The 72089-nt window shown below is 32.4% G+C and overlaps 5 protein-coding genes across 9 annotated transcripts in view; 2 read left to right on the forward strand and 3 right to left on the reverse strand.

Moving 5' to 3' along the window:
• Positions 1-1645: 1645 nt before the first annotated feature.
• On the reverse strand, positions 1646-25020 carry LOC130807313 (trafficking protein particle complex II-specific subunit 130 homolog). The gene is made up of 21 exons (XM_057672471.1): positions 24634-25020; positions 22659-22888; positions 19918-20099; positions 18017-18200; positions 17261-17351; positions 16874-17034; positions 15543-15632; positions 15306-15467; positions 14903-14964; positions 14711-14801; positions 13630-13793; positions 13264-13471; positions 9065-9610; positions 8770-8982; positions 8181-8559; positions 7893-7983; positions 7731-7815; positions 4824-5013; positions 3621-3919; positions 2263-2353; positions 1646-2178 (listed from the first exon to the last, which is right to left on the reverse strand). The coding sequence occupies exons 1-21, from the start codon at positions 24695-24697 to the stop codon at positions 2003-2005; spliced, it is 3759 nt and encodes a 1252-aa protein (XP_057528454.1). The 5' UTR covers positions 24698-25020; the 3' UTR covers positions 1646-2002.
• A 3333-nt stretch (positions 25021-28353) lies between these two features.
• Positions 28354-36441, reverse strand: LOC130808291 (uncharacterized). The gene is made up of 3 exons (XM_057673770.1): positions 35828-36441; positions 35565-35735; positions 28354-28526 (listed from the first exon to the last, which is right to left on the reverse strand). Exons 1-3 carry the CDS (start codon positions 36186-36188, stop codon positions 28354-28356), a joined length of 705 nt encoding a protein of 234 aa, XP_057529753.1. The 5' UTR covers positions 36189-36441.
• On the forward strand, positions 29871-49193 carry LOC130807314 (peptidyl-prolyl cis-trans isomerase CYP37, chloroplastic). 3 transcript variants are annotated; one of them, XM_057672474.1, is made up of 13 exons: positions 29871-29971; positions 30051-30187; positions 43626-43894; positions 44009-44098; positions 44814-44909; positions 45802-45909; positions 46010-46059; positions 46246-46345; positions 46831-46884; positions 47897-48055; positions 48173-48295; positions 48403-48452; positions 48797-49193. In XM_057672474.1, exons 3-13 carry the CDS (start codon positions 43628-43630, stop codon positions 48906-48908), a joined length of 1209 nt encoding a protein of 402 aa, XP_057528457.1. In that variant the 5' UTR covers positions 29871-29971; positions 30051-30187; positions 43626-43627; the 3' UTR covers positions 48909-49193. The 3 variants fall into 3 exon arrangements, with proteins under 3 accessions (XP_057528457.1, XP_057528455.1, XP_057528456.1); XM_057672472.1 differs by lacking the exons at positions 29871-29971; positions 30051-30187 and adding an exon at positions 40147-40482 and having other exon boundaries at positions 43634-43894; XM_057672473.1 differs by lacking the exons at positions 29871-29971; positions 30051-30187 and adding an exon at positions 40341-40482.
• Positions 49194-53007: 3814 nt separating this feature from the next.
• LOC130807315 (protein SYM1) lies at positions 53008-59163 on the forward strand. Of its 3 annotated transcripts, none has more exons than XR_009040568.1 (8): positions 53008-53751; positions 54864-55004; positions 55084-55197; positions 55292-55465; positions 56461-56576; positions 56863-56935; positions 57031-57198; positions 58576-59163. XR_009040568.1 is itself a non-coding variant. In XM_057672475.1 (7 exons), exons 1-7 carry the CDS (start codon positions 53299-53301, stop codon positions 57034-57036), a joined length of 1077 nt encoding a protein of 358 aa, XP_057528458.1. In that variant the 5' UTR covers positions 53008-53298; the 3' UTR covers positions 57037-57352. The 3 variants fall into 3 exon arrangements, 1 of the variants encoding a protein (XP_057528458.1); XR_009040567.1 differs by lacking the exon at positions 58576-59163 and adding an exon at positions 58353-58478; XM_057672475.1 differs by lacking the exon at positions 58576-59163 and having other exon boundaries at positions 57031-57352.
• A 10173-nt stretch (positions 59164-69336) lies between these two features.
• The window catches only part of LOC130807316 (NAC transcription factor 56), a 3963-nt gene continuing 1210 nt past the window's right edge, over positions 69337-72089 (reverse strand). Inside the window, exons 2-3 of the mRNA XM_057672476.1 lie at positions 71964-72089; positions 69337-71543 (exon numbers count right to left, since the gene is read on the reverse strand). The exon at positions 71964-72089 is cut by the window's right edge and continues 185 nt beyond it. Of these exons, the coding sequence (XP_057528459.1) occupies positions 71016-71543; positions 71964-72089 (654 nt within the window). The 3' untranslated portion in view covers positions 69337-71015. The remainder of the gene's footprint in view (positions 71544-71963) is intronic.

Below are 72089 nucleotides of genomic sequence, written 5' to 3' on the forward strand. Positions count from 1 at the left end.
TCAAGAAAAAAGATCTCATCCATAATTAATGTTTCTATATGGACTCTTTAATGAATAAGAATATACTAATGAAGAAAACGACTTGAGGCACGTGTCACATTGTTAAAGAAAATTTTTTCGCTTTTTTTTCAATCATTGATAGGGAAACTTTTGATATTTGACTTGATATTTAAGAAAACAATTTACTCATTAAAACATGTAATATTTTTTGATTGACTATAACTATATATGATAATCTATTGAAATAATATATTTCTTTATATAAACCAAAAAAAGAATATAGATTAAAATCTTTATTTTAACTAATTTGGCTATTTTTTCAACTAAATCCTTCCTCCTATCTATCATGATTGAAGACTTTTAAATTTTATTTATCTTATTTATCAATAATATAAGTACATATGTTAATATTATTGTATAATAAATTATTTATTCACTTTAATAATGATAATATCATAACATATACAAAGCTTTAATAATTAAGTTTATGTCATAAATTTTATAAAATAAAATAATATTATTATTCATATCAGTAATAATGGTATGGTTTAAAAAGTGGAATGATAACCATTAAAAACAAAATATGTGTAGAAATTGGATTTATGAGAGGGATTTTCAAAGATTTGGTGGATATAATGAAGAAGGGCCAAATTGATAATGAAGGGAGTGGGGTTGTTTATCTAAAGTCACTATCCAAATGGACTCACTCTTTATTTATGTGTATTGATTTTTTGAACTTTGAATGCCAGAAAATAAAATTAGAAAAATGTTTGTTTCTGAAAATAAATGCTTGAGGATTAGAATCACCATTCACCATTCTCTTTGCAAGTGTCATTGTGAGAATTTAGCATGATATCTCTCTAGTATGCCATGTTATTTTGTCCCCACTAAACCCCTTAAATTATGGCTTAAATTGTTACTCCATTTTTAGTGCAAATTAATTATTGATATCATCTTTCCATCTACTCCTCATTATTTCCCCCCATTTTAAGGACCACACTCATAAGGAGCTACCACATATATCCCTATAAATATGGGAACTACAGATAGGAACGTAGGGAGTAATATACTAATGCATTTTAAACGTTGGGAGTCTAACTCAAAATTTTAACTTGTATTATATTGGAGACGATTAGGTCCAAGATATTTTGAATTACAGTTGTTCAATTGATTAATAAAAAAGTTGGGTAAAGTTAAAATTAAAAATATGTTGAATTCCAATTGAGTAAATAGTATAGATGTCAATCAATTTAACTTTAGGTTGAATCTAGTTTATGTCATCTTATGTTAAATTAATTCAAATTCAATTCACTTTATATTTTTAGATATCAACATGGATAAATTGTCATTCTCGAGCTGGGTCATTAGTCAACATAAGGTCTAATTTATACTCTTTATTCCGTTGAAATGGTTGCACAACATTCAAACACTTCTTCAAAAGTAAAGTGATTTTAAGTAATTTAAAAGAGATACTAATACTAATACGTGAAGGTGTTTAAAATAGACTCAATCTAACATTTACTCAATTTTCTTTAACTAACCTGACTTTAACCCGGCTTTAAAAATGAATTCACTATGATACACTAGAACCTTTATAATCCGACAAATAAAACTGATCTGATGACTCAAATGAACATCTCGACTATAATATATAATTGTTACTTTCATTAGCACAATGGTCACAACTCAGAACCATCACAGTTCTAATGCAACAATCAACAAAGAGCAACAGAAAAATAGTTCTCATATTCTGACATTGGTGAATGGTGATGGTTAATACTCCTGAACTCATCACACAAAAATGCCGCAAACTTCTACACCAACTAAAACATGAGTTACAAAAATTTCGATCATACTATGTTTTGTTGGTAATTACAGATTGTACAGACTCAATAGTTAATGCTGAAAATTTTCTAATGCTATAAAGAATTACAAGCTGGTACATTCTATGACATAAACTACAAAAATCAACTCGTTATACAAGATCACCGTGTCTGAATAGTTAGGCTGGTATACAGTACGAAGAACTTAGAACAGGAGGCAGGACACAAACCAAATGAGGCGCTGGTGGATTACAACTTATGTTTGCCTCTTCAATATTTGGCAACCCCAGATGCGGAGGGCGTACATAACCAGCCACCAAAGGTACACACATGACTGAAATCACAATTCTTGAACCTGCATATATTGCCGCTCAATTCAGTTTCTAATATTTTCAGGGATAAAGTTTTAGCCTTTTCACACTATTAATGTTATTATTACCTTGCTTGGTGGATAGAGAAACATGTCCCCGTTTCCTTCCAGCGATCATCCAGTTTTCTGAATTTGCATCGACTTCATATAATACTTCCTCCTGCCAATGTATAAGGAAGATCAACAGCCACATTTTAAGCAAATTAAGACTAAAATAACATGATTGAAATCCTTTGCAATGGCTTTCAATGGAACTTCTCCCGTGCTACAGTATCATCGATTCTCTCATTGCATGGAAACCAATGAGTATTTAATTACTATGATCGAAAAAGACAAGTCGACAGTCACATCGTAAAATCAATTACCAAAAATTTGTTCCTCTTGCTCGAGAAACTGTGAAATGTGCAAGTAGAGTATCGAAAGTACAACTTACAAAAGAGGACTCAGCTCAAGACCATTTGGCAGTAGTGGTCACTATGTACAACTAAGAGATATTAAGCTTCCAAATCCAATGTGAACAAAACTGATATGCATATGCATATGCATATGGCATTTCAACACAACACCCCCTAACATATAAGATTCTTGTGAATAAGTGAGACCCGAAAGATACATAACAATTCGATTAGGGGACTCGATGTCCAAAAGAGCAACAAAGAATTCCTTCGACTTTTAGGTCGTCATTTATCTGTAATGCGTAATATGGGGCATCTAAAGATCTATACGGAGTGCCAATTCCAGACCAACCAAAAAGACTACAAAAAGCCTAAAGCGGAAAATTTTTGGAATAAGCCACTAAGGGTCTATTTTCTACAACCTATTTTCAATTCAGCTTCATTGGTTCAGTTTAGCAAACAACTTCACTTAAATTTTCACTATTTGTTCAATCCAGTTCAGTTCCATACGACTCCATCCGTTCGTTTCAATTCAGCTTCGTTCAGTTCAATTCAATTTCATTGTTCACTTCTCAAGATATAAGGCCCTAAGTAAGTTGTCATGAACTGATGGGAGTAACTGAAGAGTGGGAAACAGAAGCATTATCGCGGTAGTTACACAAGAATCCAACTAGAATTAGCAAATTGAGACAGAAAGAATGAAGTTGATAAGCATACGCAGTGTCTGATTTTAATTGAGTTAGCTATCGCTGAATGGAGCTAGATTAACAATGGAAACTACTACGGAATACAATCAAGAGTGTGTTATCAACTACGACTTTAATAAAAAAGCCGGGACCACCTGCGAGGACACGTCCAAGACAACGAAGCATAATTTGAAATTGGAACACCATTTGGCTTAAAAGTTGAGGGTCTCTCCCCCAAGGCGTCAAGCTACTCTCTCCAAATCACTCAATAGACAAAATGAGATGTGATCCTTATTTATAAAAAAAATTTGTTAGTGTGCCTGTTAGTAAAAATCTAGGCACTCACATTGCTTTGAGGAACTGAATTTTGTTCTGCATCTTTCAACCTCTCAACCCTCCAATTGACAGTAACAAGCTGGCCAACCCTCAGGCCATCTGAAGGAAACGGGAGAAAGCCAACTGCCAGACATGGGTCAAGAACAGGTCTCTGTAAGATAAGAGCACTCTTAAAGATCAAATCATGCTGCACACTCTCTGTCTCAGAAGATTGAACTAAAATAGGCATATGGGCACCCATGGTTCTATCTCCATTAATTCTGTAGCTAATATTTAGTATACTTTCTGACCTTGATGCCTCAGTTTCACCTGCAAAAACGAGTAAAGAACAAACTATTTAGCAATAATTGTTGCAGTAGAAAACTGCAGGTTAATGGTTCAAAGCAAGAATAATTTCTAAACTTTGTTCTCACATACTAGTCTTCAACCTACGGAGAAGACGTAATTTTTTAGGGTGTGGGTCATATGAAACATTACAATTGCCCAGTCAAACATTGATAATCCAGACAACCCCTATCTGTACATTCAGGCTTCTTGACCAACAGTTCTTAGATGACTAGATCCAGCAGCTAATACAAGATTTGACCAAGCAAAGGCCCAAGGTTCCAGTCATGACTTTCATCTAGTCATCTCGTGTGTCTATTTGAATGAAACTATGCTACCAACAAAGGAATATCAAGATCAGCTAAATGCAACCACTTCACCCTAGTGTTTTTTAAATCGACAAATCGTGGCATCCTAAAATGTCCAACAAGCTAAAAGCATCATCAAGTTTGAGTTCATGCCCATCAACATCAACATAGATTTCAATAGTATCATAATTAACAAGTCAAACAATATTGGGGGTGTTTGGCAATTGGCTGTTGGCTTATGGCTTTTTAAGTTAGCTTTTTTGACCAGCTGGAAATGTTGCCTGTTTTGTTGGCTTTTAAGCTAGCTGAAAAAGCCAATTGTTTATCGAGATATTTGGTAAATTTAGGTATTGGTTGCTGGTTGTTTATTAGAAAAAAAGTGGGTTAATAAGCCAAAAGCCAACCAAAACAGCTAACTGGAGTAACTTTTTTATTTTGGCTTTAAAGCCAATTACCAATCACTTCTTTTGGCTATTTGAACAACAAATAAGCCAAAAGCCAAAACCCAACCAATAAGCTAAGCAAAAAAGCCATTTACCAAACACCTCCAATCATATGAAGAATCAAAATTACCATACTACCTTGAACATTGATGGAACCAAAGCATATACTGAATAACATGCTAGCTTTTGAAGCTGGAGAAACAGTGAGAGGAAAGAAAGCAGAAGCTGGCCGCCCCTCATTCTCACAGGAGTGGACAAATCCATCTTGAAGATTCATCCAAGCATCATGAATGCTCAGAGTAGCCTTAACTTGTGAGTGTAGTGTAACCTGAAAACATATGAAGAAATCTTAATTTGACTATCGGTCAACTAAATGCAATAGCAAGTATTCCTAAGATAAAGCGTAAGAAAGTCTATAGAAAAGAATGAAAGAAAAGAATATTTGTGAACAATCACACGCCAGACTATGCAAATGACCCATTTGTTTCAAATTAAGGCTTTGACATTGTTGTTGTTAATGTTGTTTGATATAGTAATTTCAAAACCTTTCACGTAGATTATACTCCCTTCATTAAAGTCCTCATATTTTCTTGTTTGTTCTTTTCTCTAGTTCTTTATACTGCTACGTTATTTTTCTTTTTATCAAGTGTTTCTTCTACTATCTCTCCACCTTTCAAGTGTTCCCACTTTCTTCCACTCATGCTCCAAAACTCTATTCTTATCCCCACATACCGTAGCTACTAACTCTTAAAAAAATTATAATGAGCACATGTTATTGGTTTTAATAGTTTCTAGTTGCTACACTTGTTTCCACACCACCCAATGAAGTACTTCGATCCTTATAAAACTATAAAACGTTGATATTATGAAGTGATGTATTGTGAACAAGATGTAAGACAATATTGTTTGGTGAATTGTGAATACTGTGTAACCATAGCAACTATCAAAACCGGGAGAAAGTACAATTGGAGCACGTGTTTATAAACATAATTCTTTTTGTAACCAGGAAAATTAAAGCATCAAAACACCAAAAGTTTAGAAGTTCATAAATTTTGACAAGTAAAACTAGAATGCTAAGGCTTAGCCGCCTAATTCAGCATCATTTACAGTTTTGTGTGTTTTTGCAAAATTGGAAGGCAATTTGTGAATTTGTGTTGGTTGTTAGTTTTTTCAAAATCAACACAAAAAGTTAAAGATCTCAGATAAAATAAATTAGAGAATCTCAAATCTAAAATAGATCTAAACGGCAAAAGCAATGGAGTAGCTTCATGTGGTATCGTCAAGAGTAAATATACAACCATTTACAAACACAAAAAGACTCCCCAAGAATTTAGGTTTCTTTATTCACATAGTCCGATACCCATAACATAGAAACCACAAGCACAAAAGTTTATGATCTGAAGAACTCTAAGATAACGAGATAGATATCTTGCACCGTGATTGACGAGATAGAAATCTTGTAGACAAAAATGACGAGATAGAGCAAGTATTATTGGCGGAATGGCGGCTTAAGAAAAATAGTCCGAAATTCTCTAACCATAAGTACAAAGCCATTGAAAGTGGCTTCCAACTTTTCAATTATATTCCAAATTATGCATAGAAGTTGATTTTAAAAATGAAAATGTCGAGCATGTTTTCTTTTATATTTTCCTGGAAAATAATTGGAATTCTTTAAACGGAAACTATATCAAACGACTCCTAAGAACAAAAATTAAAATTTCACAATATAGTTGCCATAAGTCGAAATAAATACAAATTATGGGTAGTAATTGGTAAAAAGAATAAATATTACTAAAGTAATACTACTCCTATTATACTTGATTTCACAATTATTATCACGATTTTTATTCTTGATGATAGTACAAAGGTTATTGATTTAACTATCATAATAGCCAAACAAAATTTAAGAAACATAATGCATCCCCTCCCTACACAGAGACCCTCAACATAACCAAGCACAACTCTTAGATTTAAAATTCTAAGGCATGCTAAGAAGGGAAAAATTATGAGCATTCGCAAGAGTTTCACGCAAAAGACCAAACATTACTTGATATTTTGAAGCAGGGTAACTCTATTGTAGATAGACTATATGGTATACTAAATTTGACACTGACTTCTACAATAATAAATATACTTCAATAGAAATATGCCCAAATTGGAAAAAGGGCGTACATGTCAAGCTTACAATTATTTGCACCATATCATGGATGCATGTCCCACCAATAAGGCATCCTTTCACTATTTTCTTTTTCTTTTTTCACTTTTGTTCGGAGAAGGATGGTAATTTCACAAATTAAGACCAAATAAAGTGGAAATTGATAACATATTATATTTAGAACCTACTGATATTTTTCTTAAGTTACTATTGCAATCTTGACCTAGCCGTCAGCAGTTACAGACTGGTACACAGGGTTTGTTCAGCACTGGGTTCAATTTCTCTTTCGTTGCTGTCCATAAATCTATAGAAAGGTGATATAATCACCAAAATAATGCCCAGCATGGAATGTTTATTGGTTTATTTCAGCAAAGTTGTAAAACTCAATGAATTCTCCATTGTTTTTAATTACACCATTTGTTTTAGACAAAGAGTACAGGTGAATAAAAATTCCCATGTGGGAATTGTACCCCATAAGGTGTAGTCCCCATTTAGGAGGGTGTAGTGTGACCATGAGTAAAAATGTACATTGTACCCAAAAAAGTCCCAGAAAAAGAAATGGCACATTAGAAAAACATAGGCAGCAATAAACCGAAGATCATGGCACTAACAGATTAAATCAAACTCAGACATAGATTATTAACAATTACTTCATTTGTAACTTTTAGATGATAAATGATTGAAGCTTGACTTGAAATTACTAGAGACGCCCCATCTTTAAAGTCGATGACAGAATTATTGGAAACTACATAACCAGATTACACTTTTTCACAACCACCTTATCCACAGGACCACCATTCATAGAAAGGGTCAGCAATTTAACTTCAAGGGCAGACATTTGAAGTTGGCCATAGTCCTAGCAAAGATAGATCAGAAACAGCAGCGCATACCTGAAGAAGCAAAGTTCCATCATTACATTTGTCAATGACACGAGTGCTGATATGAAAGGGATCCGTAAAATGAACAGCCAAAGTCCTACAGAGAACAAATTGTGCATTAGTCAAGTCTAACATTGATCTCAAAAAAAGATGTAACATCATTTACAACAGTACCTATCAAATGTCTGGTTGTGGGATATTCCAAATTCCAGTTTTAGAGCTATTGTCCTCATCATATCCACAATGCTAAGTCTCTGAGATGCAGCTGAAATTTTATATCAAAAACAGTATAAACGACGTCAGTTAGTAAGATACATTATACACACTGAATTTGACTTTCTAGCACCACGTAGTAAACCATGACTTTTTAAGCCAACAATGGAAATTTTTTTAAGGGGACTAATGGAAAATTTTTAAGAACAAGAAACATGGAAAGAGCTTCGAATGTAGTAGAATATATACCTCTAGTGATTCCATCACTTACAGCACGAACAGGAATCCATAAGACCGAAGTTCGATCACTTGCCCAATCTGGCAACAAAATCTTGCCATCTTGCAGGTTTAATTGCGTCACTTCTCTGATATGAGAAGAAGAGTCTAGGTTCCCAGGTTCGCAGTCTCCCACATCAGCTATGCTTTTATGAGAAGTTGTAGGACTATCCATCTCAATAACATGAGACTCTTCAACTTCTAAACCTGGACCAGTGTCAATGTGCAAGACACCACCTTTAAGAGGGTAATCAATTGGTTTTACTATTATGCCAACCCACTGTACTTCATTTATTAATAGTGGGGAAGAAACAGCGGGAGTTAGATCAACCAAAGCCCTGGGTTTGAACACCTACATGGAACAAAAATCTATGAGATGGATTAATAAAAATTATGATTAGGTTGGATTTAAAAGCCAGAAGATGATAGGAGCATAAAGCACAAAATTAGAGATGTTGATATGCTTATTTAACAGTAAAGGTGTGTATATGAGAAAATGCTAGAAGGATAAAGCAAAAGTATTCTGAGATCAATATGCTCATTCAACTAGGGATGTGTATACCTTCAAGATAGGTCTGCTCGGCTTCTCATAACTAATAAGATCATCACTGTCTGAAGGAGCACCTTTGGAGAAACTATGAGATCTAAAACTCAAATGCCCAATCTGTCCAGTAAGGACTCCCAGGACATATGAACCTGGTTTCTGCGGTGGCAGGGTAAGTGTAATAGTATTCTTTCCAGGCTTCAATATGGTCGTCACAGAGATACTTGAAGCCTGCAATTCAAAATCTTATGAAAGAATCAAGCACTAGAATATTACAAATACTGCTGCTATAAGCCCAGTTGACCACACATACCTTAGCACCTTCATCAGCATTGTGGGTTTCCATGAGAGTAAGACTCAGTGACTCGAGAATTATGTCATCAGGAAAGCCACTCCACACAATCACTAACAAAGTACCAGGATCACCATCGCATAACTGAAGTGGTGGTCCAGGGTTTCCAGAAAAAGTAATTAAAGATGACACGTCGAGAGGTACTGGGTGCTTCATTTCACTGTGGGCAAGGCGAATGACTTCTGACTGAAAAGCTTGTCTTTCTTTAGTGGAAAAGAGGCTTTTATCCAGAGACAGTAGTCTTACACAAGATTGCAAATAGCCCGCTTCATCATTGAGCATCTTCTGACATTCAGCCAAGTTTGGAAGTACTTCGGCTAGAAGGTCTTGCCAACCTTCGCCAGCATAAAGAGCACAAATTTTCTCATACGAATTTGCAGCAAGGTCATAATTACCATGTTTATGGCACACAGAAGCAATTTCACCATCAAGAACAACTCCATGTCTTCGCCACCAGGAGCGGTGGTAATTTTCAGCAGCTCCCTTTGTCAATTCCAAGTACTTTTCCTGCCATGAATTGAATGATTGAAAAAATTTTCACCCAGAGTTTCGAATAAGACATAAAAGTGCCACATAAATATAAGTTGGACATAACAATTCTTCAAGAAATTGCTCTTTAAATGCAAAATTAACCAATTAGCAGGATTTTACAAGAAAACGGCTGACCGGTACTTCTTTCGAAACTGAAGTTGATGCGATTTCTCTCTGTGTCAGTTTTCCCTTCTAAACCTCCTATGTCGGACTAATTCTTTAAATGAGTTAAATAAAAACATGCATGCAAAGATACATTGGTCCTTAAAACACTGGTACAATAAAGCCCCATCAAAATCATTGATAACATTCAAAGGCTACCCTGGAAAACCCTAACTTAAAAGCACCAAAAATGAAAAGCAGTACATGAAAGTATTTTCACACGAATCCAAACACTTGATCCACAGGATGCCAAACATACCAACTGTCAGCAGGGACTTCACCCTGCTTCCTCCAAGAGCTAATTAAATCACCAGAAAATGCGACAGATATTACATCAAACATAACTAACTACAAGAACATTAGCATTTCAAAAGTGCAGGAAAAAGAGTTTGGTTCTGACTTAACCAATCAAATATATAAAACAATCAGCAAAAACAAATGCACAAATTCAAATGCCAAATTAAGGTTCACAATATTCATTGGGATTTAAGCCTTTAACCCCAGCATCAAAGAGCAACCTTTCCTAATAAAAATATGTACCCAAGAGCAAGGAAGCGAGGAAATTTTGATTTAGAAATTCTTTGAAGATCTACAGAAAAACGAACAGAGGAAATACTACAATCCCTACAATCCCTATTTGTTCCACCTTTACTGCATCACCTTCTGAAGCAACTTCATAAAAGGCAACCATTCCATCCAACAAAAATTCCTAAGATTTATGCAGGTGGAGACTGGAGAGACAACCATGTGCACAAAAGAAAATACATAATTACTTAAGCTTTTACCAAGTATTAATTTTTCACATCTCGAACCATTTCAAGTTTATAACTGTTCTAGAGAGGCAGAAGGCTGATATTTGGGATATAAATATGTAAAATAAGGATTTTACTAGTCCCTATAAAAACGGTATTCAATGCCACATGAAATCAGGTCAAACTGAAATTCACCAATTTCAGACCATCATTACAAACGACTAAACCGAGGGTGGTCCTTCATAATGACTAATGAGGTTCATGGACTAAATTTTAAAAAGCTGGATTGTCCCTTCTCTTTGTAAAACCAAACCAATGATAAGTGACTCATAAATTTGTTCCAATTTACAAAGAGCACTAAAAAATGTTAAAAGCCTATTCTCTTTTATTACTTCATAATCCATGTAAACATCCTACGAACCCTCAAAAGAGCTTGTTCTATTTTATTTTTCCATAATCCTTTCTGTTGCTAGAATGAATGAGGTTTGATAACATTTTCAAAACTTTTAAGAATCTTATATCCAGGAACGCTTTTGGTTTAAGCTCACTAAATATTAAGTCTATCATGAACCGTATTGGCATTGAACATACCATAAAAAAAATCTTAAATGAAAAATGTTTGTGCAACATTGTGATTTTTTTTTTTTTTTTTGCTTCCATAAAAGGATCTACCTAACCATGCATCAATCAAAATTAGAACAGACACATTAATGCAAGCTCCCGACAAATATATACTCCTAAACACACAAAATCTACACCAGAAAGACTTGTAAGTCCTTAAACGCTATAGTCTCATCCCAGTAACACCCATCCACTAAACCATAGAATCTCAAGCTCAAACTCCAGCATCTGTAAATGATGCTGACCCGATACCACCACCATGTATAAGTCATCGATCATTTCACTTCTCATCCCAGGAATGCAATAATGCTTGTGCAACTTAACTACTGGGTCCAAACATACAATCCTATTTTATTTTCCACCAAGTATTTTGAGGCACATGTAGAATTGCTTTCAACATTCTATTCCATGAATTGGAATGGCTATAACTCATAGAAGAAAAATGTTTACATGAGCTATTAATTATATAGCTTCCATCCACAGCATATCTTGGACTACATCCATGTTCCATATCTTCTATCCATATACACACCAATTATGTGCATAAGAATATACACGATGTGGAACTATATGTGTACATTAAAATTTTATGTTTACAACTTTGGATTGCTGCAAATATTTATGTGGGCTATAACTGTATAGGGAGGTCTACAATGGAAACAAGTCATCTTATGAGATAAATGTTGGAGTATTATACAGCTAAAAATAAACTTACATATTATTTTTATTGACTTGAAAAAGGCACAAGGTACCAAAAGTACTTTAGTGGGCAATGACAAAGAAGGGTATTCCTAGGAAATATATTAATATAGAGCAAGATATGTATGAGGCCCGAAGACATAGGTTAGGACATGTGGAGCAGCAACAAAGGATTTTCCTATCACAATTTGGCCTACACCAAGGTTTGACTCTAAGCTCTTTTATTATTTGAAGTTATCCTAGATGTGATAACTCAATCATTCCAAGGAGACGTGCCTTGGTGCATGTCGTTTGTTAACAATATTGTTTTGGGAACATGAGAATGCAAAGAGTTTGAATACTGGCTTAAAACAATGAAGACAAGAATTGGAGTCTCGAGGGTAGCTAAGCAAGAAAAGACAAAGTACATGAAGTGTGTCAATTAGCACAAATGTGATAAGTAGAAACACCATGAAGTTGGAACTTCGAAGAGAAAGAAATTGTGCCAGGTGGATGCTTCGAATTCCTCAAGTCCATATTCCAAAGTTAAGGAGATATGCAACAAGATGTGAAACATAGAATTATGTGTGGGTGACAAAAATGGAGAGCGACTACCTTATACTATGCGATTGAGGTGTGCCCTTAAAGCTAAAGGGGAAGTTTTATAGGTTGATCATTAGACCAACAAAACTATATAGAAAAGAGAATGTTGGACTTTGATCATTGTAGGAAGATGGAAATAGCAAAAGCGTGAATATTTAGATCATGAGCGGATATACGTGAGGGATATATTCGAAATATAGATATAGGAAAAGGTGTAGAAGTCTCAAATATTGAGGAGAAGATGAAAGAGAATTGTTTAAGATGGTTAAGGCATGTGCTTGAGAAGATAGAAAGTTGATACTTTGTAGCCTTAAAAAGGAGTTGAAGACCAAAGATGACCTAATGGGCAAAAGTTCATATGAAGGATTTAGATTTACCGGTCAAAACAAGGAGGAGAATTCATGTGTGCGACCATTATTAGTTCATAGCCAACCCAAAAGATTGAGGCTTTGACATTGTTGTTGTTTTTGTTGCTATAACTCTATAGGGGAAAGAGGATTCAAATGTTCAATGGTCGGAGTACGATACACATTAAGCAGCCAAGATAAAAGTTTCCTTTACAAAAGACAACCAAATATAAATATATTTTCAAACATCAACTAGTACTCTGTGAAATTCAAGCATATGTTTAACTATCAAATTCCTTTTGTAATGTACTTTAAAAAGATGCACTTATAAATTATGATATATTATTTAAAAAGTTAAACCAATAGGCCTTTCACCTGTACACCTTATACAGAAACTAATTTACTAAAGAGAAGTTAAAATGGCAGTTTCACTTGCACAAATCTAGTATACACAAGTTATAGGTACCTCAAAATCTTCGATAGACGATAAAGATTTCCACAAGTTTGAATCAGAAATTGTTTTCCTTAAAGCATGCTCAGCGGCAACATGGATCTCCGCCAGCCTCATAGGTCGATCAATAGACCCTTCAAAGTTTCCTGGAGTAGAATTAGTCCGCGGCATGGATGATGCAGGAGCTCTGCTAGGAGTATTTGCAAATACTGAAACTTCTGAGCTGTTGACAATTAAAATTATACTTAAATTTTATTTAGAACAGGAAAGAGCAAAACACTTAAGCAGCAAGATAAGATTGCAAAACAATCTCTAGTTATACAGAAGTTCAATGAGGTATGAAGCAAGGTAGACACAATTGAACAGACTTTGATAACTCACCCATCATCAAAGTTAGACTGTCCATCAAACATTTCAAACATATTTCCAGCAGATAAAGAAGCCCTTCTTCTGTTAGCTTCACGGAGAAGAACGGAGGGCTCAAGTGGCAATGGTTTCCTCTGGATGCCAAAGTGTTTTACTGTTGGACCTGCTTGAAGAATCATCTGGACAAACCAAGAAAGTCATTTCTTTTTATCCAGACACATAACACAAAGTCCTACAGAAATTATTTCGCCATGCTTATATTCAAACTTGGTTATCAGACAATCAACAATAATCAAGCACGCAACAGTATGTTCAAACCATTATTAAAAGCCAGAAAATTCCAAACTTAAGAACTCATCTAAACTCTACTTTGGTGCATTCACTTTCTCTCTCCACTTATACACAACTTATACTTATTGGACCTTTTATTTTCCTATTAAAGATCATTAGAGAATTATTACCCCGCTTTTGAAAAAGAACAAATCGAAAGCATATTATATACATTTTACGTCAATAACCAGAGACTGACTTAGCCCACATATGTAACATCAAAAAGGCAGAGCAGTCTGACTAATCACAACATATACTGGACCTATTACAAAAATTTTCACCCCTTCTCAACCAAAAGAACTCATAGCGTGGCCTGTATAAAGTTCATACAAGATCTCCAATTTACTTGAATTCCTCTCACAAACCTTACATGACTCAGTTGCAAACGTAACATTACATACTGCATAAATGAGATACAGAAGGTCTCCATGACCTCAAAAAACTTTTGACATGAATAACCAGCTCAAAAATAAAGAAAAAAAGAAGAAAAAGGAAGAGCCGACTACAAGAAAGGCTATCGCATAGGAAAAAAAAAACTCAAAAAGAAAACAATAGTTCACCATCAGTATTGAGCCATTCCAAACACATAACCCATGCAAAGGTTTAATGAATCTTGAATTTTAATAATATTCGATTTGTACAAGTACAACATTGACTAGCAAGCATAGGGAAAATCTGCTGTCAATCACGGTAACATTCACAAAACAGAATTTGAGGTCATTGCAGATGATTTTGCGGTCGCAGACTACAAGAAAACAATTAATACCTTTTCTTTTTCTAAAACTTCTGAAGTAGCATCAGCAGGAACTGAGGGCCAAACTGCTGGTTTGGGCCATGGTAGCATGCTGAGGGAAGCACTGTCCAGTAGCAACCAAATTATGTTAAGCAGCATAAAAAGGTTAGAAGGCACATGCCCTCTTCATGCACCGCACCTAGAGCATTAGCATTAGCAACTTACCTATTTGCAGGACTTCTTTCAATATCTGTTCCATATCCTATGAGAAATGCAAGCCTCATAAACTGCCATAATACCCATTTTATGTAAAAGATTTTCTTTAGAAAAAAGAAGGGAATGGGGAGAGGTTAGGGGAGCATATTCGTATGTGGGGACAACACTGCAAAGAGTTGATACACAGTAAAACACAGAAGCATATCAAACTATTTGTATCTATTCAAAGGAAAGTAAAATGAGACATAAACCAGTTCTTTTTGCATAGATAATATAATTACTCATTAATTTAACAATAACTTACTGAGAAAAACTTAACTCTCAACCAAAAAAATGAAAGATTATCAGGCAATGCAACACTAACATTTTCCATCAAGGGTATCCAAACTCTTAAGAATTGAGAAAAATTTACCTTGACCCTGCACAATGAAAAGAGATCACCCTGAAGTCGATAGAACTCTTTTTCAACATCAGGGGCTACCAGTCCATCTTTGTAGTTTGCAGCAGTGGCATTGAGCAAAGCCAAGCAAGCAGTTATAACCCAAACTTCACGCAAACAAAATGGTAGTATGCTCTGGATTATCAAAAAAGGTTAACCAATAAATAAGAACAAACAGCTTAACAGAAATAACAAGCAGAAAGTTTATACCTCATAGAATTCCAGAGCCTTTGAGAAGCTTATGATAAAGGAATAACCCCTAGAAGCTACCTCAAAAGGCCGACTCAATTTGAAGAGAAGCTGCAAGTGTCAAAACAAATCACAGCATAAGCTATCAATAATTGAATTCACAGAAGAAACAAGGATGCCAAAGCCTTAATAGACAAAGCGATAATGACCCAAAATATGGCAAAGACGAATATTATACTGTCCTTAGGATGTATAGAAAACTTCAAAAGTACACAAAAATCAAACACGTTTCAAAATATGTAGGCTATCACATAACTATCTTATTGCAAATAAATGCTATCTAGTCATAGTATATAGCAGAGAAATAATCATGGGAAAGCCACAAAGACAAAGTCCCGAGAAAACATTTATATGACACTGCTCCAAACCCATTGCATATGATTCTATAAAATGAAAAAATGCATCAGATGCAAAACCTATTTTTAAGAGAAGATAAAGATGACAAATGGTTTATAAGAATGCGATCATGGGAAAGTCAGATTGTCAAAAACATGAAGGATGATGCCAGTGGAAGGATGAGAAACGCAAAACCCAATAGCAGTAAGTTGATTTGACAATGTTATCATCACTCAATACTTGAGACTTCTAAGCAACTCTCTACATTCCATATTTACAGTCACTTAAGGTTACGTAAAAGTTTTATGATATGTTATTTATGAAGTTGTGCTAGATGTGATAAATAAAGGTGCATTGAATTTCTAAAAGGACACATAATACTGTGTTGATAGCCGATAACATGGAAAGAAAAGGTAAGCGGCCAGATAATATGAATCGTAGTAAATACTTAATCAACTTTCTTTTTTCATTTTTTTTTAAGAAAATAATTAAGTTACAATTTAAAACGTGTATGACAACCATCAAGATTCATAAATGTTGAAAACTCAGACAAAAAGGCCGTGTGACTTGCCTGCAGGATCTCATTTCAAGAAGAAACCTAGGAACCTTTAGATGCTCAGATTGGTTATTGCTAGACAGTTAGATTCAATGAAGTTCATCATTAAAGAACTACATGCTAGCACCGAGCCATCAACTAGATAATGAAGCAACATAAAATCAACAGAAACTGGCTTGCACAAACAAACACTAAACCAAAGAAAGAATTTTATAAGTCAGGTCAAGATATGTGTGCATCAGGACTGAACTTTTACACAAAATGTTAACACATTATTGTCTAAATTAAATTTTTATAAGTCAAGGCCATGTAACAGCGTCTCCATTTATAACAAGGAAACTTCAATCTGAAACAGAGTCCATCAGACAGCTTTAAAAGGAAAATTAAAGCAATTTCATACCTTTGCTTGACAAGCAAAAAGATACTGGCGGAACTCAAACTCTCTAAAAGAATCATCTTGAACGATTTGTGCCAGTGGTTTGATTCCAGGATTTAGCAGTGCAGCTTGATCATCTCCTTGGTCTATTCCACCAAACTCCCTTCTCTTTCCACTCATATTAACTGCATAAAGCATTTGGTTAACATAAGTGTGCTTTTGGTAAAATGCAAATTGGTTTTTGTGGAAAAAGATAAGAGCTAAGCTAACAAGCACAAGAATGCATACAAGAGGAAGTTTATTTTAAGCATATCTATAAACTCATAGAGTTTATATTAAGCTAGCAAATACAATAAAGCTTGTATGGACAAAAGAATTCCATGAATAGACTTAAACGGACAAAAGTAATACCTGTTTCCAAATAACAAAGTTCTAGCTCATCATATTCACGTAAGGAATCTTCATGAAGATGAGCTATCTTAAACATAAAAGCCAAGCTTTCCTAAAGCAAATAAGCAATTTCAGGTTAAAAAGGGAAGGAATACGTTATGAACACCAACATTATAAAAAAATTAAAGGCAACATTATAATATACTTCTTAACATCTAATTCAAAGTAAGTCTTAAAAAGAAGAAATGGTGATCAATTTTAAAGCAACTCCGGAAATTGATTATACAACAACGTCAAAGCCTTAATCCCAATAACAAGGGGTCGCTTACATTAACCAAAACAAAACAGCATGGGAAATCGTCGGTAACAAAGATTAAACTTTATTTGTCTCTATCCAACACTAGTCTACAACTAAAAAAAAAAAAAAACAATTCCAATTATCATCTACATAAACTCCCTCCCACACGTCTTATGACCATTGGAATATTTCGTTGGTTTAGAATAGTATTAGATAATATTGAATAAAGTTTTTTCTTGTTAGTGATGATAACTTCACACGTGGATTGGTTTTGGTTCATGTAGTCCAACTAATATTGTTAGAATTAAGGCTTTAACATTGAAGCTGTTGTAGAAACTCCAGAGCATATATTGCAGACTGGAACCAGCCAAATTTTTAGGAAATTTATTCTGTCTTTGGCAATGATAAAAAAAATGACAGTCCAGCATGAAAAAAAATAAGGCCTAATGTAACAAATAAAGCTGATAGAACTTCAGAACCTTTAGTATAAAGAAGTTACAGAAGTTCCAGATTGGCATAAAGCGTTGCTCACTCAGCTTTCGAATCTCTTCCTCGTAAAACTGAACCCGTCTATCCAGTGTATTACGTATACACTCCATAATCTTGGATTCATAGTCTTCCCAGAAATTTGCTTCAGGTCCATGTATATCCAGCTTACAACACCTGATGTAGCAAGATTAAGCAAGAGAAAGAACTTTCAATAAACTTTCCAAAATAACGCAAATCAAAAGTTTCTCTTTCCATATTAGCAACTTTTCTTCTTTTAGTAGGGTCATTTTCATATGCAATCTTCAGTTCATATTATGCAATATTTTATCATACTTCAGTTGCTTGAATCAAACATAATACAAAACAACTAAGCAAGTATAAAGACTGGTATGGGACCTCAAAATCAGCATCAAATCAATCCTCCAAGAGTATTTAAAAAATACACTTGTGTTATTTTAATTCATGTAATCAACCCCATATGTTGGAATCATGGCTTTGGCCTTGTTGTAGTATACAGGCTTTGGCCTTGTTATTTTAATTCGTGAAATGGTTTGACCAATTGATTCATTACCTTATTTCATGAATGTGTTTGGTAAAGCTTGATAAAAACTTGTTAGAATGACAAAAAGGTCATTGTACATTTTTCTATGAGGTCTTTTTTACAAACAAAGTCAGTATTTTTACAAATAATTGAGATATATAAGGGTAATCATTGATAACCATAAATTTTATCAAATAAATAAAATCTTAAAATTTAAAGAAAAAGTATCAACCAAAAAATAAAAGAAATAACAACCACCACCCAATTCCCAAAAAAGAAAAGTTTGCACCAATAGAAAAGGAAAAAACAAAAAAAGCTCTCATTATCCAAACTTTTCTTCGTTTTCATATACATGTTCATCAACTTCCCCCCAATCTTCAATTAAATGTGTTTTTCAACAAAAAAAAAAAAAAAAAAAAAAAAAAAAAAAAATGTTAAAGCCTTGATCCCATCTATTCTTCAATGAAAACTAAAAATTCAGATCCCCATCTTATCTCGAATCACGACTCAGAATTTTATGAAATGAATGGACATGCAAAACAACCTAGTGGTCAACAATGGAGGAATCAAGGTACAACAATGTCTAAGTGTTGATCCCAACATATGAAACAGGTTGCATGATGTCATGAACCAAACAAAAAAACAGGTGTCGAAGGAATAATAGTAGCTAGATATTTTTATAGATATATTCCTCACTATATTCATGATTTAAAAAAGGAATTTAAATATCTCCTCTTTTTGCCCATCAAATATGATTACTAAAAAATCTATTAAAATAATGTGATGTAGATTTGCAATTATTGAGCATATCCTACCTTTTTCCTTTCTTTTTTGATATTGCAGCTTATAAGTCTTCCAGAACAAGTACATATTGGTAACAAGGAGTTGATTGACATGAGTTATTTTGCCATAAATTCAACATTGCACTATCTTATATTTAATGTTGCAGCCAGCAAGTAATATGTAAGGCTGCAAGTACATCAAAAACGACTACGACTAAATGCACAATAAAAAAAACAAATATGTCTACCAACGCCCATTTAATCTACCAAGAGAAAACTTGGCTAATTGTAATTAAAGGTTGCGACTTCTGAAAATCATCCAAAAGAGAACACAAACTAATTACCACAAAAGGGGAATACACTCCCAAAACATATTGTAAGTTATGAACTCAATAGTAAATTCCCCAAAAAATCTAATTTATAAACTCAATAGTAAAGCCCGCTCCATACTTTCATGGTTAGTTGTCTTAGTATATTATCACGTGTTGGTTGAACAACATATCGCTTTAGTTCTATTACGTAACATTAAGTATAATACAGCTACAGATGCCTTGGCGCTAAAATTTACCTTTCCCTCTTTTTGGAGCTGAATTCAACCTCCACCTTGGCATATACCTTTTTTGCCATCTTGTTAGCTTGATCATTGCTGGGGTGAGCTCTATTCACAAATACAATGAACCACTCCTTCTCATCATTTTGAACAATCAATTTCACTCGAGGTTTCAAGATGGATTTGAACTCATCAAGATCCTGCATATCACATATGGATGAGTATACACAACATCAAGAAAAGCAGCAACTTCGTAGAGAGCACAACTGCACAAGGCTATTACACACAATTGAAACATTTTATGCCTTCATCCCACTCTTTATATTGTTCAGATATAAAACAAACATAAATCAACAAACTACCAGAAATTCATATAAAGGACATCCTTATCTTCAGATATATAAACAAGAAATAGAAACCCCTATTATATTAAACATAAATCATATTCAAGATAGAAAAAAAATAAAATTGAGATAAACTGTCTGGATAACAAGTAGAATTTATCTAATCCACAAGAAAGGAAAGTACATTATGAGTGATGACATGCCAAAGTACATGCCGTAAAAGTCATCAAAATATGAGCACTTCACTCTAACCAAAAAGCAATAGCACATTCCTTGACAACAGTAAAACACAAAGTTGACATCAAGTTTCTTGTATTCAGACAAAACAATGAATTCTATAATATCTAGACGTACCTCAGTAAAGTAATTGTTGAGGGGTAAGGACTAAGGAAAAATTCATCAATGTTTCGTTACAAGAGTGCAAGGATATGAAGTTGTTTGTTTAAGAAAAAGGCGCAAGAAACGATAGGACAAATTATATTGGGAGAGTAGATACTAACAAAGTGGAGTCCCGGCCACTTAAAAAGCTTGCACTATCCATTTATATTTTGAATTGTCATTTTTACGAATTAAATATAGCATCTACATCAGTGCAACATGATTCGCTCAAATTCGCCCAAGAATAGCCCAAATTCGACCATAATTCGCTTATTTCGACTCCCGATTCGCGAGGAGATTAGCGAATCATGTGACGCTGATCTACATTTTTGATGTACATGGACGAGCACTCAATTCTAAGCAAACCCCTCACGCTGATGCTTAATTAGCCATATGTAGAACATCTCTACTTGATTTGACCATCCAACACAATCACTAGAAGATGCTCATGTCAGGAAATCATGAGATGGACAGACGAAGAATACACGAGTGAGTAATCAAGGGAAATAAAAAATGACTTGGATGTCAAGGAAAAGGAAATGATTATTCATAGTATAGTGCGAAAATGCAGTAACTGGCGAGATCGCGGTAACAAAATGGTGATATGGTTGCAAAAGTGATGCAATTATCGTAATGCTTAAAATTTCGATCAAAATCATGAAAAATATCCTTTGATATGGCCCAAAAATCTGGTTTCCTTCACAATGCAGGAAATATCGGTTTGTTTTCTTTGAAAACCTTTACAATGCGGGTGATGCAATGCAATGCGACCTTGTATTTGCACTATGATACATAGGTAGAAACTACTAGAAAAGATGAATTGTACACGAGCTCTCATATGTAGATTCGTTCATTAACTTTTTTTATATGTTGAAGTTCATATGTTCTTGTAATCTAATATACTCCACATTTAAGATAGGACACATCCCGATCTAGAGAGCAATTAATCTTAACCTAACCTTATTTGACAATGAGGCATTACAATTGAAAACGGGTCAGATTTGGGATGAAGGAACATGACTAATCAAGATTAAAGAGGCCAACTACATTATATTGCTCCAATCCCACTAAAAGAGCATGAACTTTGACGAACCTCCTTCAACATGAAGTTACTCAAGAAAAAATCCCTGTTCACATCAAAGTTTGGGGAGCAGTAGTTTTGTCTAAAAGTATTCCGATAAGACGAAATCCAATAACGTAGGGCTTTGGTCCAAGAAAGTATATAGCGCAGCAAACATTTTCAAAATGACCCAAAGATTGTTCCCTTTAAGATTTACATTGTGTGGGAAGGAGCAAAGAGGCTCCATTATTCATATTCCTTTCTACTCAATGCTATCATAAGACTTACAATGATTGGATTATCAGTCATTGTGTCCAAAACATATACTCCCTCAAGCCTCAGTCTAATTCAAATTGCAACATTTTCTTCAAAAAGCTCACATTGAAAATGCAAATGTAGAAAATTCAATGGAAGAATGTTTCATATAAAAGAAAATAATACCTCCAATGGATACCATAGAAGATTACAAAAAAATTGAGCGTGAAAATAATGCCAGACTGTGATGACACCACTATATGGCTAGGGATTTAAATCTCAGGATTTAGAAAATGTGAAACTGTTCAACTAAAGGATTTATGCCTCGTTAATTGAGTGACTGACAAAGGTGCTAAAACTCAATCATACATGATTCAATAACACACCTTAACATTGCTAATCTCAAGTTATCATTCCTTATTTGAACTAGGAAAGCTTATTGTAGTTGTAAATAAACACTTAAGAAATTCTTATTGAAACTTAAAAGAAAGTCACTAATACTATTCCTCAAAAGCTTATAGTAAGGTAATTGAACACATTACACATTTCTAATGGACTTATTTGATATTGAAGAAGGTTCTGTGACATACAAAACACTCTGAGTGATGGAAGGATGGAATCATAAGGGACATTAAGGGTACTTAATTCAAGCAAAACAACTACAAAGGAAGAATCCTCACTAAACATGCATGACGTAGAAAAGTGAGGTGAGAAAATTTTACCTCACAAGTAACCAGAACCACAGTAGCATATGGTTCTCGAAACCAAAATAGTGATTGTTCCTGTGGAAAGCGACTGCGTAGCCTTGAGTCTGTGGTCAAGATATATTCAGCTGGTAATTTGTCCAAAAACACAGGATTTCGAGTCTTGTTATTTAAACAAGCCTTCATAAAGGGAAGTCGCTCCTCAAACAAACTTTTGACATTGGGCCACAGATTACTCACATCTTCGACTGAAATAAAGTTAATGATGAATCAGCAAAGGAAGACTGACGTATAAAAATGTAAATAAGAGATTTGAGGACATGAGAAGATGAGCAAGAAAAATAAAAATCATCAAAATAAAGGATGTTAAAAGTCAAGCAATCAAGATAAAGAAAAAATTTTTTGGGGGAATAAATAAGAGATGTATGTTATTTTCCAGATCCCAAACTAATCCAAGAACAAGGTCAAGGTATTGCTCATGTTGACAAGCTTCAATGTTCCATGGAAGTTCCATCCACAACATACGTGATCCAACAAAAGGATGATATGACTCAAAAAGGAGAGAGATTCTGCGGCAACCAACACAAAAAGAAATACTTATACTCCCTCTAATCTAAATATAATTCTTAAGAGTTTACAATCTTTTTCAAAAACAAAAAAGACAATATTTATTTCAATGGTCAACATTTGACATCCTTTCCTCTATAGGAGATCAAAGTTCGAAAACCTTGACTTTTGAAACATTATATCAATCATGCGAGAATAACAATTCTCAAGTTATGCCTAAATTGTAAAAGTTTATAATCAAGGTTATCAAGGTTTAAGTTCTATGGAAAAAACCTCCATTTTCATATAGTAGAAGTAACTATCATTATCACATTCATGATTTGTTTAAAACATCAATAAATTTAGTCACACTAATTGTAGTCAAAAATTTTCTCCAATCCTCAACCTAACCAGTTTAATGATTAAAAGGAATATGTAAAAGACATAACATCCCTTGCAATGTTTATTTATGTTAACAGAATAGAATACTAAAACCATCTATACATTTTGCTATCCTCATGTTTTTCACATCAACTAGTTATCATATATATCCTCCCTAGACAAGCACATTATTGATAAATTTAGTGAGACCATCTACCAACCCTTTAAGCTTCAACTTTACAAATTCTTTGCCCATAGAAATGACTTCATTTTTAGAGCCAAAAGTGTTCTCCGATTATTCATAGACGCTTATAAGCTCAATCAAAAGTCTAATAGTCACCATGTAAAGACGATTACATACTTTTCATACGAAATCAAAATGCAGAAGTAGCGACTAAGCAACAAACCAACAATCTACCGTACCTTACCCACCTGAGGTTGAGGAGGTCTTCCTAGTAAGTGGACAAAATTTTATGACAAAAAGAGAACTTAGATTGGTATGCAGTCTACTATGTATATATTGGTGACATTTTTAAGTTAATATTCCATACCCTCGATCCCAAAGATTTATACTTGTTTAATATTTCGGATTATAATAGAATATATTAAAATAGCTTGTTAAATCAGGTGTGATGATTATGTATAATCTATAATCAATGGTCAATCGAAAACAACCTCTTTCTTTAGTCCAAAACCATCGTGTAGGTGGAAGTCACTTAACCACATTGGGAGAAAACAATACTATTATTGTAGCCCATACCCTCTATTGATTGTACTAGTATTCCACTGAATTACCACATTGTCGTAAATAATAATTGTAAGAGCTCCGAAATGGAAAGGTTGAAAAGATTGTGAGTTGTGCTAATGGCATCCTTGAACAAAATACACCAATGCGTTATTTCCACTCTCAAACATAAAAATCAGAAACAATAAACAATGTGAATTGATATCACTGCAACGTAAATCAAATAGCAATATTCATAATTACTTAGATCAATTAAGCAAATCAAAAATCACATGATATCTCATCACATCGAATAATCAGAAAAGAAAAAAAATCAAATACCAGCAACGACAAGATGATCGCATGTATTTTTGATAGCTTGAAATTGCGCTAAGTAATTGGCCATAATGAGAATTGATCTAAGGAGAAACCATGAACAAGTACTGATCGCGAGATTTATTAACAAGGGCTCTTCCTTTCTTTTCTACAATTGAGATTGAAATTGAGATTGAGTTTGAGATTGGGATTGAAATTGAGAAGAGAAATGAAATTGAGATAGTTAACGATGGCGGTGAATGAGACTTGAGAGTATCAGGGAGCAGGCAATGGAGTAAAGCATCGACTTTGATGCTTTTGTTCTTGTTCGTCTGCCTCCCAAATTCTTCCACTCTTCTCCCACCTCTCTATAGTGATTTTTTGAAGTGCAAATTGATTACGCATTATTAAAAGTCGCCAACATTTTTACCGTGTCGTTATCTTTTATATATTCAACTAAAATTTAATATTGAAGCACAATGACAGATGAAAATAATCAACAAAATAATTTGGTAAGCATCAATAACGATTATGAATTTCAAAAAAAATGTTTATGCTGCAATTTGATACATATTCACTCTTTGAGCCATAACTATTTATAGAAAAATACCATCAATGTAAAATTTGCGACATTAGAAACTAGACTTCAAATTTCGAACAATATATTATATGCTAAATTCCGATAACCAAGCGAGAAATGACGAGCGTTTAAAGTTTGCTAAGATTTTTAGTACACACCAGTCGCACAAAACGCGCGACTGGACCGCGATAGAGTCACATAAAACACGCGCCTCGACCACGGTAGAGTCGCATAAAACACGCGACTAGACATATAATACATCGTTGGATAGCTCTTGAAGTCTACTTTCTAATGCCTCAAACCTTATATTAATGTGATTTTCTTATTAAAAGTATTGGCCAAAAGAGTAAATATGTATCAAATTTCAGCACAAGCAAACTTTAAACGATCGTCATTTCTAGCTCGATTATTTGAATTGGCATATTATACACCATTGGAAAGTTTTTGAAGTTTAATTTCTAATGCCGCAAACATTGCAAAAATGTAATTTTTCTATCAAAATTATGGCCAATAGACTAAATATGTATCAAATTTTAGCACAAAACGTGCAATTAGGTCCATTTTCCGATATTTAAAATTTTTTTCTTTTTTATAAATAATATTTTTTTTATTTTTATATAATTAATATTAATAATTTTAGTGTAGTAATATTAATTTTTGCTTTTATAATAAAAAAAAATTAAGGGCACTTTTATAATTTCATTAAAAAGGATGGCGATTGAGTGAAAACTGAAAAGGGTGGGGACTTTTAAAGGTGGAATTTATTTTGTTAATTATACTCTTCTATTTTCAAAACTCATTAAATTCAATCAACTCTCTAAATCTCACAGACAAACACTTATTTAAATCTTCTTAACCACTTATAGATTTCCATTTTAATTGATTTTGATAAAGGAAAAGCATATTTAAATCTTCTAAACCACTTACTTAAATAAAAATATATACTCCTATATTAAATTTATTTGGATCAAGTTTAGTGCAACATAGATAGAAATCAGAAATCAGAAATGTCGATGTATCTATTTAAATTATGATTCAATTATAATAAATAAAAAAAGAATAATTTCGATTAAAAAGTAAACACATTGTTGACAATGCTAAAATCGATCGATTAATTTTGATTTAATTTAAAAAATGAAAAAAGTATCAAAAAGTTCTAATTAATATAATCGCTATATAGGCACAAATCTTAAAATGTCGAGTGATTTATTTTATATTAAATTTTGGATTTTTTTTTAAAAAAATAAGAATGGCCAAGGCTATTTTGATCTTAACCAAGTCGCAAATTTTATGCTATTTTGATCCTTTTCTTTTCTATTTTTTGAGAATTACTTCAAAATTAAATCGATCAATATTTTTAGAATTGTACTTATATTTATTGCGATTACATTAATTAAAAAAATTAATATTTTTTAGAAAATAAATCAAAACTAATTGATCGATTTAGCTTGGTCAGCAACACGCTTACGCTGATTTAAGCAAAATCAATCTTTTTTATGTTTTATAATTCAAATGAAATCAAATCAATATACACTTTAGTTTTGAGGGTATTTTGCACTTAATTAAAACAAAATTAATATAAAAATTCTTATTTATTATTAATTTTAAAAAATATTGATTGACATTTTAGATTTATGTCTTCTATGCATCTTTGTTAATCAAAATTAACCTAAATAGAAATTCATAAATTGCATTTACGCTAAATAATTGCTTGTTTGTGAGATTTGGAGAAATTTGAAGAGATAGAGGTAAAATTGAAAGTTCAAAATAAAAATTACAACACAATGAAAAAGATGGCGGCAAATTATAATGCATAAAGTGACAATCACATATTTATAATAATTTATTTAAAGTGGTAATCATATACTAATTCTGAATAAATGGTCGTGTTAGCGTATTGATTTATGTGAAGTCAATTGGAAAACTTAGAAATTGTATATATTAATTTTTAAATTGTCACACGTAATAGTTACCACATAATTATTAACAAACCAGTTTTATAATTCAAACATATTTAGATTATAATCATAATTATTTTTCATAACTTTGTGCTACTCGAGATGTTACACAGTGAGAAAAACAAATAAAAGGATGGTTTTATAACTACTAGTTGGTGGGACGCATACTACGTACGCGCTTCCCCAAGAAATCCTATTTTCCTTAAAAAAATCAGCTTAAAGCGAAAGTATTTACTATGCATTTTATGTTGACGACGTGAAGTTAAGGATGAGGCTTTAAATGGTTTTACTTGATGGTGCTATTAAAGGTACATAATGTAGGTCAAAAAGAAGTTGCTAATATAATTACAAGTAAATAGAAGTACTAAGTACTTACATTGGAAGTTTTTAAGTTTGAGTTTGATATGAAGTGAGAAGGAAATTTATGGATTGATGCAACATTTATTGTGTATTATGCAGATTCTTGTTTAGCATCTGAATCAGTAAAGTGATAGTTGTTCTAAAGTGTTTGTATGACATGTATTTTGTTTTTTCTAAAATTAAGAGTACATAGAAAATTTGAACATAGTTAATTAAAGCCTCGTAACTAAAAAGAATTAAACTTGATTATCTTTTGTTTATGATACATATAAAAATAAAACTATACATCAATTGATAAACACAGTCAATATATCCTACTACGCTATCCCAGCAAAAAAAATCTTAGTCTTACAAACAATCAAACGCTATTCGACGTTCATATCAAAATTATTAACCAACAAAAAAGTGTGTAATAAAAATTTTCACTTGAATTAATGATATATATATATATATATATATATATATATATATATATATATATATATATATATATATGTATATATATATTATAACATATATATATATATATATATATATATATATATATATATATATATATATATATATATATATATATATAACAAATAAACCCCTAAAACCTTCTTAATAATGCATTAATGCAAAGTGAAGTTGCTTTCAAAAACATACTATTCCGGAGAGCTTCATAACTTATGTTTTCTTCTGTAGTTTGCAAAGAATCAGATTCAATTGCACATGTTTCAGCATCAACATTCACATAACAAGTACTTTTTCTGTCCAAAGGAAGAGAAGCTTCTCTTGCATCAATCTCCAATCTCCAATCTCCAACCATATGTTCTCACCTGACAACGTCCATCAAGCACACTTCCGTTATTTCATCTTCACTGCTTCGTTTGCCATTCTTTGGTATATCAACCGACAAATTATGCTGCACAGTAAGTCCTCTTTCGACTGAGCCAACTTACCTTCATTATCAACATTTTTATGCTTCTTTTCACTACTTCCTCCACAAATCCTTCTTGTTGACGAATATTTTCGAATCCCTTCATGATTGAACCCACACATTTAGTTGCATAAATTTAAACTTAATTTTTGGATCAAATATTAAACTCAACAAAAACATTGCACAAATAGGTTGTTGTAGGTGGAGACAACTTTTGTAATAAATTAGTTAAACTTATAAATAAACGCGATCAAACGTAGACAATTACATTGCTTGGGCTATTTTGTGTTGAACTTGTTTTGGATGTCTTTGATTTTTTGGTTTGCGTATGATTTTTGAACATAGTTTGCTCACGTGTTGTTTGGGTGACCTGTTACAGTTAGGGCTTCGTTCCAATGGCTTTGTTCCTTTCCCAAGGTTTTTTATACCGGCGGTCTTAGTGTCGTCTATTTTAGTGTTTTGGTTCTTATTTCTTCTATGAAATGCTTTGGAATTTTGTAAAAAAAAAAAACGTTGTGATGCATATTCTGAATTTTTTGTGGTTGATGATATTTTTTATTACAGGTTGTGGGCATCGTTTTCATTGCTAGTATCTTCTGCTTTGTGAAGTTTTGCTAGAGATTCTTTGAGAATTGAAGGATGCCATGAATACGTCTTGTTGCCTGGGAAACAATGTATGTCTGTTCTTTATTATCGTTCATGGTTATGTGTTTAACTAATTTCAATGTGATGCATAACTTATGATTAGCTTTACTGTTTTGGCAGTTAGATATGACTTCTAATTTTGATAAGGTAGTTATAATGCTCTAAATTTTAGATATTGATTGAAATTTGATTGACTTTTGGAGTTTTGCGTCCTTTTTGTTTGTTGTTTTTCATCTTCTTACTTCTCTCTTCTCCCTACTTTTCCCCATCTTCTTGCTTCCCTCTTAATTGGTTCATCTTCAATTCCTCGCTTCAAATGGAAATTATTGGTCTTCAATTTTATTTTTTTCTGCTGATTTGTGTTGATTTTCCTGGTGATTTGCTGCTGTTTTGAATTTTCTACTGACTGTGATGTTGTTTCTGATCTGTTGATGGTCATATTGTGCTGTTTCTGATATAGGTAATGTTGTAAATGGTTAAATTCGATATGGTTTCTCCATTTCATAAGCAGACTTAGGTTTTCGAACCAATTATTTTGTTTTTTCAGTTAGTTCTATAATTCACTTTTATTTTAAGGTTTTTGATCTAATCTGCTGCTATTTTGAATTTTCTGCTGACTGTGATGTTGTTTTTGATCTGTTAGTGGTCATACTGTTCTATTTCTAATATAAGTAATGTTGTAAATGGTTAAATTCGAATTATGCTATTTTTTTCTTAATTTTGGAGAATTAATAAAAGGACACTCATATATATACTTTTATGGTGAAATCCCTTTCTTTAATTATTGTGCGGATTCTTGCATTTTCATGTTGGTTGAAACTACTTTTCCAGAGATTTAAATGTTGAGGCCGGTGGGAGTAGCCAATTTCATGATTGTTTTGAAGAAGATACTTTTGGAGGGTATTCTTTTTTTTTTTTTTACTTGCTTTTTTTTTTGCGTCTACTAATTTTTTGTGTTACTGTTGCATTTGTTTGTTAGGGATTTTTTCCTGTTTTCTTCAGGATTCACAATAACCGTCAAAGACATTGATATCTTGCTCCAGCCATACTCTATCACATCATTTGACGTGGTTCGAGAACAACTGAGTCATCTCTTAATGAATGAAGTAGATTAAGGTAGCTTTCTAACTTTAATTTTATGAATTTGTCAATTGATTTGGGAATTTCAGGTTTTTCAATTGATTTCGGAATTTGAGGGTGTAAAATGATTATTGCTTTGTATCTAAATTAGGGTTTTCAATTGATTTCAATAACGAATCATTTGACAACAATTATTGCTTTGTATCTAAATTCGTTGAATCATCTGAATCATTTTAGCATTTTGATTATTTGACAAGATGATTATCATTGAAAACGATCATGAGGTATTATCATTGAAAACATTGTGATTGGTGCATGAACTTGAAACTTTCTGTTTTTGTGTTGTTGAATTGACTTCCATGATTTAATTGTTTTTAGGGTGGAGTTTTTAATAATTACGATTTTTCAATGAAGTATAAAACTTGAATCCATTTAGTTTAAAATATTTTACTTTGCGTCAAACAATGACTTAGGTTGATGTCACTTGGTAGTTTATATATGTCTGTTAATACATTTCAAATCCCTTTCAAAGAAATCAAGCACAATCTACAATTCGCATTTCTACATCAACGACTTCCTTTAATTACTAATTTGTCAAAATATACTTCTTTTACAAAATATACTTATTTCACAAACTTCGCCTGATCAAATGCATAACATAGACCAAGTATGTTAAAACAATTACTCAATCTTACAAGATACAAGTTTGAATCGAGGTGCAGAAAAGATGATGTCTGGTAAGCTGAGTCAAATTCTGTAATGGATCGTCTTGTCTAAACATATTCATACAAAGACTGGAAATAACTTAGGTTTGACTCAAATTCTGTAACCAAATTCTTCCTTTCTCTGAGCACTTTTTGTCGCTCCTTTTGAGTCAAGCTAAGCTTGCAATTTTGCTCCCATATCAATCTTAACCTTGGGAGTTTCTTGATTTATGTCAAGGAAAAAGATTTAGAGACCTTTCATGGATGAGCTGAACCGACAATATGGATATTCGTTAAGATTCTACAACAAAATAAAACAATTATTAAAAGTATAAAACAATTATTAAAGGTTTAGATGTACCTTCAGAGACCTAATATAATATATTCACAAGAGTATAAAAATAAAACAATTCCAGTCTTGACTCCCTCTCAATACCATTTACTTCAATATGTAAAGGTCAAAGCAGCTTTGATAAAATAAAAGAAAATGGGTATTTTTTTCTGCAACATAAAATACCCATTTTCTTTTATCTTTTTCATCCAATGTAAAATCAATACTTCAAAACAAACGCCAAAAAATAATTTTGGAAAATGGTGCTGAAAATAAAAGATAAATTGATCAATATGACATCCATCATCATCCTCCGTTACAAAAGTAGTTTCATCCACAAAAGTTGTGAGCCTTGTGACTTACTAAAATTCACTTGGCTCGTATTTGATCAATATCAATAAACAAATACGATTTGCATCTGTCTGTAATATTCAATTTCGTGAAATATGTAATACAATTAACTTATATTCAGTGATCAATTGATCATTCAACTTCAAGTGATGAGTCCCCATCCCAATCACAATCCCCATCCCCAACAATACATACCAAATTCAAAAATGGGCATCTTGATTCCCAATCTCATTCTCTTTCAACCATCATTTATGTCTTCTCTTTTTAAATTAAATTTCCTCATTTCTCTAAGCGAAAGAAATGGAACACAGATTTTTTAAACAAAAAAGAAGTACCTTCATCAAGGCTTCACTTTCTCGTAAAACAAAATGTAAGCTTCACACTAAGATTAAGAATTTAAGATTAATACTAAGATTAAAGATTAGAACAAGATTGAGAGGGAATTCGAGTGTGTCTCATGTTCTGTACTCTGTTTTCAATTTTTTTATTTTTTTATTTTTTTTTTAAAAAACGTGTCCTTGCCGTGTCCCTTCCGTGTCCTTGCCGTGTCCGCTTGTCCGAAAAAATATTAAAATATTGGACACTTCATTTGGCGTGTCGGACACGGATTTTTGCGTGTCCGTCGCGTGTCCGTGTCCGACACGTGTCCGGTGTCAAGTGGTGTGTCCGTGCTTTACTGGTTAGCACACATAATAATGATTTTGAAAAATCTAGGAGTCATGTACCTTCAAAAAATTTAGGGGATTAATATTGGTTGTCATCTTTTTATTCTGTCCCCATATTTTATTGGAAAAATTGCTTGAAAAAATTTAACTTTTTCATGATTTTTCTATAATAATCTTAGTTATTGATTAGTTATGGATAATTTCAACTTTATAGGGTATTTGTAGTGCAAACTCGGGTAACCGGATGACCTGCTATAGAAAGTTTATTTTTTTTTAAAAAAAAGATAAATTAAAATAAATGTCGAAAACATGTAAAAAAATAATGTTCAAATGCTTTTAGAATTTTTTATGTAAATTTTTAAAATTTTCCTTTAATTTTATATTAATTTTCAGTTTACTTTTTTGGTAAATTACTTACTATAGCAGATCATTCAGATACTTAAGTTTACTCTAGGCAAATACCTCATAAAGTTGGGATTATTCATGGTTGATCAATAGTTGGGATTATTGTAGGAAAATCATGAAAAAATTCAATTATTCAAGGTAACTTTTTCTATTTTATATATTAAATTTTTTAAATTGTATCCTTTTATCGGTCTAATTCTCTATAAAAAACAAGCTATCAACTAAAATGTTAACATTGAAATAATATGTACAATAAATTCATCATTAAAAATGTAGAGCAAGCAATGATTTCAATTTTGTAAATTTTATGAAAAAAATATGAGTGGCGCAAAATGCTTACGTCAAGTTGCACATTTTGTATGACTTGTAATTTTTTTCAAAAAATTTACGCAATTTAACAACAAATTTGAAGTCATTGCTCATCTCTAATTAGGCATGGCCACGGTCCGGGTTGGTCCGGTTCCGTTCCGATTCCATTTGGAACCTGTCGCGAACGGTTCCGGTTCCGGTTCTGGGCGGTTCCAAACGGTTCCTTGGCGGTTCCGGCGGTTCCAACTCACGGGACGGGCGGGTCGGACCATCGGTTCCATTTTTATTTTTTCTTTAAATATTTATATAATAAAAAAATACTATAATATCGCGGACGTACCTTTGATGATTACTTGATTATTAGCGAAATTCATTGCATGTCAAGTTGTCATCGTTATTGAAATATTTACTAAAAAGAATGAAAAAAATAAATTAATAAGAAACAAATCAATGATAATGTCGATAAAGATGATTAATAAAAAAAGAGGGAGAAAATGGACTTGAACCTAGTACCCAAATGAATACTAAGCTGCCTACGTATCCCGAAGGAATCAAAGCCCACGTAGTTCTTTGTCATACCTTTTATTTATAGTTGTTGAATGTTGATTTATCGTTGTCGTTTGTCGGATTGATCCTATTCGTCTTCGTCATCATCATGTGGTTGATTAGATGCTTCCGCTGACTCTCCTCCTGACGATGATGCAGATGTATCCATCATCATCCATGGATCATCATCGTCGTCTTGATCATCATCATTCCTTAGTCCTTGTGTTTGAATCTCCGCTTGATCCCAATCTTTCTTGCAAACACATATTTGAATACTATGTGGAGCAAGACGAGATCGCTTTTCGTCCAAAACTCTTCTACCTGCACTAAAAGCAGACTCCGACGCAATTGTTGACGCGGGAATTGCAAGGATATCCTTTGCAATTCTCGATAAAATGGGAAATTTAACAGATTTTTCTTTCCACCACTCCAAAATATCATAGATACTTTGGTCTATTTCAAAGTGGTGTTTAAGATAACTATCTAGTTCTAAATATGAGGTCGAGGAAGAAGAAGATGATCCTACAAAACTATCATCTTGAGTCATTATGTTGGCTATTACCGAATTATAGTAAGAGGGACGTGCCGAAACGCTAGCACGCCTAGACATATCGCGTTTCGGGTTATATACACTAGCGTAAAAATCATAGAGTTCTGCTAAATATTTTTTACATGTTCCTACATAATTATGTACATCAGTAGACGGGCGATCTAACGATTGGTAATAAAATCCTATTACTTTAGTAAGGACCTCAGTTTTAAAACGTGGGTCCAAAATGGTTGCGATTCCATAAATATAAGGAAAATCGGTAAAATATGCTTGCCATTTTTCCATCATATCTGCAAGAATCGGCCTCAATTTTGGGTTAGTATCTTCATGTGTATATTTAAGGAGATGATAAAAAATAGTAATACATTCACTTATTACTAAGTGAACGTTCGGTTCATAAACATAAGAAAAATTCTTAGTCGCGTGGTCATACGCTTCTAATATGTTATGTACACCTATAGCTAATTCCCAAGTGTCATCAGCTATGAAACTATCTGTACACTCACTATATAGTTGTGTTATTACTGGGCGATAAGCAATCGCCTTTCTTAATAAATCGTTGGTTGAGCCCCAACGTGTAGGAGTATCTAATGACCAATACACTTTTTTAAGTTGGTATTGGTCACATAATTGTTTATATCGTCTTTTTATCTTTCCGATCCTAAGCCATTTCACTATATCCCTAATTGGTTCTAATAAATCACTTAATTGTTTTATGCCTGCTTGGCAAGATAAGTTAATTATATGCGCACAACAACGTATGTGTAATAAGCTACCCCCAAGGATTAAACTAAAAGCAGGTTCGTTAAACAAAAGTTCCATACATTTAATGTTCGCGGTTGCATTATCAGTTGAACAACAAAATATTTTATCTAATAAGTTCCATTCTCTACATATCTCTACTAATCTATATTTTATGTTTTCACCGGTATGTCTTTCTGGCATTGTCTCAAAAGCAATTATTCTTTTTTGCATAATTCAATTTCGATCTATCCAGTGTGCTGTTACACACATATAAGGTTCTAAATGTGGGGGAGCAGACCAAATGTCAGTTGTTATGCTAACCCTACCATTAAACGATTTAAACATTTCAACTAATTCATAGCGCATTGATTCGTATAATTTAATTGTGCGTCTTTTAAGAGTGCTCCTAGGGATTGCTCTATATTGTGGTTGCAAAGTTTTTCTATTGAGACGCTCGTATGCCCTACTTTCACCGTGGTTAAAAGGCAATTCATCACAAATTACATACCTAGAAAATTCATCAATCATGTCATTACGATTGTATCTAAAAGGCATACATGTGATGGGAATGTCCCATTGTGTCTGTCGGCTTCCACTTGTGGTCCCGCTCCCGCTTGCTGCATGAGTTTCTTTTGTGATTCCATGCTTCTTTGCCAAATGTTTGTTAAAAGATCCCGTACCACCACCAAACACGTATTCACAAAACACAATAAATAAATGTTTATAAAATATGAATATATAATGTATCAATGTATTATGTATGTCAGTATGTATAAAAAACTTAAAAAGTATTTACCTCTGGCGAAACTGTATGAAACTAAGGACTTTACTCCTTGAATTTCACAAATTTGACAAGTGCATAAGAAAATATCTGGATTCTCGGTTGGTTCTTTTGTGAAATACGACCACACATGTGAAACAACTCTACCACTAGGAGGTGGCATTGCCGGAAAAGGTTGTCTTACTGGTTCATCTTCATCTAAATAAATAATTTAAAATTATAAAACTATAATTAAATAAATAAATAATTTAAAGTTTAATTAATTTGAAGAATAAAATTATAAAACTAACCGATAGTTTGGAAATTGACTCGTTTACCACGAGCTTGTCTTTGTTGTTGTTGTTCTCCTTGTTCTTCATGTGATCTTGTTGATGACTGTCGAGATATATTTATCCCAATTGGGGTCGTTGGTTCCTCTTCTTGTTCTTCTTCTTCATCAATTTGTATTTCTCTTTCCATTTTTTCTGCATAATTATGTAACTCCGGGTCGTACCCTTCCGGATAATTATGTTCATAATTATAATTACTAATGGAAGGTGTTGTTGATACCGACGGAGTAGAAGTGGCCTTTCTTTTGGACGAACTGGAACCTCCCAATGATTTTGCCACTTTAGTAACTTTTTTTGTGGCTTTTTTCAAAAATGAAGACATGATTGATAATATTGAAGTAATAATAGAAATATAGAATTAAGAAATAAATAAATAATTAATTATGTAACTAACTAAATTAAGAAATAATTAAAAGACTAATTATTTAATTAAGAGAATAATTGCGTAATTAAAGAATTAAGTAGAGAGAGTAGGAGAAGAGATGAGTTGTGAATGAAAATGATTGAAATTGATGAGTATTTATAATGAAAAATGCAACGGCTAGTTCAACGGTCATAAACGGTAACTTTTGGCGAACCGGTTCCATGGAACCAGTGGGCCTGTTCAACCGGACCGGTTCCAGAACCGGTTCAATGGAACCGTTGGACCGGTTCTCCCGGACCGGTTCCGGTTCACGATGGTTTTTTCCGGCGGTTTCACGGTTCCGGCAACTTTTTTTCCGGCGGTTTCACGGTTTCGCGGTTCGGGGCGATTCGGAACCTGTCGCAAACGGTTCCGGTTCCAAGCGGTTCGGGACCGGTTCGGTTCCGGGTAACCCGCCCCGTGGCCATGCCTATCTCTAATACATTTACTCATAGATACATAAGAGACCATCTGGAATATTTTTGATTGTTTAAATATTAATAAACAACAAACTTTATTGACCAAAGTACATTTGAAGGAAAAGAACATATGGCAATTGGTTGTTCTTTTAGATATATTTTTTTATATGACTATATATTTGATTTATTAGATGACTAACAATATTACATAAAAATTGAACCAGAAAATCGAATACTATACTTGAGAAACGATTGACAAAATTTTAGATTGTTTAGCTATAAATAAATAAAGTTTATTGACAAAAATACTTTTCAAGGGAAACAAAGTTTATTGTTTATATATATATATATATATATATATATATATATATATATATATATATATATATATATATATACACGCGAACGAGATCCAGTGAGAACCATTCTTATATATATATATATACACGCGAACGAGATCCAGTGACAAAAAAGTGTTACTTTTTTACTAAAAATGTGTTATTTTTAGACAAAAAAGTATTACATTCTTTTAAAGAAAAAGATGATACTTTTAGGCAAAAAAATGTTACTTTAAGAAAAAAAATTCTGAAAAAAAACTCACAAAAAGGTGTTACTTTTCGAAAAAAACGTGTTACTTTGTATTATGTTTATTTTTTTTAAATATATTTTTTTCTGAAAGTAACACTTTTTTGCTAAAAAGTACCAATCATTTTTAAAACAAAAGTAACACCTTTTCTGTAAAAAAAGTAACACATTTTTATCAGGCAGATTGGTTCTCACGGTTCTCATAAAAGCATGGTTCTCGGTAGAATTTGATTTTATATATATATATATATATATATATATATATATATATATATATATATATATATATATATATATATATATATTCTCGCCTTTCATCAACTATCGTTTTGCACTATCTCTATGATATCCACGAGCTCTAAAAACTACCAGTTAAGCTGCTATTGTTCTAAGATCCCATTCTTACTTAACGTAAGACCATTAATTTTCCTTAACTTCCTATATTTAAATCCCATACCATACGTAAGATTCCAATATATTATCAATGTAGGATCTTGGTTCGTATTTTTGGTTTTTGTGTTTAAATCTAAAATAGAACACAAAAATTCTCTAGTTTATCCAAAGTAATGCTCATTTTAAATAAATTTTCATATTTTTCAATATATCATCTACATACGATTAATATTGGCTCATATTTTTTTCTGTGTTTAGTCTAAATAGCGCACATTGTCTATTTTAAGAAATTTAATTAATTTATTTCAAATAAAATAACTATAAGTGACTTTTGGACGATAAAGAACCGCTCAGATTCTTAATTATTATATTTGTTAAAAAAACGATTTTGCACTACAAAAAAGTGAATCGTTGACATTCTCAGTTAAAAATTGAAAATGTAAGAAAATTTTTTTCATAATGATTTGTAGTTGCATTTGCATTTTTGTGTAGCATAATATTTTCTTGAGCATATAATAGACCAAGATTAAGAAGAGTTGTAACGAAAATTGAATTTAAGACTTTAGTTGATAAAGTAGTGGGCAAGCTACCATAATTAGCATTACTTTGTCAATAATTCAAGGAGTATTTTGGAAAGCATTCCCTCAGTCTCAATGAGAATAAATTAAAAAGAAAATATTTATTTTTAAGAAAGATATGGAAAACTGTGAAAATATAATATCAAATAAAAAGAATGAATGGAAATCTGATGATATATTAAATAGAGTTTAAATGTATAATTGAGATTAAAAAAAACAATTCAATCTATTTATAAACAGGAAAAATTATCTTGAATAATATAATTTTTCATCTTTCTCTTACAATGGAGTGTCAACTTTTGATTAACCTTTAACCGTGCAAAATATAACCTCTAAGGTGAGTTTTCCACCAATGTTCATTTTTACCCTTTACGTGTACTATATTCTTTATTTGTTCCTTCTACATTCTTATAGGTCTTCATCGATTTCTCTTACCCTTTACTATGATGCTTTCGATCCTTCTCACAGATCATTAAATATCTGACCTGACCTGCATTATTTACACCTCTCTAAAGACCTAGCCAGAGATAGAAATAGTTAAGGTATCATATCTATGTCTACACCCTCCCCTTCATTCCACCTATGCACCACCCCACCCTTACCTTTGCTAAACCTCACCATCACAGCCCCACCTACCTTCCCACTAACACCCACCATTTCCGACGACCTATCAGCACCACAACCCTCCACCGTGGGACACCCCTATCCCTTATGCAAATTACCATCCACTATGAAACGCACCCACCTCCTCCCCTACCCCTACCTAGCTCTTTAGAAATTGTTAATTTTCGATTTTAGGGTTTAAAAATTTATCTTTTGTTCTTTGTGTTTGCCCCCTCACTCTTATGCTATTCACTTTTGTTGATCCAGGTTATTGAAATTGGACAATTTCTTAATAATTCACCTTATTTGTTGCTCGATTTGATTGTTTGTGTTCTGAATCTCATTCTTTTAATTTTTGCCCAAATTTACTAACTTTTGTATGTTTCTATTGATGCTGGGTGGGTTGAGTGTTTGGTGAACGACAATGGGCAAGAAGGAGGTGAGGACTAGGAATGAGGTCTTGGTCACGAAGGGGAGTGAACAGGGTAAGGGAGGGTGGTGGAGTCACCGAGGGGGGGAAGTGCAGTGGAGGTTGAGAGGGTGGGGTTGTGATGAGTTTAGTGAAGGGGGTGGGATTAAGGGTGTTTCTTTATATATATATATATATATATATATATATATATATATATATATATATATATATATATATTTTTTTTTTTTTTTTTTCGTTTTTTTGGGTCAAAATGACGTACAATTGTAAGCAACTATTACTATCCTATTCTTTCTGGTAGTAGTCCCATTTACTTTAGGTTACTATTCACTTATTCTTCTTAATTTGTATTTTATTCTTAATTTATTTGTTAAAATATATTCAAGTCATGAGATCTTATTTCATTTGTCTCAATGTAAAAATTATTATTATTAACTTTTCATAATTATTAACTACGTACATTTAAAATTATTAAAAGTTAAAATGTTGTGTTGACAAGTGTGAAAAAATAAATGAAACTACAAAAGTAATACTTCTTCCGTTCTGAAATATTTGCTACATTTTGGTTTTGGCCACTATTCATCGTTCAAGCTTATTTTATATATTTTGCTAATATTTAAGTAAAAATATAGTCAAGTGAGATCTTGTTTAAATCGTCTAATCGCATACTTTCATAATGTTTGCTTTTTATAGTTTTTAGATGTGTATAATTCGATATATAAATGAACAAAATATTACATTAAATTGCATAAAAGGTCAAATATAACAAATACTCCATGTAACAGAGAAAGTAAAGTTTACCGTGAAAAATACACCTATTAATTATTATTTATAATTAATCAATAATTTGACGGAATATATTATTATGAATAAGAAGATAATGCATGTGGAAAATTTAAAATAGAAATTAGTGTAACTTAAGTGAGAGTAGAGATAAATCTGATTTGGGGTTTGAGTTGAGATAACGTTGTTGTAGATGAGGTCATTTGGTAGCGCGCTTTATCTCTCTTCGTTTCTCCAAACTCAGTTCATCAATGGCGTCGCAGTTATCATCTTCTTCCATTTCCCTCTCCTTATCTTCTAAAATCTCTATGAAGTCCCAATTCACTTTCCCTCTTCATCGCCATTTCTTCTACCCTCCAGTTGGAACTTATCCAAGCCAGCATTCCACTATTCCCCGTGTATCTGCCCATTACTCGTCAAAGGTTGGTTCTTTCTGATAATCCCTTCTTTTGGATATAATTTATGATGCTTTTGTTTCTCTTTACTTCATTTGATGGGGTTTGCTATTTGGGGTAAGATATTGTGTCTCTTAGCCGGGTCTATTGCTAATTGTTGTAATGGGTGAGAATGAATGAATGATTCTTGCATTTGGATTCATTTGTATGTTGTGCTCTTGTTGGTCGACCAAAGTAATTTTACATTCGGGCAACATAATGCTAATTGCATTTTCTGGGATAATGTAATAATTTGATTTTGGATAGAGTGGGACCATGAAGTTTTATGTTTTGAACTATATTTTTTATGAATGATTTCCATCAATGTAGGATTTCTGATTGATTGTCTTGGTAAACTTCAAACAATCTAGATATGATTTTGCTTTTGGCCATTTGCATCTCTACCCTGGAAGCATTTTTAGGTACATTGTGTTGTAGCACTCTCTTTGTTTTTTGCTGTGCCAAATTACTGTTATTATTGATGAGTGTCATGGGTTTTCAGTATAAACTTCAAATAATCTCTGTTAATGTTGATTTCCCTAGAATATTTGTTTTGGGTCATGTAGCCGACTTCATATTGTTGGGATGAAGGCTTTGGCATTGTTGTTGTTCTAGTTTCCGATGTTAGGTGGAAGCCCGTTTGGTTAGTGTTATTAAATGTTAGTAATGAGAATGATTTACACCGTAAAATTTCATCATAAGTTCCATGTCATTCCCATAGTGATGAAACTTTGATCACAAAAAAGTTTTTTTGTTTACAAATTTCCATTACCACCTAATATCACCTCTCCGAATGGTAATGCATTGGAATGCATTCTATGAAACAAATTAAATGATTGAAGTTGGACAAGCATGGCCATCAAGGTAGCCAAAAGATTTTTCAACCAAAATTACATTAGTTTTCATTCCCATTACCACCATTTATTACCACCTACCAAACGGGCCGTGAGGTGTTTTCAGAGTCGTAAAGTTGTGTTCAGAAACCGTAGATGGCTTTAAACCCCATGTTAGAATTATGGTAATGTTGCTTAGTATATTATAACTTAAGTGTGTTTACCTTACTCTTGCCGATTGATTTGGTGTCAAAGTTTGCGGTGGTTTGTAGTTCAGCTTGCTGGCTTCTACAATGATCTGATATTTTGGATACTTGGCTTACGAAAGGGTAAAATAGGCAATTGTTATGTTAGGGAAAACTTGTGAAATAAGTTAGTATTAAGTGGTAGCTTTATTATAAATAAGAGGAATTAGAGAGTTATTATACTCATAAATCTTGTTATACATTTGGTGGGTGAGTTTATACTCATTTTAGGAGACCTCAAGCTTCTCGAAGTGCTTGATTTATCTTTCTTTTACCATTTCTAGGCCTGTAGTCTTTCTTTGTTCATCCAATTTATGATATAATCTTACTTTTGTCCTTTTATTATTTTTATTTCCATTTTACTGTTTTAGTTCGACTAATCAGTTCATAGCAGCTTTTTTGTTTCTTTCAATATGTATTGTATTTCAAGTTTCAAAAGGTGCGACTTGTACACTTTAGACTTATGATTGTAGCAAAATACGATGAAGGCTTAGCTATTGTGATCTCTAACGTCATATACTCATATCTAGTATATGCATTTATTATACATGTTAGAGCATATGCCAAAATCAAGGGTAAGAACAATGAAATGAGAAATTGCAAGAAATGAAAACAAGTAAGACAAACATTTGGGAGGTGGGAAAATTCCAAGCACTATTTGTTCTTGGACTATAAAATCCACCTAAACAATTGAAGACAATCCTAGCGATGTTCCTTAGTGCTCTTGATTACATTGATTAATCCAACACTAATGTAGAATGCACTCACCAAGATTTTAAAGAGAATCATAGCTCTCTATCATCTCACTAAACACTAGTTTTATGTGGGTCTCAAAACACTTGTTTAATGCCTTAAGTTGGTAGATAAATGAGATTAGGTAGGGGAAGATTAGGGCATTTAAGTCCCGTAAAAATAGCAGAGTACTAATGCTCGAACGAGAAAAAGTGTCTCGTTTGAGGCACACAATTCAGTAGCATCGGCGTCACAAATACAACAGCTTGTCCAGGGACACTCATTTGAGTGGCCCAGTGCTCGTTTGAGGGCCCCTGTGGCTGTTAGTTCTGAGTTCTTAGAGTGCTGTATCAGGTTCTCCCACTTTACTCGCCTACTTCCCTTTCCATAACTTCACCTCAAGTCTTTCAAGATTCTGGAAAATTTAATTTGATATTGTCCAAATGATATGCAAGACAAGGGCTGGAATATTCTGCTATTGTTACGAAAGAATCAGTACACTAGGGGTGTTCAAGCCTCTTTAAACTCCCAAGCGTTACACGCAGAAAATATTTCAAAACTGCGTCCTCTTTTCACCCCTTATCCTATATATGTAAGACTTGGGGGAAAATACAACAATCAAGAAAATAGCTAACTTCCTTTTTCACAATAAACAACCGACATAACAACTAAAAGAAACAAACTAACAAACTAACTTCTATTTATTTACTTTACTTAAGACCTTGTATAATTTTCTGTGCTTGACAATACATGGCAAAGTCACACCATCTACCACCTTAATCCTTGGTTTATGAGACACCAACAGAACAATAAAAAATATGGAAGAGTGGAAGGCCAGCTCACATCCAATATGGCTATTATTCGACCCTTTTCATGTGTCTGAAAGAGGTTACAAGTTTGAGTCCCCGAAGCCTCTTGTAGAAATGTAAAACAATGTTTTTCTACATTACAACCTTTGTGGTCGAACCCTTTTCTAGACTCTCACTCTGTGGAAATGCCTGCCCTTTTTGTTTCTTGTTGTGGAATGCCATGTGAATGAAAGTATGTTGTTTATAACCTCTTGTTGAATTTCCCTTGCTTTATTTCTACTCTCTCGTAATGTTTATCCCTTTTATATTTGGGTATCTCAACGTCTTTGGTTACATATATGAAAGGAACCGACATTTTGGAACCAAGAGTGATGTCTTTGCTGGTTTCCGTGTTTTTAGCTGGTTCTGTTCATCTTTCAGTTGGTGCATCATTGCCTTTTATTTTCGTTCTAAAATAAGTAAAGAAGCTCACAATAATTCATGATTATCCCAATTCATAAATGAAACTTCAGTCATGCAGGAACCAAGGGATCAGCTTGTTTCACAAGATACCTCATACTTATCCATGGTTAAGCAACGGCTGAGAAGACTTGAAAGGGCGTTGGCTGCAGTTCTTCTTGTCGTTCAAATTTCAGCTCCACTACCTGTTACCAATTGGGATTCTATTTCTGTTCCTCCGGCGGAAGCAGTGCTTTATTCTCCAGATACTAAAGTTCCTAGGACCGGGGAACTTGCATTAAGAAGGGCCATCCCAGCAAACACAAATATGAAAACAATACAGGTTGCTCTCTAGCCTAGTTACATGCTTGCATGTGTGCTCTCTGAGAGAGCATTTGGTTTATCATTTTTTAACTCGTCTTTTTTGCTTTGGCTGCTTATCTTATGTTCTCTTTAGGAGTCACTGGAGGAACTCTCATACTTGCTTAGGATCCCTCAAAGAAAACCATACGGAACCATGGAAGGAAATGTAAAGAAAGCTTTGAAGGTATCCTTCGCATGCATTGCAGGTTGCAGCAAGTGGTGAAACTCTCATTTTTCTGTCTTAACCTGACTTATGACAGCCATGATCAAATTAGTACACAAGTTTCTTTTTAGAATGGAAATATTATAACGGGAGCTAGCTCATTTACAACACAAAACTGTTTTGCCTATGTGGCATTTAACCTATCTCGGACTGAGGCTAACAAGGAGTCAACTTATTTACAGTAGCAAAAGCTCCGCTTCAAACAATATCAAATTTTCTTTTATATATGCCATATGGCTAGTGTAAATGGCTTATCAAATAGATAAACACAATAGCTAACAGCTATGACATAAACCAAGTTGACATTCTATTTCTTACACTCTCATTTTTATTAAGTATGAAAGGCTTTGATTTTTTCTCTTTCCATATTTGTGGCATTAAGTTATTTTAAGTTCAAATCAGCTGAAGTTGAAGTCACTATCAGGTAAAGGTGTTGAGGCCTTTTCATCTGTGATCGCAAGCTGCATCCATTACTTTCCACCAAGCTTATGAGATCTTCATTTTTACTTTAAATAAAGAACTCTTTTAAAGTTCCAGTATTTCAAATTTGGTGCATTTGGAAAGCTTTTTATCATCTTATACAAAGTGCTCTGGTATATAAGGGAACAATGCAGTTTTGATTGACAATTATTTACATCTTGCTAATAGTATATCTTGTTTTCCTTACACATGCCAGGTAGCGCTTGATGAAAAAGAAGCTATTTTGGGAAGTATTCCTGCTGAATCGAAGGAAAAGGGTTCCCTTTTGTATACAACTCTAATTGAAGGAAAGGTAATTCATACTTGTTTAGGATATTATTCTCAATGTTTTTGAGAAGGTTGCTGCTTCTGTCTTCCCATGGTTCTATATTTAATGTACCTTTATGGCCAGTATGGTAGTCGATATTAAATGGTGGGAACGGTGCTGAAAATTTAGTATAGTCTTGGTGGGAAAATCTCTTGACAAATTTAATTGTTATGCGTGTTCTACTTCAATCATCTGATTTTCTTTACAAAATTCATTTTAGTACATTACCATTTGAAAACATGGTATTAGGTGGTAATAGAAAATTGTGAACTCAAAACAAATTTTTGTGATCAAGCAATTTTTTTATGATCAAATTTTCATTACCATAGGAACGACATATTAAACTTCATGAAAATTTAGACTACAATTCATTCCTATTACAACAATTTGTTACCAACAACCAAACGAGCCGTTAGTGTGTCTTGGATAACATAATTTGGAATTTGATATACCGTGATACTTCTATATGTTTATTCAAAGCTGCATTGTTATTTGCCATTCCCCTGTTAGAATAATAATTTAATCATGGAGAACCTATCCTCTTCCAGAGCTGCTACGGATTTCCATTCCCTCTCTTTCTTAACCCTCATAACACCCATTAATGTGTGTGATTGTTTGTATATAGATAAATATATGATAGAAAAATAGAGGGAGGTAGAGAGGAAGAAGAAAAGAGTAATATGTCAAATGTTCCAATGTATTTACCGTCATTAAAGTCCAAATGAAATATCTTTTGGTATATAATGCTGCATTTTCCGGTGCTATGAATTATGAATTCAGCTTCAGATGGGGTCTCAGTTTGTAACATACAAAACTCGAGATCTTATGTTGTGAACATCATACTCAAGTTTCACTGCCTTTTCACATTTCATTTCAGGGTGGCTTGCGAGCACTTCTTGATTGCATAAAAGATAAAAATGCTGATAGAGTTTCAGTGGGCCTCGCATCTTCATTAGATACTGTTGCGGAGTTGGAATTGTTACAGGTATTTTGGATACTGATACTTAATCTACTAGAAAGTTCTCTTCATTAGAAACACACCATATTTACAAGCAACAATTATTAACATGTTTTGAATTCAACAGGCTCCTGGATTGTCGTTTTTGTTGCCTCAGCAGTATTCAAATTATCCAAGGCATGTTTTCAATGACTTCTCTACTATATTATTGTTGGCGAGAAGGAACTAAGAAGAGGGAAGATTCACACTTGGATTGTCGTTTTGATCGATTGTTTCATTGCTTCAAAAGCAATGCTTATAATTTGGTTTCTTTTAAGTTGATTTATATCGCAAGAGCTTTGCTTGACTTAAATTTATCTGCAGGCTGAATGGGAGAGGGACAGTAGAATTTACAATTGAGAAAGTAGACGGTTCAACATTTTCTCCACAAGCGGGTGAAGCTAAAAAAACAGCCACTATTCAGGTACTATATATCTCATGCAAAGAACCATAAGAGTCAAATGAAGCAATTTAATTTCTCGTTCTGTTTTTAACTTGTTCCTTCTAAATTTTTAACTTTTTTGTCCAAAAGAGTATTTGGAGAACTGATTCGTCAAATGTATGCTTCAAACTGTTTCTTTTAGGCTTCTAGAAGGCTGGAGTACTTTCAACTAGTGAGAGAGTTTAAATTCTGTAGAACTTGAAAGAATTTACTGGATCCCTTGCCTGGTGCTGTAATATGATTATATATTTCTTTTTTAAAGGATCGAAACGAATGTATACGGATACACCATGCACACACAAAGCTACTAGGAGCCTAGATGGGTGCTTGTGAAGTTTATGCAGTTACGCTCGTAGGAAAAATCTGAATTAAATGTAGAATGTAGATTGAGTTCTATGAAATGCTTGCTTTGGAGTTCTTTCTTCAGTTACTATTTTGCCGACGTTATCAATGATTGATGTATTCAGGTTGTAATTGATGGATACTCGGCACCATTGACTGCTGGGAATTTTGCTAAATTGGTAAGGTACTTGAACAAAACGTTTCTTGTCAAATTTCATTTTTATTGTGCTGATTGATCCAATTTGAGGCTTACCTTTTTTGGGCTCAACTTTCATTGTTACATTGCTCATATTTCCTTTGTCTCTTCCAAACATGATTTCAATTTTTTGTGAGTGTTTGGTTCTTAACTTTTTGGTTGGCTTTTGGCTTTTGGCTTGTTGATTGATCAAACAACCAAAAAAAGTGTTTGGTAAATGGCTTTTACAGCAGCTTATAAGTTGGCTTTTAAGCCAAAATGAAAAAGCTGTTCCAGCTAGCTTTTTTTTTGTCTTTTGGCTTGTTGGCCTACTTTTTCTCTAATAAACAACCAACAACCAATACTCAAATTTACCAAACATCTCCACAAACAGCTAGCTTTGTCAGCTAACTTAAAAGCCAACAAAAACAACTAACATTTTCAGCTAGTCAAACAAGCCAACTAAAAAAGCCAACAGCCAATAGCCAACAGCTAATTGCCAAACGCCCTCTTTGTCTCTTCCAATGCTATGACATTGTCTCCCTTTTGTTTGCTATTAGTAACAGTGAACAAAGAATTTTGACTTTTTTGACTAGTTTTTTTTTTTCGCTGTTAGTAATTGTGAACATACCTAACCTTAAGCTAGGACATTGAGACGCTTATTTTAGGAATTAAGTTTCCCTTAAGCTTTTTTATTTGATTTTTTTTTTGTTAAACTTGCTTATTTGTTTCAATCTTTCTGTGAATATTATCAGTTTTTTTTATACTTCAAATGTGTATGGGTTTATGCATCCTGGACTGCATTGGCTAACCCTACACGAGCAAGCAACGGCTCCATGAAAGTTTCACTAAATTGTCAGAGTTTATTGACTATATGGAAAGTCAATCACAATACTAGAATGATCAATGTACCTTGAGTTCGCCAAGCCAACATGTTATTTTCTTCATTATTTAAAAGATTTATTTAGCCCGAGAAAATTTGTTTATCATATAGCATACTTACGCAAGATTATCAGGTAATCGATGGGACTTATGATGGTACAAAGCTCAATTGCACTAGTCAAGCTGTTCTCTCAGACAACAATCTGGATTCAACTATTGGCTACAGTGTTCCCCTTGAAATAATGCCTTCTGGGCAATTCGAGCCACTCTACAAGACGACATTAAGTGTACAGGTACGTTGATCGCTATCCAATTTTACTCCCTTCAGAACTTGTCAAACACTCGAGCAAGCATGTCGATGTTCATTGTGCTATTACCCATTCTTGATGCATAATTTTCTCGCTTTTCAGGATGGTGAGCTGCCGGTCCTGCCTTTATCCGTCTATGGATCAGTTGTGATGGCTCACAGTGAAGTTTCTGAAGAGTATTCGTCACCCAATCAGTTTTTCTTCTATCTATATGACAAGCGCAATGTAAGTCTTTACTCCATAAATCATAAATATATATTTATCGGTTTTCTTGTTCGTTCGACTAATGGGTAAGTTGTACATGAACATGTGATGACCTTGTACGACCCCAGTCTGGCTTGGGAGGACTCTCATTTGATGAAGGCCAATTCTCTGTGTTCGGGTATGCCTTTGAAGCTCTATGCCTTTCCTTTTCCTTTTAACAATTTTTACCTTCAACATGTTGGAAATACTTCATATGTGAGTAAAATTCCACATATTTGATTATAATACTTGATGGTTGAATCTCCTAATACCATATGATTTTGGGAAAGAGTGAAACTCATCATGTTTTGTATGCAAGTCAACGCTCATTACTCGTGGGTTTGTGGGTCTAAGCCCACGAGTGCCCCATGGGTGTGTCCTCACAAGTGGGCGCATGGGTTGATCATGTGACGAATTGTCACGGCCTAACACAACATCCTTGCATCATTTTATCTAACATCACTAATGCTTTTGATTGCGTAGTTACACGACAGTGGGGCGAGATATTCTTCCCCAAATAAAAACAGGCGATATCATTCGATCTGCAAAGCTAGTGGAAGGCAAAGATCGCCTGATACTGCCTAATGTAAGTTGATATTGCTCGCGCCTCTGATTCAAGCTGTATTCCGAGATTGCATATCTTCAATATGCGGTGTGCTATTCTTTCTTCCCCGTTTCACCTTGATAGAGTTTAATTCATACATTTTCCGAGTTCATTTTGTGTAAGCATAGACATGACAATCGAGTTCTGTAAATTGATATTTGATATACTCCATTTCTTCTGCTAGAAGCCCTCCATTTTACTTGACTCCTATTTCCATTTGTTATTTTGGTGGAAAAAAGTTTCTCATTTAACACATCAACAATTTATTTTGATTTTTACATCATTGTAAACCATTTTATAGGTTCTTGTCCTTAGCTTCAATTACTAGATTAAGGCTTCATTTCACAGTACGCTTAAATGGCAGAAAATTTCTCATTACAACCCAAATAACCAAAAGCTGTATTTACAATTTATTAGTTGATCAATATTTAGGCTCACTTGGAAGCATTAGTAATTTAGTACTATTGGAATGGGAAAATTGAATAAAATGAGTTTTTTTTCAAAAAAAAATTCTCAAAATAAACTTCGGAAAATTTTAATTCTCAAAATAACCCTTTCATAACGTTTGAAGAAACCAAAAAAATTCATTTGTTTGTTCGCTATTGATAATAGCTAATTAACATTTATTGTTTTTTGTCTCGTCAAACGTTATGATATTGTCTTTCTTTTTGTTCACTCTAAGTAAACAAACAAATCTCTGACTTCAGCTTTGGCAAGAAAATGCTTATTTTGAGAATTAAAATGTTTCGAAACTTATTTTGGGACCTTTTTTCGGCTTTATTAAATGTCGCCACCATTTTCATTGTGTCGCTATCCTTTATACATTGAATTTTCAATATTGCCCATAACTTCATTTAACCTTCTCTCTAATTTCTCTCTAAAAACGCTCTAAACTAAAAATTTAACATCAAACAATATGATTGATGAATTTGATCAACTAATTAATCATTAAATAAATGATTTTGCACTTAATATTAATATTATTATTAATTCGACTAAAATTATTTCATTCTTATTAAAATATTATTAATTTAACTAAATTTTGTAATAATTAAACAAAAATTATTATTATTCAACTAAATTATTATTATAAATTATAAATTAACTAAAAAGCAAAAATAATTAATGTTTATTAGCTAAAAATAAAATTATTAATTAAACAAGTCAAGAATATTAATAAAAAAGAAAAAAATTGGGTTAATTAATATTAATTAATTAACTAAAAACTGAAATTTAATACATGTTTACCCCTTTGTCCATAATTTTTGATAGGAAAATCACAATAATGCAAGGTTTGTGTCATTAGAAATTAGACATCAAGAACTGTTTAAAGTTTGTGTTAATTTTTAGTACACGGGTAAATGGATCTAGTTGCACAAACTGCGCAACTGGAAAACTTTTGAAGTCTAGTTTTTAATGCCGCAAACCTTGTAGTAATGTGATTTTCCTATCAAACCTGATGCCAAAAGAGTGAATATGTATCAAATTTCATTACAAAACTTTTGCATCACTTTTCTTCTCTTTTGCTCTGTTCCTTTGTAAAACATTTTCAGCCGAGCTAAAACGAAAACAATTAATAAAATATAAATATAAATATTAATTAAATAAATAAATTTGACCCAGTTGCACAAAACGTGCAACTTGTCCTAGGATAAGTCATACAAAACGTGCATTAGGTCCATTTTTCAATTTATTTAATTTTTTTTCCTTTTAATTAATATTTATTTTTATTTAATTATTAATAATAATTTAGTTTAATAATAATAATTTTTTATTTTATATTTAAAATGGATTCAAGGGTATTTTGTAATTACATCAAAAAAGGTAGCGACACAATAAAAATAATGACGACATTTAAGAAGCGGGATTTTTTGTGATAAAGTTTATTTTTTTGAATTTTCTTGGAATATGTACTTGAAACTAGGGATGATTATGAGACTATGATATTATTGGACTCGTCTTTAATTGTAGGGTTCAGTTCCAATTTCCAGCGGATTTGGGATTTGGGTTCTAAAAGAATTAACAAAAAATCTTGGGGTGAAACCGTCTTACTTGTGAGATAATATTGGGTGGACCTATATTGTCCCTTTTTTTTTTTTTTTTTTTTTTTTTTTTTTTTTATACCAATTTCAAGACTTAAAACGCCAATTCTAATATCTAAAAGATCAATTTTGGAATTGACATTTTAAGAGCATGTTAGAATGTTTATTGGATTTAGTTGGAATGTTCAACTAACGTGGATTCAGTAGCAGTTTAATCGGAAATTCCGACTAACACATTTCAATCGGAAGATTTATTGGGAAATTTATCTATGATTGTTAGAAAATAAACCTACTCATCACTTATGATATTCTTCAATCCTTCTTTGTAAGTCAAATAGTTAGGAAAAGACTATACATTTGTTTATTTTTACTAATAATACCCAATATATTGGTTTATTTATAAAAAAATAGATAAACTTATTATCAACAATTACACGTAAATATATTGATTTGTTCAAAAATAATCAATAAGTGAGTTTAAATTCAGCGGATCAAATAAAGTTCATTTAGACCCTGTTTAGTGTTTAGTGCACCTAATTCTTACCGATTCAACTGATTTTTATTAACTGTTATTATGTTTGATTTTTATAGATTGTAATTGTAGTAATTGTAATTAATTTTTGCGAATTAAAACTGATATTTGTTGATTGCTCATTTATTTAAGTGAACTAAACATAACATTATTTGACAATTAGATTGGTAAAATAAAGAAACTCAATCATAAAATTCACCACAAATTACTAACATGCCCTTAAATATATTTAAATTATAAAATCAACTATTATTATCATTAAACTAAAATTATTCATAATAATTAAATTAAAATAAAAAAATATTAATTTTTAAAAAAGAAAACAATTTTTAAAAATCGAAAATAAACCTAATCACATGTTTTGTGCTGAAATTTGATACATGTTCACTCTTTTGGTCATAACTTTTGATAGAAAAATCGCATTAATGTAATGTTTGCGACATTAGAACTTAGACTTTAAGATCTTTCCAATGATATATTATATGCTCGATTCCGATAAACCAACAAGAAAATGACGATAGTTTAAAATTTGCTTGTGTTCAAATTTGATACATATTTAGTCTTTTGTACATAACTTTTTATAGAAAAATTGCGCATAACTATATGTGTCTCTTGCACATAAGTATCCAGCGTTTGTTTGGGATTGACTCCAATAATATCTGATGAAATGCTGCAGGATTTTCAAACAGCACATAAAAGAGCTGTTGTTGTGGACTAACTGTCGAGAATTTTGGGATTGACTCCATTGTGTTTTGAAACATTCATTTGAGACTTACTACTTTAATTTTGGAATGACTCATAATTCTTATTTCTTCATCTGTATAGAGTGTGATGAGAATGTAATAGTTTCATCATTCTTCATGTATCGTCTTTGGTGGTATTGCTAGAGAAAGTGGTAATAAATGAAGAGACAAAATAAATTGTGTAGAAGAAATTAAAAAAAAATTTAAAATGTATGAATGGGATTAAATAAAAGTGGTAAGCCATTATCTAAAAACATAAATGATGCAAATTAAGTGGGACATATTAATATAAAAAAAGTTGCAAAGTCAATGAGATGGAGGGAGTATATAATAGCTTTCTTTTATGCAACTTCAAAAGATAACCTTTACGTATAAAATATTATATACTTTCTTTGTTCCTTTGAATTTACATCATATAAGTCAATATATATGAGAGCATTTTAAGTCATACGGCGATTAATCATAAGTCCATTTCATAATAATTTTTAGAAATCCATATTTTGCCATCACTCATGCTTTTTTCTTTAATTCATTTACACGTTTAAGTCATGTTTTCATCTCATTTACACATTTCTCATATTTCCTCATAGAAAAAATAATTCAAGATGAACATTGCTTAGAGTGCGGATATTTTAATGTGATCCTGTCTAAAAAAACACTAGGGTTGAATTTTACCTACTAGCTTTACTATTTTTTTTAGAATTTATAACCATTTTTAACTTCATTTAAATAAAAATTTCAATGGATAATGACCTACCTTCTTCAAAACTCTAGAAGAAGCTTTAGATCGTTATCAAACCCATAAGTTACAAAATGTCAAAACAAAATTGTTAACTTTTAGCTTCAACAATTTATGGATCACAATTATCTAGTGGACACCAAACTTGCACCACTACCATAAAAACAAGAACAGGAATCCCAAATCTAATCGGAGAATCTCCTAAAATCCTTGATTCCGGAATATAAAATCCATACAATTTCCCTTTCATTAATTTCCAAATCGGAGAAAACACGTTGATCATCGTCCTCTGTTTTCCTCTATCTCCATTGGTGATCATTCATCAATGGCTTCCTTTAAGTTAAACCCAATTTCACCTCAATCGCTTCCTCCGCTTACCAAACCATACAAACCCACAAAAACGCAAAGACCAACAACCCATTTAACCTTCACTACCACTTCTCGCCGCCTTTCTTCAGTCAATTCCGCCGTCTCGGGAAAGGAGTATGATGTGTTGCCGGTGAAAAGTCCAGATTCAATTGACCAACCTGAGGGAGTTATGGTTATTGGGCAAGAAAGAGAAATGGTGAATAGAAGTGCGGTTGTTGGTGGGTTTGATGGGCAATTGTCATTGGAGAGTATTTCTGGTGGTGGAGGTGAGGATGGTAATGGTAAAAATGGTGGGGAAGGTCAAGATTTGGATAAATTGATTGATAGAGCTATCAATGCTACTATTGTTCTTGCTGCCGGTACTTTTGCTATTACTAAATTGCTTACTATTGACCATGATTATTGGCATGTAAGTCCTCCTAATTTCGCATCTATTTTTTTGGTAGTTCTTGTTTAATTGATTGATTTACCTGATTTTGATTTCATATGTTTTCAGTTTTTTAAATTGATAATATAGGTTGATGGTTGTTATTAATGAATTGAGATGCCAATTGGCATACATTTTTATCATGTTTTAGCGGAATTTGTGTACATATTTCTTTTTTTGATGGTTAGTGTTGAGCTGCATAGGCCTGTTTAGTTTTATTTTTTTGTTGAGATATTGGGACTTGAGAAATTTAGTCAAATTGTAGTTCTGTTAGAGTATTCAAGTGTATTGTGCATAATAGGGTATATATATGTTGGGCTTCAGCCATTACCACTAGATTTTGGTTGAGTTTGTTTCTCGACATGGTATCCAAAATCAACAGAAGGTCAGGAGTTCGAATATACTACTGTATAACATATCCCAGGGAATAATTTGTTTAGCTTCATGTCTATTGATAATGAGACTGAGTTAGAGATAATAGGAAGAGGAAAGCAGAGAAGCTACCTGGGTTTGGCTTTAACATTTGGTGGAACTTAATGTTTGTACTTTGTACACTCCCTACATCGGTTTCAATTTGATTTTTCTTTGAATTGAGGCTAAACTAGTGTCCCCTAAGTCATTAACCTCTATGCGTGTTGCCAATTGAAACATACTACTGATGCAATTCGGTCAATGTAATAAAATTAAGTATCAGATTGTGAATTTATATGATGAATGAGGTATTGAAATAATTAATTTGGCCATAGAGGAATACTTTTGGCATTGCAAGTGATTTATTCTATGGCTTTAAGCCTACTAGTATCGTTTTCTATCAAAATGACATGCTATGACTTAGCCTTATGCCTTATGCCTTTACTTACTCCACTCTCTTATGCCTGCTTGCCATAATCTTGCAAGAACAGTAATTCTTGTGTACTTATGAATGTACTGTTTCTGGGCATGGCTTGATTTAGCTTGAACATGCCATGGATTTCATTGAAAGCTTTATTTCCTTGAAACATGTTTGTGACATTGAAGATAGCTACAATGATATTTAATTTGAGAGAGAATTTGTAAAAGTCTCTGATTTATTATTTTGTTTCTTTTTGGTTCAGGGTTGGACTCTATTTGAAATACTAAGATATGCCCCACAACACAATTGGAGTGCTTATGAAGAGATTCTTAAAACCAATCCTGTGTTCGCCAAAATGGTGATTAGTGGAGTAGTGTACTCGTTGGGTGATTGGATAGCACAGGTTCATTTTGGATGTTGTGTTTGTTATTCTACGATGGATAATAGTTCTTTAGCGGATTTCTTACTATTTTGGTTTGCAGTGTTATGAAGGGAAACCTCTTTTTGGGTTTGATCGTACCCGCATGTTGAGATCGGGGCTTACTGGATTTGCTTTACATGGTTCTCTTTCCCATTACTATTATGAACTGTGTGAGGTATAAGTTGTAGAAATTGCCATCTACTGTTTAATTATATTCAATGTAGTCATCGTCTTTTATTGCCTTTAGTGATCTTATCTGTGTTTTGCAGGCATTATTCCCATTTCAAGATTGGTGGGTTGTTCCTTTAAAAGTTGCCTTCGATCAAACTGTCTGGTCAGCGATTTGGAATAGCATTTATTTTGTAGTGTTGGGGTTTTTGCGATTTGAATCACCAGGTAGTATCTTCAAGGAACTGAAGACAACGTTCTGGCCTATGCTTACTGTAAGTCTTTGTTCAACTAAAGCTTTTCTTCCAATCTTTGTTTTTCTTTTTTATGGCATTTGTGAAATGCAAAGATGTAAATGGTTAGATTAACATCACCTAAAAAGGAGTCTGTCTTAAGGAACTTTACGACATCCTATTAGATTTTGAGTCAGTTCCCCTGACACTCAATTGCTTGTTTATACATTGGAGCTATGTGATAGACTACCCTTGGCTTGTTTGATTCAAAAGTAACCATTTTTTACATAGTTAACTGAAAGTTGCGAAACTTAAGTACCATGCATAGTTGTAATTTCTATGAATCTCCGTAAGGGCTTCATGATCGCTCTTGTAGTGAATTGTTGAGCAGCCATATATGGTGTGCAAAAAGCTCAAACGGGTAGGTATGAAGTACAAAAAAGTATAGGATCACGGGGAGATGTAATGATATCATATTCAAAACTAACATTAACACTTTGTTTGGATTGAAGGAACTAGAAGGGAAGGAAAGGGAGAGATTTGCATGGTTACAATTTCCTTTATTTGGATATAAATTTGGAGGGGACAAATTTGAAAGGAATGGATTTGAAGGGGGCTAGTTCCCTTAATTTATTGATGACCAAATCTCTCCAAAAGTAGAAAGATTTGGAAAGAACATGGTTTTTCTTTTCGTTTCCCTTCTTTTCCCTCTTAATCAAACATGAGATGCTTCCTCCCCTTCCTTTCTCTTCTCTTTCTTCCGCTTCCCTTCTTTTTCTTCCCCTCCTAAATTCTTAACTAAATATAGTGTAAGAACTCAGAGTGTATATGAAGGAGTCGGAATTTCTGGCTACTAAATTCCCCTTGTGGATGCTGCTAGTTGTTTGGATTGTTCTGGACATACCTAAACCTTTGAATTTACAGTTCTACATTTCTACTTCCAAAAATGTTCGAGATAATGTTGTTCTTTCTATAATTTAGTGGCTTTCTTAATCTCCATTATGCCTCCTGAGCTATGTTCCGGTTTTGCTTTGTAGGCTGGATGGAAGCTATGGCCTTTTGCTCATCTTGCGACTTATGGTGTCATTCCTGTGGAACAAAGACTGCTTTGGGTTGATTGTGTGGAGCTTATATGGGTCACTATACTTTCAACGTAAGCAATGAACTTTTTTTACTCAAGTTTTCTTGTAATGTTTACTTGCAAACTCGTGTTTATCTGACACAACAATTCCGAAGCTTTTATCCTAAAAGATTAGGGTCGACTACATGACTAATAGATCAGTTCTAGTGTTCATCTATACTTCAACATATCCTACAACATTAGGGTCGACTACATGACTAATAGATCAGTTCTAGCGTCCGTCTATACTTCAACATGAATTCTTCACCTCCATTCATTTCGTGCCATTGACATTAAGTTTGAATTCTATTATTGGTAGGTTATCAAATGAAAAATCGGAAGCAAGACTCTCAGATGCAGCTGCCGAAACCACAAGCTCAAATGCTTCTGAGGTATTACTGCTGTTTCCGCGAACTAAAATTTTCTCGAATCTTAGAGCCAACTTACGATCCTCAAAATCTTGTGGTTTTTGATGTGTTATCTTCAGGAGTGAGGAAAATGTAATGTGATTGAAAATTAAGAGAATCCAAGATTATAATGCGTACTTGTACGCATCAAATGAAATCCGAATCAGCTGATCAGTATGTGGTTGATAAACAATGCAAATTTTTGGTACATAAAATGTACAAAAGGAGTTAACAACATCTCCAATTCGGTATGTTACAAATTTTCATCGATTATATGTTGGATATTTGTATATATATTTTTTCTTGGGTGAAAACAGTGTATAAAGAATGTTGCAGTAATTTTGCAATCCTAAATTGTTGGTTTGAAATGGTTAATGTAGAAATGGAAAGCAATTTATCACCTTTTTCTTTGTGAGACTAGAATATGATTGTTTGCCCTGTTGATACTGCATATTGTTTAGTGTTTATTGTTTATTGTTTTTTCTTATAGCCGGTCTCCTGAAGACCGTCTCTTTGAGTCTCTTAAGCCCAACCTATTAAACTTTAATGTCCATTTACTGTATTCTTAATGCCTACTTACATTACCCTTAATGCCTACTTACTATATACTTAATGCCCACCGAAAAAGTACTTAAAATGCGTACTTACAATATTTTTGATGCCTACTGAAAAACTTAACCTAGTAGCCTACTTACCATATTCTTAATGCCTACTTACAATATCTTTAATGTCTACTTACAATATACTTAATGCCCATTGAGTAAGTACTTAAGTACTTATAATATTCAAAATGCTTACTTACAATATTTTTATGCCTATTAAAAATTTACTCTATATTTTTCTTTTTGGGCTAGCCTTATTAGAAATGATTTCTGAAAAAAAAAATCATCTCTCACAAGAATTTATAGTTTATTTATCATGTGGAATTTGTAAAATTTCGTTTTCATACATTTACGTATGTATGTAATCATATTGTCTATCTACTTTTTTTGTTCTAAATCTTATTCTATATTTAATGCTACTATTATTATTTTTAATATTTTAACTTGTACATGATTAAAAATTATAAAAATTAATATTAATAAAATATACATTAATATGAATCATACAAGGTTTTATTTGACTAATTTAATTTATAAATTAAGAATAAAATATAAATTAAAAATTTTTAAAAATAATGTCATAATTGGGATCATATGTGGACTTTTCAATCTGATTAAAACAAGAAAAAAGGAGGAGCTTAAGTCTTGACTTTTTCTACATATGCCTGACATAGTTTAAGAAAAGAACCCTGTTTAATTCTTAAATATGAATTCTGCTGAACATTATTTGTTGCTATTCAATCATGTTCTTTGTATTAATATGAATATCTTGATGATCAAAGTCAACACGCATTTTCTAGTTTTGCACATGGGAGAATCTAAGCTCAAGTCCACCTTGACAACGGCCAAAGTTATTTGATATAAGACCCTATTAATCAGAAATTTTGTAACATATAATACAGAAAAATAATAGCCTATTTGGTTCAGTTTATGTGTAAAGATGAATATACTGTGTACTTTATACTATGCTTATATATACGCCAAAAAATGTAGACTTTTCTTGATATCCAATTTCCAAAATAGGATTCGTAAGACAAAAGACATGTAAATTAAGCCAATGCTAGTGACATGATAGAAAGACGACTTGGTGTAGGCTGAAAGTTTCTCCAACGCAAGGTGAGTCGTCTTGGTGGCGGAAACAAAGCTCTTCTGATCAATAGCTCTTTCATCAGTTGTTGTTTACCGAGATTATCAGCATACGTATAGTCTTGTGAACGAAACAACGACATTAATGCTAAAACCTTCGAAGACGACTTTGTGGGTCCCATTGAAGCTTTCCCTCTTCCCATTCTCATCTGCACTACTCTTCTTTGTTGTTCCTTGTTTGGTGGTGTTCTAAGTTATGACCTTATTGTTGTTGTATATATATACTACTATGTGTGAAAGTATATGACCAAGTCACGTAGGGATGACTTTGGCAAAAGGTTTGAACGAATGAAATGTAACAGAAAAAAGGATATGAAAAACTTATTTGACCGGTAATAAGTCGCATAGGAAGACTTTAGCAATAGGTTTGAATGATAATTTTAAAATGGGAACATAATTGACTATTTTGTCAGGAAGGAACTAAGAAACCACTACATTTTGACCGGTAATAAGTCATGAATTTGGTGATATATATTTCTCCACTTTTGACTTTATTTTGGTTCTTTTATTATTTATTGATATTGATTTTTCAAGTTTATCCGAAAGTCCGGCTACGAGTGTTTGTTGATTATTGTCGGTCTCAAGTTCGAATAATAGAGAAAAGTGAGTAGTAAATTACGGACAACCAACTCAGTAAAATTTAGTTAGTCAAAAATTGATTTTTGTGGGGGTGTCTACTACTCAAAATGATTGGAGAATAAAAATTTATGTGGACGACCATTGAAACGGATATATTAGTTGATGTAGTTGGATAACAATCTCTTGAAATTATAGCTTTGGCACTAAAGTTATTGTTGTTGTCCAACTTTGTCCTAAATGAGCATCTAATTCCATTTAGGTTTTGATTGATATTCTGTCCTAAACTTTAGAAAACGAATTCAATTATGTACTGTTTGGGAATAAGTATTTTATTTCAAATTATGGATTTCAATTATGAAATCATAAATGAACAATTTGAGAATGACAAGGTTTGGGTAGTCATTTTTAAATTCTCAATTTTAATTACTTTAAAAGTAATGGTGGAATTTAATCCAAATTTAAATTTGAAAATTTTTAATTTGCTAAACAATAAATTTAATTCAATTTCAAATTTCAAAATGAAACCATCGTTTCTAAACAGGATATTAAAGAAATCTCTTACAATGTAGTTTGGTTTGAGAAATTGGTAAACGAATTTAGTTTTTGACCGATTTAGCATTTAAAAAACTAAAAAACAAAAGTTAAACACTCAAAAATTTATTTCGCATTTCTTCACCACATGGGCTTATTTTGTTCACACTTTCTGTGTACTTTATTACAGTGTGTTTGTGATGCTTTACTATGTTTGAAAGCTAAGTTTAATAGTTCTTCCTTATAATATTTACTTATATTTATTATTTACCGTGTGATTTGATATTAAATATTTTTATTTACGATATTTACTGTTATCTGTTATTTAAGATATAATTTGAAGTTAAATATCTTTATTTTTGCATAATAAAACATTATGAAACTTGTATATTTTAAAAACTAGATGAATCAATGCAAACAAAATTTCACATGACTATATGGCTTTTACGAGAGACCGCCTTACCGTGAGATCAATAGCCCAACTGGCTCAATTAAAACTTTTACAATATTCAATCTATAATTGACCGCTTTAAGATTATAATTAATCTCTTTATGGCTATAATGAACCCACTTAAGATTATAAGCTATAATTGATCACTATACATGTGATGACTTATAATTTAGCACTATAAGCTTTAAATTGATCACTTTAAGGTCGTAATTGATCATTTTTTTAAAACTTGTTAGTTATCAAATTAAAATTGTTTGCTCTAATATAATGTTATAATTGATTACTTTATATATAATTGATCACTTTAATATTGAAATTGAAGACTTTAAAAGATCGTAATTGATCCATCTAAGGTTATAAACTTATAAATAGAAATCGATCACTTTAAAGTCACAATTGTTCACTTTTAGGTCAAAATTCAATTTTTAATTAATCCTTTAAGGTTACTGTAAGTTGAAATTAATCACTTTTAAGGTCATAATTGATACTTTTGAATTTGAGCCAGCCCATTAGTATCCGCTTCAGAATAAGATGGTTTATTGAAATTAAGGATGAATATGGGTTGGATTTAGATTGGGTCAAACAGACTTATGTCTAGACTTATTTTTTTATTAGGTCCAGATCCTTAGGTTTGGAATATTTGGACCTAGACTTGGACCTAGACCATTAGTGTCTGGTGGGTCTAGGGTACGGTCTGCATCTTGGTTTAAAATAATATTTTATTTTATATTGATAAAACTTTAAAAATATAGGGAAATTCTACATGGTAACCTTGAGGTTTTACGTTTTTCATGTGGTAACCAAATCTTTTTAAAAATCCACGCGATAATCCTGAGGTTTACCAAATGCTTTGTCCGTGACCTTTTTACCTATAAAACACTAGCAAATGTTATCTTGGTGTTCCAGTCTATTGCATTCGATCAATTTTCATTTCCCTAACTAAACTCTCTCTCTCATTTTTAGAATTCCCCCAATTTCCTTAAAGTCTTAACCCTAAATCCCCAAAATTGACATCGAATTCCATGAAATCTATCTACAAGGATCACAAAATCAAGCTCTAGAATAGTCCAAAAGACCGAGTTAACAGGGAGGATAGCGTTGAGAGTACATTGAATTCAGAAATATTCTAGTAAAACAATAGTGTAAGTTAGCTAAGGTAAAACATACCAAATTGGTAGTTACTTGGTTAGAGGGAGTGTAGAGAAGGAGGGAGTAAAGAATTAGGATAAACAATTGTGTTAAACTAAGGCAACGCCGTAAGACAAATTAATCTTACCTACCTTCCAACATCAATTACAAGTCAATTGGGGCAAACTAAGATAAGACAATACGTTAGTCTCTGAGTATATCAAGGAGAGGGAAAGACATACACTATAGTTGTGCTACGTGACATTAGTGAGCCTAAGAATATAAACACAAGAGGAGGATTAAGGGAAGACATTAGGGAGACGATATAAGCTACTCATAATATAGTGGCTTAGTACAACAAAATTATCCCAAGAAAAGATCAAGCAATTAATCTTTTCCCTTCAATAGAATCGAACCTAATCTTTTTTAGATTGATCAAATGCAAAACAATGAAAAATTGCAAAGTTAAACAATTAACTAGCTAGGGATAAAATTATTTTTAAAAAATCTAACTTTTAAAAATTATTTATTAAAAATTAGTCTAAAATAATTTAAATAATATTAAGGAAGAATTATCTGAAACTATATAAAAATTTTGGAAAAAATAGGATTTTTGTCCAACACTACAAAGACTTTTTTTTTTTTTTTTTTTTTTTTGTCAAAAACTACCTATAAAACGTTAATTCTTTGTTAAATACTACTAGCTATTTCTTACGTAAATTGCACGTCAGTTGCACATGTTACACTTAAACGAAAACTTGAATGTCGATCGTTAACTAGTAGTTTTTAACAAAGATAAAACATTTTCTAAGTAATGTTTGACAAAAAAATTTCTAGGCATTTTTTGACAAAAACCAATTTTTGTAAGTCATTTCTAAAATTTTTTCCCTTTTAGATTGATATATTATAAAACTCATCATATATAGTTTATTTATAAGGTTCATTCTAACCAAAAAAGACTTATAAAAACACACATAATATAGAATATTGTTAATTAGGTGTGGAGAAGCTCTTTGAATAATACTTATTGGTGAAATGAAACCATGCCACATCCTTAGAAATTTGACTTTTGTATCACAAAACCTACATATCAAGTAATTCCTCCTTTTAATTGTATTACTAATACAATTCATTAGAAGACAAAATCTAATTCATAAAAAAGGAAATACATATGCATCTCATCGAGTCAAATTACACTTGTGAACAACTTTAACATTTATCAATATAAGGAATCAAAGATGTACATACCCTAAAATATGTATTAGTCTAAATACGTATAGTATACGTATATATCTAACTTCTCACAACCTAACACCTGTAAATTAAGAAAAATTCATTGTAATTGGCTGTCAAATAAAAGCTTCCTCCACAAGAGGAGATTAAATAAAGATAATAAAGGAATTGATTTAAATTAAAATGAGTTACTATAAATGGTAAAATATGATATGAAATTAAATAAAGTTGGTTTGTAATGTTTCCAAGAAAGGAATGGTGATTAAAGTGCATTTAATTTTGTGTGGTATTTAGGATAATGATTCTTCAGGTGGACCCCTTTAAATATAGTCAGCCATTAGAAATTGTAAGGGTTAATAGCAACTTGCTTGTATTGTATTATCATGGAATATGCTTAAGTCTTAACCTTATGTCTTTTCAGTGCACCCCTAATTAAAAGAAAAAGACATCAACCCATGCAAATATCTTTTGTATTTTTAGATTTTTTTTTTTTTTTAAAATCATGTGGGTGAAAATTGTTAAGAAAGGAATGGCTAAGCTAATTAGTTGGATAAATATATTACATTCATATAATTAAAACATATTCTTATAAGATTTATAAGTAAGTATTCTAGCTCTCTCTATACAAAAATAATTACGCGTAAATCACTTTAAAAAGTAAAAATTAAAAACTAGAGATACATAATTAATCTTTCGAGCTATATATTTTATTAATAGCATTTTCTTGGTGTACTAATACGGCTTCTGAAGTACATACTTTTAGTGAAATTTATATAAATATTTGTATATCAAGATAGGTTAATATTACAAGTATATAATATTGGTTTTGAAATGATAATATATTATGTTAATAATTATAAAGTAATGAAAATATAGGTAAAGAATACTTAAACTTATCAAAAATTAGAGATGAATTTATCAAATACTTTTTTTTTCCTAAATTAAGACATAGGAAATAATCAAGATGAATAATAACATAAATAGAACACTAATTTGTAAAAAAATATCAAAATAAATAAAGAACAAATCCCTCATAAATTCATTATATCATATGTTAGTGACTTAAAGTTCTATATATTTTTCGATTAAAAGGTAGGCTGAGGAAAGACGAAAAAAATGAGAATCGTTGTCAAAACCTTTGCTAAAAAGTGGTACTTGCACTACAATTAGTGGTGTTTATTGAGGTCATCAGGTCAATTAGAAGTCAAATATTTCAGGTCGGTTCAAAATCAGGTCTTATGTCCACATTAATTTGTACATAATTTTAAGAATTCAAGTGAAGTCGGATTCAATAGCAAGGTTAGATTAATATTTAATTGTCGTGTCTGTTTTGAACACCTTTAGCTTATAACCGAGATATGACATGATTATCAAGTTAATTTGAATTGTGTTGCCTCCTTATCCCTATCCTCTTAATGATTATGTCATTTGAAAGAATTTGAGATATGAAATTAGGTGGACCTGCATAGCCCCTGCAAAACAAAACAAAAAAAAATAGCGTGTAGGTTGTAAGCATGTTTAACATATTGTATCGCACAGGGTCTCGAAAAATTAAGGGCCTCAATATTAAATTATTTAGGGTCTCAAAAAATCGCACCAGATCTTCAAATAATTTGTCAATTTTTACTACGCCAATGATGTAGCTATGAAAATCATATGATTGATTGATTATATTAGATAAAAAGATACCCTATTTGTGATTAGCTGAATTTTATCTTGAATTACGGCCGACATTTTTTAAGTGTGATTGGATGACGATCTTCGTGTTTTCACTCGTGGAATACTCCAACATATTGCATTAAATTGATCCCTTTGTTGGTAATTTGACACTTGATAAAACCTCTTTGATAAATTTATCTCAAGAAGTAACAAATTCGATGTCGTTCTCTCAATGTCTTATCAAACCCTAGCTAATACTTCTTTAGAGAGAGATGTACTAGATTTGACCAATTATGTGAAAATTATGTAGATCAAGTTTAACTAGTGTTTAAACCATAAATTTTTTAATAATTTTGTTGGAATGTTATGATAGAATTAATACAATTGTAAAATAATTTTTTTTAAAAAACAGCTTAATAATAAATCTTTTATTTTAAATAATGAAAATTTCCATTAATTTCAACAAATCATACAGTATAAAGACAAAACAACACAAAGAAAAGGCCAAGGACTTAGAACTCCAAAAGCCTTTTACACCAAGTGGAGCTCATATGAGGAGAATCCGGATACAGACTCAACATTCTAAACTTGATGACAAATTTTACATTCTTAACTAGCAAAGACGGAGAAATAACACGAGCATGCCAAACACAATCATTCCTAGCTCGCCATATCTAATAGATAAGGCTACAAACAGAAGAAATAACAATCTAGCTTTCTCATGAAGCGCGAAACCTTCCAATTATACTAAATTATAACGCACGTTAAAACATGTTTTAATTAATAACTGTAACACCTCGAGATTTTTTATGACGTCATTATTTAATATTTAATAACTTTTATAGATTTTATAATTATACTAAATTATTTTTGAATTAGTTTTAATAAATTTCCTTCATACACGAATTTAAATATTAACATAATTATATTAGAAAAAAATATAGATTTGCGATTACTAAAATAAAGAGGTTTGAATTAAAATTATTATTTTATTAAATTTGTGAGCACACGAAGGTCTCTCGCAAGAAGATGAACCTAGGTAAATAAATAAATAAATAAACAAAATAAAAAGAGGAGTTAGGGTTTTAAGTAGTATCACTCACTACCTCACTCAAGGACACTTACAGGTAAATATACGCAGTAATTTTTGTCGTACAGTGACGCTTACAGGTACGTATACGGGTATACGTACGGGGGGTATGAGCATACTTTCGTCATTAGGCACCGGATGGCCGATACCGCCCTTGACCGAGGTGTTACCATTCTGGCCTTGCAAACCCCAATATGGTGGCCTCTTCACTGGATTGGTACCCCAATATATTTATTTTTCCCAAAGGTAGAACCCAAGAGGGTTAGTTGGAGGGGGAATGAGCTCATACTTTGCCATGGGCGCAGGATGGCTGATAACGCCCTTGGCCTTGTCACTATGCCATCAGTAGAGAAAGGATCCACTACTCTTGAATACTCTTCGAGGGATTAGAAGTCCTGAAAGGGAAACTGTGGAGTAAACAGGAAGCGTTTAGATAGATGAGCAGAATTCTTAGTGTTGTGCCATCTCGTTGTTTTACCCACTTGTTCTATGTTTCTAACTATCATGAGTTCATTGATTGCTGACGTGTACGTGTTTGCTCTTGTTGTTTGATTATGACTTTCTATAATGTTCTTGCTATGACATATTTGACTATGATCATTATATTGAGCAGCAGGAGGATCATAGCTTGGCATAACAGGTATATGAGCTTCTTTTGCATTGCATTGGAAAACGAGTGGAGTACGATTATATCAATGTTAAACAATTAGTTTGACATTGTAGCTCTTATAATACTTGTAAAGTTTTGGATTGTATAATCCTTTTTGTATTGAGCCGTGTTATTCCTTGTAAAGTTAGAGTTCCGTTGCGTAGTTTTTGGATGTATGGTCGTATGAACATTTCTTTTGTAGCCGTTAAAACCGATGCGTTAACATTGGAACCACGATCCGTGTCGGAGTTGATGATTTGAGGAGCCGACGATGATTCATTCTGTCGTGATATATTTTTGGAAGAGTTGGGGCCTTTGATTATCATAGTTGTGTTATCTTATTTACTTACCCTTGTCACACCCTCAATTTTAGTGGAGGTACTGCCGAAATTTTCACTCGCCTTTTTTTAAAGCTAATCATTAACGTTTATTTATATTTCTTTTTTTTTCTTTTTATGTAACTCTCAAATTTCCTCCCATCCTTTACGATTTTAGTTTCGTTAAGGGGTTGAAATTCAAGGGTGTTGCACGCACGCTCAAACAAATGTTTCAATTAATGATAATGTTTGTTGAAGGGTTTGTCTTTGCTATCAATCCATTCTTGTATTACAAACACCTTTTATAACTTTGCTAGTGGCCCAAAGAATTGCCTCATAGGACCACCTCCAATGAACAAGCTATTAAATACACAAGAAAAAGTATCTAACTCACTCAACACCAAGTGCACGATGGCAATGATGTTGGATGAGTCATTAGATTTGTTTATGGTGCGAGACTTTTGTAGCTAAATGTATAAGTAAATGTCAGTAAAATTAAATAATAATTCTCCAAATGGTTATGAGTTATTAACTGCAATTCAATTGTGTATATTATCATAAGATATCTTATACATGAAGGATGTCAGTATATTTATAGTAGCTTCTCACATCTTAGAGACCCGAAAACCTTATCCTTAGAAAAAGTTATCTTGGCCTTGGCGAAAACAGTTACTAAGTATAGTTTTTTGTAACCTTTTCCTTTAGCTTAAGTCAACATATCACCCTCTTGCATTGGAGGTAAACTAGGGCATCAAATGAAATGAATATTTTTAGACACAAAATGAGGAAACTATTTACTTTATTCGTTAAAGCTTAACCCGGGGTATCATGCTCATCACCACTTAAGAATGCAACATCCTCGTTGCACCTTAGTTTTAGGATTTTTTTCCCTGTTAGGTGCACCAAACAGGCAAACACACTATTAGCCACGGTTGCAGGGTTGCTCTGATACGACTTATAACATCCTGGCCCCACCAGACCGTTGGTGCTACCCATGGAGGTTGTACACTAGCCCATAGACCATCACGTACAAATCCTTTCAGCGCACTTTAGCCTCACTCATGTGCATCCGGGAAAACTTCCCAAAAGGTCACACATCCCAAAATTGCTCCCACCAAGCACGTTTAACTGTGAAGTTTGTTGTGAATGCATAAGAAAAGGCTTCGACTTCGAAGATATTGAGGTTAAGATGAAAGAGAATATGCTTAAGATAGTTTTGACATATGGAACGATCAGTATCGAATAACGATTAGAGAATATATTGAATTTAAACGTGGGAAATTGTTGAAAAAGAGTGACAAAGATTGAAAATTTCCTAAACAGAAGAAGTGTAACATCCCGGTGAAAAAACATATCAAAATTTTAGATTTATCGATTAAGATACTAGAAAATCGAAATTAAATGGAATGGAGAATTCAAATGGAAGAATAGTGAGATTAAGACTTTGACTTATTATTAATATTGTTGTTGCTTAATTCAGTATTGAGCAAAATATCATCACCTTCATCATCATTTCTAATGTCCCGCTCGGAAGTACGATCTGGGTGAGAAAAGGTGACGAACAATTCATACACGTACTCTTTTCATAGGGAGGACTGGAGGAAAGTGGTCGGTATTGAGAAAATGTAATATGCATAAAATATTATTCTTTATAACTTAACTATTTATCTTAAACTCAAACAAATAAAGGAGATATTTGCTTTTTGTTAAAGAAAATATCTCATAACAAAGAATTAATCCTTTTCCTTTGCTATTAATCTGATAAGTTATTCCCACAAATTCTTTTGCATTAATGGTTAGTATTCTGTTTGTCTAATATGTTTAAAATCAAGCTACTATGACGTTGAAAATACGATTTAAGTGTATGTTGAAAGATATAAGAATATAAGATTCTTAGGTTGTGTGGATGGCTATTGTTTACTCATGATTGACAACCCAAAACGTTTGTTTTTGAATACAAGGGCAGCAAGAATCAACAAGGGGTCCCTTCTTCCATCCTATCGAGAACAGAATGAACAATTTTCAATCCAAGATTAATTCCGCTTGAAGTTTTTAGAATTAAGACTTTGATTGTTGTTTGATTGTTGTTATAGTATTTTTTTTCTTCCTATTTGTGTTTTTCCGCGATTTTTTAAATTTAAAATTCAAATATCTTTATTTGTATGTTTGTAAAAATTATTAGAGTTGATACTTATAAATAATTCATCCAGATATATTTGTCAAAATTGCGCATAAATGTGTATTTTCATATAGATTAAGTAGAATTTAAATTTTAAAGTCAAAATTGGCTCTATAATCTTAGTATATTGGATGAGATGTACAAAAGAGAAACATAGGATTTTTAAAGGTGTTAATCACTTCATTTCATTCATTTTGTTATATTTTATCTCACTACAAAAAAAATATTGAGATGAAGACATTTTGTCGTTGAGCTTGGCTATGGGATGGAGACGAAAGAGTTCCGTCGCCAAAATTGGTTACGAGCATTTTCTGTCTCCATAACAAAAGATAAATAAAAGGGTTACATTGCTAAAATGTAGAGTATTGGCCAAAACTGTCATATATGTAACTATTGCGCTAATCTTTATAGAGTACTAGCTAAATGACATGATCGACGTACAGAAATGTAAATTGAAATTTATTGCATCGTCACTAATTAATTAGCTTTCGCATTGTTATAGCCAATTTTGAACAAAATAAAAATGATTTTGTTTTAAAATTAATCGAATTAAACAAAAGTAATAACTAAATATTTAAAGAGCACTAAAATTTCAAAATCATTTACGTTGGTAATGAGAATTAAACATCAGTGATAATTGATAAAGGTAAAAGAAAAAGTCCTTATAAACCTTTAAGCTAACCCAAAATTTATAATAAATTTGAAAATAATTGGCGATGGATAAATATTCGAAGCCATGTTTAAGAAACTGTAATGACTGGCGGTGAAAACATATACCGGTCTGTATTTTGAAACTAGGGACACATGCTAACTATGGCCTAAAGTTGCCGTCAACATATACCGGTCATTGCCTATTTGGTTCTTTGTCAGGTCGTAGCCTGTCCGTCTCATTTTATATCTCTCAAGATTTATTCTTATTTCAGATTTTTAAAACTCATCCTCATTTTGGATTTCTCATGACTTATCTTCATCTCTTATTGAATAAAAATTTATTGAAAATATTAATACAAAAATAGAAGAAACAAAATTGCATTTCAATTTGCATGCATTATCTTGTATAAAAATTATTTAATATTGTATTTTAATTGTTAGTTGATTTAATAAAAACATTAAAATTTAAAAGATATAAATATTAATAAAATAAATTAAATTATTTAATAATAAATTAATAAATATATATTATCATGAATAATATTAATATTTATTGTAAACAGAATTCATGTATTTAATTAAAATAAAATGTATGCATTATATTCTTAATAGTTGAGGACAATAATACTAATACCATGGGACAAGCGCCAAGATTTGTTACGGGCAGATGAGGAAGGTTCAGTCGCTAGTGATAAATGGTGAATGGAGACGATGGGGGTGACGGGAGGAGGCGGTCGCGATGAGAAAGTTTTTTTAGTGTTGAAGAAAATAGAGATGTCCCGCATGTGTTTGCTAGGTCGTCGCCTCATGTTATTTTTCGTCGACTGATACTACTAAGTGTTGTCGCTAAATATGCGTCTTTTTGTAGTGAAATTGACTAAAATCAGAAGCTAGTTAATTAAAATTTATTAACCAAAGAGTATTGTGTTTGTGCTAAATGATAAGACCATATCATCCAATACTGTTTTAAGTAAAAATTGCGCATAAAAGCAACCCATACACGTCAATGTTAATGATAATACAAACCCATACACAAGACATAATAATAATAATAATAATAATAATAATAATAATAATAATAATAATAAATCCACATGGTACAGAAAAAAGATATATATATATATATATATATATTTATTTATTAATGTATGACTTTCAATAGGCAAGAGAAATAATAATTCTATAAAGATACAAGCTTAATATGTACACGATCAGGTCTAAGAAAAATCTTAAACCTATTGACAATTACTATATCCAAACAAGTTTTCTTTTATTAATTTTGATTTATTATTTTTTTAAAAAGTGGTTTGTCCTCTTCAATTGAAATAAAACTCCATTTTCCCTATTTCCCTCAAACTTAATATAAATTTTATACAATTATTATTTACCATAATGAAAAATATATATTATTTTTCTTTGCTTTTGTTGAATGAGCGGAGGTTGATTATGCATCATCAACTATATATTAATCATGCAATTATTGCTTAACAGTAATTAATAAAACCCATTAATTAAACATAAACCCTCCTACCTCTCCTCTCTTCAACAACCCAAATATAAAATTAATCAATACCTACAACCCTAATCAATCAAACTATGTATAAAAATATATACTATGCTTTCTCTTTGTATATATATTACCTCCATTTAAAAATACTTACAACTAACACTGACATATTCAGGGGAGAAATATCACTATTAATTGTAAGTATAATAAAACGGAGAAGGTATATGTATACGACTAGCTATATCTAGCATTTACTATATCTAGCATCTACCTATTTACTATCGGTTTTTATGACATATGATGTAAGTATTAATGATAAAATTAAATTGGAATCTCAAGTTAATTACGAATTATACCAATTTAATCCATGAAGAGGATATGATGATAGACTCCCTAACATTGATGGTTGTTGGTTTAGAAGATTAATCCCTTGATGATCACTCCTTGCTTCACTTTCTTCATTAATATTACCATTATCATTGATGCTCATTTGTAGTATCGACAATCTCTTACTCGGACTGTCGATACAATCACCACCGCCACCACCACCACCATCGTTATTGACACCCCAGTAAAGGGATGGTAATGACCGCTTTAACGGAAGTGGAGATGGTGGTGATGATAATCGAGGATCCATCAGGTGCCCACTACCCATCATGGTATCGAATATATTATTTTGATGGACATGAGTGTTGTCGAGGATAGAACCGTAGTTTAAGGATGATGCATCATGATGTACTATGTCGTTTGTTGAACTTGGTATCATGGGTCCCATCATCATCATGTCGTCCATCGAATCTTCTCGCTCGTGATCCATTGGTCTACTTGTGTTGTTTTTCTTGTAAATTCGACACAATACCCAATCATCCAGCTTCAATGAATAAAAATGTAAATAAAAAAAATTTCAGAATATATTAATCTGAAGAATACTTTGAGAATTGCAGTGTTTAAATTTAGCATTTTAGCGCATTATAAATTAATTGTTTTTTTTTTTGCGAATTACAACCATCAAAATATGAATTAAAGTCTACAACGTTCAACTAAATCACAAAATTCCGACAATTTTAATAGTCGAAATTTTAAATTAAGTGGTTCGAAATTCTGTGATTTGGCCAGAATGCTGTAAATTTAAATATTTTAGAGGCTGTAATTTGCAAAAAAAAAAAAAATAAACATTTAATTTATAATTTGCTAAAATGCTAAATTAAACACTGCAATTCTCAAATTATTCTAATCATAAAAATTTTGAACTTTTAAAAAATGATGAAATATTAAAAATAAAAAAATTTACCCGTAATGATCCTTTTCGGTTGGGATGATCATAACCAGGGGGTTTATTATGAGATTTATTATGATCAAGCAAACGATATTCATGCATAATCCAATTAGTTTTGATACCCCTTGGAGGTTTTCCACC

This window comes from Amaranthus tricolor, chromosome 3, assembly GCF_026212465.1.
Source record: "Amaranthus tricolor cultivar Red isolate AtriRed21 chromosome 3, ASM2621246v1, whole genome shotgun sequence".
Classification (NCBI taxonomy): Eukaryota; Viridiplantae; Streptophyta; class Magnoliopsida; order Caryophyllales; family Amaranthaceae; genus Amaranthus; species Amaranthus tricolor.

What these genes read in the sequence shown, in the direction of transcription:
- LOC130808291 (XM_057673770.1), bottom strand. Translation starts at nt 36,188, where the DNA reads ATGTCTTCATTTTTGAAAAAAGCCACAAAAAAAGTTACTAAAGTGGCA. An exon ending in AGTCAATTTCCAAACTATCG is followed by an intron (nt 35,736 to 35,827) that starts GTTAGTTTTATA and finishes TTATTTATTTAG; the next exon opens with ATGAAGATGAACCAGTAAGA. An exon ending in AAAGTCCTTAGTTTCATACA is followed by an intron (nt 28,527 to 35,564) that starts GTTTCGCCAGAG and finishes TCAATCATGAAG; the next exon opens with GGATTCGAAAATATTCGTCA.
- LOC130807314 (XM_057672472.1), top strand. Translation starts at nt 40,312, where the DNA reads ATGGCGTCGCAGTTATCATCTTCTTCCATTTCCCTCTCCTTATCTTCT. An exon ending in AAAAAACAGCCACTATTCAG is followed by an intron (nt 46,346 to 46,830) that starts GTACTATATATC and finishes TGATGTATTCAG; the next exon opens with GTTGTAATTGATGGATACTC. An exon ending in CTGGGAATTTTGCTAAATTG is followed by an intron (nt 46,885 to 47,896) that starts GTAAGGTACTTG and finishes CAAGATTATCAG; the next exon opens with GTAATCGATGGGACTTATGA.
- LOC130807313 (XM_057672471.1), bottom strand. Translation starts at nt 24,697, where the DNA reads ATGGCCAATTACTTAGCGCAATTTCAAGCTATCAAAAATACATGCGAT. An exon ending in GTAACTTCTTTATACTAAAG is followed by an intron (nt 17,352 to 18,016) that starts GTTCTGAAGTTC and finishes TATTTGCTTTAG; the next exon opens with GAAAGCTTGGCTTTTATGTT. An exon ending in GAAAGAAGTCCTGCAAATAG is followed by an intron (nt 14,802 to 14,902) that starts GTAAGTTGCTAA and finishes GCTACTGGACAG; the next exon opens with TGCTTCCCTCAGCATGCTAC.
- LOC130807315 (XM_057672475.1), top strand. Translation starts at nt 53,299, where the DNA reads ATGGCTTCCTTTAAGTTAAACCCAATTTCACCTCAATCGCTTCCTCCG. An exon ending in TTGACCATGATTATTGGCAT is followed by an intron (nt 53,752 to 54,863) that starts GTAAGTCCTCCT and finishes TTTTTGGTTCAG; the next exon opens with GGTTGGACTCTATTTGAAAT. An exon ending in CGTTCTGGCCTATGCTTACT is followed by an intron (nt 55,466 to 56,460) that starts GTAAGTCTTTGT and finishes TTTGCTTTGTAG; the next exon opens with GCTGGATGGAAGCTATGGCC.